The 62602-nt window shown below is 39.5% G+C and overlaps 3 protein-coding genes across 3 annotated transcripts; all 3 read right to left on the reverse strand.

Moving 5' to 3' along the window:
* Positions 1–15288: 15288 nt before the first annotated feature.
* Positions 15289–16758, reverse strand: LOC139127234 (uncharacterized). Its single transcript, XM_070693149.1, has one exon. It carries the CDS (start codon positions 16756–16758, stop codon positions 15289–15291), a length of 1470 nt encoding a protein of 489 aa, XP_070549250.1.
* A 6720-nt stretch (positions 16759–23478) lies between these two features.
* On the reverse strand, positions 23479–28338 carry LOC139129516 (uncharacterized). The gene is made up of 2 exons (XM_070695151.1): positions 28195–28338; positions 23479–24714 (listed from the first exon to the last, which is right to left on the reverse strand). Exon 2 carries the CDS (start codon positions 24701–24703, stop codon positions 23729–23731), a length of 975 nt encoding a protein of 324 aa, XP_070551252.1. The 5' UTR covers positions 24704–24714; positions 28195–28338; the 3' UTR covers positions 23479–23728.
* A 5662-nt stretch (positions 28339–34000) lies between these two features.
* On the reverse strand, positions 34001–54731 carry LOC139129517 (uncharacterized). Its single transcript, XM_070695152.1, has 17 exons — positions 54577–54731; positions 51998–52121; positions 50116–50413; positions 49401–49468; positions 48946–49050; positions 47663–47954; positions 45711–45778; positions 45282–45392; positions 44050–44208; positions 42751–42935; positions 42133–42292; positions 41844–41949; positions 40847–41009; positions 40156–40303; positions 39537–39702; positions 34885–35072; positions 34001–34261 (listed from the first exon to the last, which is right to left on the reverse strand). The coding sequence occupies exons 1-17, from the start codon at positions 54649–54651 to the stop codon at positions 34203–34205; spliced, it is 2475 nt and encodes an 824-aa protein (XP_070551253.1). The 5' UTR covers positions 54652–54731; the 3' UTR covers positions 34001–34202.
* Positions 54732–62602: the final 7871 nt, after the last annotated feature.

Below are 62602 nucleotides of genomic sequence, written 5' to 3' on the forward strand. Positions count from 1 at the left end.
AAAATTTATCAAATTATAAAGGTAATTATAAGTTTAACCATTGGAAGGTTTTATTTAGAATGTGAATACTACTCATTAGATTCACACAATTAACATGCCATATCCATGGAATACAAAAGGTATGTCATATCCATGGAATACAAAAGATATGCCATATCCAAGGGATACAAGAGCTATGCCATATCCATGGGATACAAAAGCTGTGCCATATCCATGGGATACAAGAGCGTGTTCTCTCCGAAGTATAGCTTTGCTATGACTCTATTTAACTGAATGCCTGTTTGGATCTACATGTTTGAAACGTGCGGTAGTGTGAGTTTCATATCAGCAGGTGCCGCCAACTGGTAAATTCCATGAATTTCGCAAAATCATCACAAAACATGTTTTGAAGGCTGATATACCGATTATTCGTATTTTTGACCTTGACCCAAAATTTGGAGGGGAAAGTAGAGCTGTTCGTAACTGCCCTCCCACTGGCGTACACGGAAAATATGCCCTCCCACTGAATTTTGATGCCCGCTGCCCTCCAGTATCTATAGTCTGCCCGCTCCCCACTCCCCACAACATTTCAAGCTCCAAAAATGCCCTCTCCCCACTACTGAAATTTCCCATTGCCAACTAGATGCCTACTATAGGCAACCCAGATCAACGCAAACCGTGGGAGCAGCTGGCAGTATAGCTTGGAACATTGCTCCCCTCTAAGTTAGGCGCTAAATCTCCCCTCAAGTTCTATCAACCACGCCGCTTTCCCCTCCCTCTACGTATCTTCCGGTGCCCACTGTCAAATATTTTCTCCCCGCCCACTGAAAATAGTGAAATTTCTTCCCCGCCCACAGTAAATATAGATTTTTTCTCCCCGCCCGCTGATTAGTTTTGAAATTTGCCCGCCCGCTGAAAAACTTCGCACGAACACCTTTTTGCACGAACAGCTTAGTTGGCGGCACCTGATATCAGTTAGATACTGTCATAGCCGATTTTAAGTGAGACGACACTATGAAAGATAATTGATAAAAAATAGGACGAAGACAAACCATAGGTGACACACCGTTATCACAATCAGTAGCCGGGATAGGTGACTCATCGTCATCACATTAGCGTAGATAGGTGACATACCGTCACCGCAATCAGTAGCCGGGATGGTTGACAAACCATCATCGAGTACGCAGTACACCGTCATAAAATCAATAGACGGGATGGGCGACACACCGTCATAGAGTCAGTAGCTTGGCTTGGTGACACACCGTCATCGCAATCAGTAGCCAGGATAGCTGACACAACATAACCAAATCAGGGATGGGTGACACAAACTTTGTGTGTTTGAGAGGGGGGTTACTCAAATTCATCATGGTTTGAGAGGGTGGGGTACTCGAAATTTCAGTTGTCCATAAAAATTCCCCGGACCGTAAATAATGACGGTTCTCTAAGGAATGGGCGCATACGGCCAAATCTATAAGTCCCCGAACTTTGTTCATGGGGAGTAACAAAAGCAAGCTAAACTGTCCAATCAGGCGTCTGCTTCCAACTGCTTATCCCTGCAATTTTTAATATGAACACAAATGTGAGAGTCTCTACACTCTATACTGTAAGAAAACGGTTTAAGTCATTCCGAAATCATTTTCATTAAGAATCAGAAAAACGAACCTAGCATCCGACGATCCCGGCCCCATCACTCTACAATTAAATGTGTGTACTAAAAATGAATACATTTCACATCTGTTCATGATTTTTCTCGGTGCCAGTCTGATAATAAACGAGACGTAAATATAGAGAGCATATAGAGGGCGCACGTCGAAATGCGGAAGAACTTGCGTGTTGACCTTTCCAAGTTTTCCGACATGACAGTCTCCGGAGTGTACCGTACTGCCAAAGTTATTTACCTCGGCTATCGTGTGGACGGAAGCGGCCACGACCAGTCATACCCTCTGCAGTAACTGCGACGTAGCGGGCACGACTACCACCCCACCCTCCTTCGTTCTGGAATCTTAGTTTTGGGTCTTGAAACCAAGGATTATACAAGTTAAGCGACTGCGGTGTTTCACAGCCACGCGTCAGCACTTTCGGCATGTTTACATCATCGTCAAACAGACAGTTGATCTCCAGAAGTACTGTACCGATGAACTAGAAGTAAATGGAAGGCTCGAAATCCACAGGAGTCGTCAGTGCTGCAGTCTTACTAAACATCGATGCCCAGGCAGGTGAATGCCTTGGTACTCCTACTAGAGTCTTGTCCAGGAAATCTTGTCCCATTCGAAGACATGATTTGAGGATTTCTATGCAGAGCCAGCAGTGAAATCGTTACGTTCAGGTAAAGCTATTTTATTATTTTAGGCCAAGGGTGTCTTCGTACATACAGTCGCTTGTAGTTCGCTATGTACACTGCGATGTATGGTACATCATATAATGATGTTTGACATCCTAATAAACACATTACACATGGCATTTGCAAATAGGTGGACGTTATGTCATCATATAAACATTACATAATCATCTGTTAATGGCAGCTAACCCTACACAAACAACATCTGATCATAAATTGACACTCTTATAATATAAGAAGGCACCAAATCATCTAATAAAATATCCTTATATGAATTGTCATTACCTAATCATATATTGAAATTAAGTTACAAAATATAGGCCTTATCTCAAAGTACATTACGTAATTACACTTGGCGAAATGATTGATATTTGGTCAGTATATTTACGTATATTGACGTATATTGAACAAAAAATAATTGTATACGTTACGCATATCTTTGTATAATGTATAAAAAATCAGTACATTGATATACATATGGTATTACCCAGTTTTCACAAGAATATGTGACAGGGGAGAATTCTAAGTACAGGGGAGAACACACAAGAGGCTGAGGGGAAGTGCCGAAGGGGTGCTCCTTCTCTTATATGGACAATTTTGAGAAATTATGTGTACAATTGTGCAGTCTGGTGCAATCTGAGAAGCATATACAATTTTTTCCCTGAGTAAAATTGTTTAAGGTAATATGCACCTCGAAAGTGAAAGACTTAAACTTTTGCTCTAACTTTCCTCAAGGAATCTTTCAATCATTCTCTTTCAAAATCAAGAATAAAAATAGGGGGTCACCGTGCAAATTTTGGTACCAGAGAAAGAAATAACCCAAGATTTACCGATGTCAGAAATTCAAAATGGCCGCCATCCCTGTGTTAACTCTATGGTGAAAAATAAAAATTTTCGAATTTCAAAAAACTAAGCCGGTGAAAAGATTTTTTTCACCAGAGTTTTAAATAAACCCCCACATGTGGTATATCAGAAGAGAATTGTAAAAGTTTGAGAGTCCGAATGTCTGTCCCCGAGGTGCGTTCTACCTTAAAAGCAACACTTTGATTGATTTACAGTCTTTATGTTTTCAAAAGCTTTCAAATGTACAGTATTATGTTAAAACGCACCATATGGAATATGTTTTGTTTCATTAATTTTAACCATCTTGACCTGGTGGTGAAATATGGACTTGGAAGGAAAAGGGTTAAACTGATGTTACTTCACTGGCCAATAATCCAAAATTCGTTCCGATTGTATTTCATATGGAAAATCAGCTCTATACTTTTTTCCACCACTATGATGATTTCTCTCAGTGAACGTAGTTTTTAGCTACTATAGTCTTTAGAAGCTCTAGGGATGGGTATCCGTCCGGCGTCAGTATGTATGTATGTATGTATGTATGTATGTATGTATGTATGTATGTATGTATGTATGTATGTATGTATGTATGTATGTATGTATGTATGTATGTATGTATGTATGTATGTATGTATGTATGTATGTATGTATGTATGTATGTATGTATGTATGTATGTATGTATGTATGTATGTATGTATGTATGTATGTATGTATGTCTGTATGTCTGTCTGTCTGTCTGTCTGTCTGTCTGTCTGTATGTCCGTTTGTGAGGTGTCCGTCCACTCAAATATCTTGAGAACCGCAGTACTTACTGATTTGATATTTGTTGTGTAGATGAAAAATATGATTTTGAGAAACTCTTTTTTTAATTTTTTGATATTGTTGAAAATAGGCAAATTAATGCCAAAATAGGTGTTTTTGGTAAAAAATCTTCTTCTTCATAACTGCTGGTCAGACAGCTTTGTTATTTGGTATACAGGTCTCTAGGGATAACCCAACTTAGATTTGTTCAAATTGTTATGAAATATGCAAATGTGTATTTTTAGCTACTATAGACTATAGTCTATAGAAGCTATTGGGATGGGTATCCGTCCGGCGTCCGTCGTCAGTCTGTATGTATGTATGTATGTATGTATGTATGTATGTCCGTTTGTGAGGCGTCCGTCCACTCAAATATCTTGAGAACCGCAGTACTTACTGATTTGATATTTGTTGTGTAGATGAAAAATATGATTTTGAGAAACTGTTTTTTTTAATTTTTTGATATTGTTGAAAATAGGCAAATTAATGCCAAAAAAGGTGTTTTTGGTAAAAAATCTTCTTCTTCATAACCGCTGGCCAGACAGCTTTGTTATTTGGTATACAGGTCCCTAGGGGTAACCCAACTTAGACTTGTTCAAATTGTGATGAAATATGCAAATCTGTATTTTTAAGGAATTTTTTTGTCATTTTTGGTCAAAATTTGACTTACATTGTATGTAATTCTTGTACTGTATAAACCCTATCAATTCACCCAGAAAAAAATAATTAATATGATTTTAAATAATTGAATTAATTAGGAAATCATCAAAGCCAAAATAATTTTAGTGTAGAATTATCAGAAAGTTCAACTTTTTTTGACAGTTCATAGTGAAATGCTTACCATCTTGGAGGATTAAAACATGTAAAGGCAACTTTCCTGAATCCCAACTTTGACATATTCTGAACCGTCATTTATTGTGCCCTGTATGTTATCTAAAAGAAATGCTCAAAATAGTCAATAGAGATAGAGATAGAGATAGAGAAAGTTCTAATTTCCATTTATGGTTGACTTGGTAAGGATAAAATAAAATTACTTTTTGAGGAAAAAAATAGAGTGGTCAATTAAAAGAGTGGTCAAAGTGATAGGGTTTTTATGGTAAAGCTGGTCTGTATAAAGATTCCTCATGTGCTATTTATAGCAATTATGCAATCTGTGTAAACAGTGCAATGAAAGTGTAACATGATTCCTTATAATGCTTTTGATGACCTTGAACTTCTTAAGTTTCAAACCTTTGTCTCTTCAGTGTGCTTTCTCTGAGTATGTACAGTCTCAACTTATTAACAGAACTCACAATGTTAATCAAAGATATCCATCTTCATCAATACATGTGTCACAAAAGGTTATTCTCTACATAACACAGCAGAGCTCTGTCAACTGTTGAGTTGCTTGTTAGTCCCCACGGACACCGTCCGGGGGGACTTATAGGTTTGGTCATGTCCGTGCGTGTGTCCGTGCGTCCGTGTGTGCGTCCGTGCGTGCGTGCGTCCGTCCGTTCACGCAGATATCTCAGAGATGCCTGGAGCGATTTCATTCAAACTTGGTACAAGGATTACTTCATATGTCATACAGATGCACGTCAATTTGTTTTGTGATACGATCCAATATGGCTGCCAGGCGGCCATTTTATTATGATTTTTTCATGTACAGAGCCATAACTCAGGCATATCTCAACTGATTTTATTCAAACTTGGTACAAGGACATTGACCTATGTCATACATATGTACATCAATTTGTTTTGTGATACGATCCAATATGGCCGCCAGGCGGCCATTTTATTACGATTTTTTTCATGTACAGAGCCATTACTCAGGCATGTTTCAACCGATTTTATTCAAAGTTGGTACAAGGACATTAACCAATGTCATAGATATGCACGTCAATTTGTTTTGTGATACAATCCAATATAGCCGCCGTGCGGCCATTTTGTTACGATTTTTTTCATGTACAGAGCCATAACTCAGGCATATCTCAACCGATTTTATTCAAAGTTGGTACAAGGACATTGACCTATGTCATACATATGCACATTGATTTGTTTTGTGATATGATCCAATATGGCCGCCAAGCGGCCATTTCATTACGATTTTTTCATGTACAGAGCCATTACTCAGGCATGTTTCAACCGATTTTATTCAAATTTGGTACAAGGACATTGACCAATATCATAGCTATGCACATCAATTTGTTTTATGATACGATCCAATATGGCCGCCGTGCGTCCATTTTGTCATGATTTTTTCATGTACAGGGCCATAACTCTGGCATATCTCAACCGACTTTATTCAAAGTTGGTACAAGGACATTGACCTATGTCATACACATGCACATTGATTTGTTTCGTGATACGATCCAATATGGCTGCGGTGTGCCCATTTTATTACGTTTTTTTCATGTCTGGAACCATAACTCAGACATGTATCAAGCAAATTTATTAAAAGTTGGTACAAGCTAGGAGATTGATTAATGTCACTATGTCATACATATGCACGTTAATTTGTTTTGTGATACAATCCAATATGGTCGCCATGTGGCCATTTTATTACGATTTTTTTATGTCCTGAACGATAACTCAGACATGTATCCAGCGAATTTTTTCAAAAGTATTTTTATCACAGATTTAATGAAGAGGACTCTATCCTCTCTGAGGACCTGTAATCAAAGTACCCATTAACAAGTGGGGACTGTGTCATCAACGATGACTTGTTCTTTCAAAACCGCTGGTCAGACAGCTTTAATATTTAGTTTACTTGTCCGTAGGATGACCTTAGTGAGATAATTTCATACAGTAAGGAAATACTTAATTTTGTATCCATGTCTATAGTAGCTTCAGGGACTTTGGCCCTATGTTTAAGGAATTATTTTGTCATTTTTGGTCAAAATTTGACTTACATTGTATGTAATTCTTGTACTGTATAAACCCTATCAATTCACCCAGAAAAAAATAATTAATATGATTTTAAATAATTGAATTAATTAGGAAATCATCAAAGCCAAAATAATGTTAGTGTAGAATTATCAGAAAGTTCAACTTTTTTTGATAGTTCATAGTGAAATGGTTACCATCTTGGAGGATTAAAACATGTAAAGGCAACTTTCCTGAATCCCAACTTTGATATATTCTGAACCACTATTTATGTTATCTAAAAGAAATTGCTCATAATAGTTTGTCATGATAGGGTGGTCAAATAAATAGAGATAGGGAAAGTTCTAATTTCCATTTATGGTTGACTTGGTAAGGATAGAATAAGATTACTTTTTGAAGAAAAAAATAGAGTGGTGAATTAAAAGAGTGGTCAAAGTGATAGGGTTTTTATGGTAAAGCTGGGCTGTAAGATTCCTCATGCTATTTATAGCAATAATGCAATCTGTGTAAACAGTGCGATGAAAGTGTAACATGATTCCTTATAATGCTTTTGATGACCTTGAACTTCTTAAGTTACAAACATTTGTCTCTTCAGTGTGCTTTCTCTGAGTCCGTACAGTCTCAACTTATGGCAGATCGTACATGTAGCCGACACGAACACGAAGTGTCTGTTACCAGCTACCAAAAACTATGAAAAATAGTAAAGAATGAGCTACGAAATCACTATCACTTTTAAGTTGCAGGTAAAATAAGTCTGTGCCTTTGTATAAAATACTATAAAAATAGTAGAAAGTGAGCAACAGGCTGAATGTTAGCCGAGGAGACCTTAACCGCATATCATTTGTATCTCATCGTCGGCTACATGGACTGTGTGCCCAACTTATTCAACAGAACTTACTTACAATGTTAATTTGAAAGTTAAAATGTGCTTGGTTAATAGGATGAAAATACTGATATTAAAAGATAACCAGCTCAAGATTCTTTTTAACTTGACATATATGCTGTTTTATTATGACGTAAATCTTGATTTAAGCAAGTCTTGTTTACTTAAATTAGAATGTAATTAACTCTCGTTTATTTGCTATTATAGACTAATATAGTCTGATGAAATATGCAAATCTGTATTTTTACAGAATTTTTTTCCATTTTTGGTCAGGCCATCCTGAAATGAGCTATCAAAGATATCCACCTTCTTCATCAATACATGTGTCACAAAAGGTTATTCTCTACATAACACAGCAGAGCTCTGTCAACTGTTGAGTCGCTTGTTTTTTTCAAAACCGCTGGTCAGACAGCTTTAATATTTGGTTTACATGTCCCTAGGATGACCGTAGTAGTGAGATAATTTCATACAGTCAGGAAATACTTAATTTTGTATCCATGTCTATAGTAGCTTCAGGGACTTTGGCCCTATGTTTCAAATAACCTCAACCAACTCCTTGACATGAAACCAACACAATCTTACGTCATGGGGACTGTATCATCAGCAATGACTTGTTTCATCAAATAGCTCAGGTACAACCTTGCACTGACAGAACACTTGGTATCAAATTGAACACTGACAATTGCCCCTTTCCAACAAACACACATAAGAACTTGAACATGATTATTCCATATGTGTGCTTATATTTCAGAATATTCAAAGATTCCCTTGGTAAAGAAGTCTTTTTACAGCAAGTTCAAGCATCAAGACGAGATGAACTAAGACAGAGATAGACAGCCATATGGAGGAAATGCAGTTCATCCGTAAAGTGTGTGGTACAGCGTTTTTGAATGATGGAGAGCTAGCAGGCAATATCAGGACATCAACAGCTGTTCATCCTCCAAATGTGTGGTAAAGGCTTTTGCTCATGAATGGTGGCTCAAAATTCATGAGGACACATACAGATCAAAAGCCTTTGACCTCAGAGTGAGTAGAAAAGTTTTGCACATAATGGAGATCTCAAAATTCAAATGAGGGCACATACAAATGAAAAGATTTTTGTCTACAAAGTGTGTGTGGTAAGAGGTTTGTTCACAAACTAACTCTCATATACGAATACATACAGATGAAAAGATATTTAAAACCAAATGTGTGTATAGGTTATGCACATAGTGCAGAAGTCAATGTCAATATGAGCATGTATACGAAGGAAAAGCTTCTCATCTGCGAAGTGTGTACTAACAGCTTTGGTCAAAATAGAGCTCTCAAAATTCATATGTGGACACATAAAAGTGAAAAGCCTTTTGTCTGCAATGTGTGTAGTAAGGGGTATAGTCACAATCGAACTGTCAAAGTTCATACGCAGACAAATGAAAAGCCTTTTGTCTGCAAAGTGTGTGGTAAGGGCTTTGGTCACAATGGAACTGTCAAAGTTCATACGCAGACAAATGAAAAGCCTTTTGTCTGCAAAGTGTGTGGTAAGGGCTTTGCTCAGAATGGAACTCTCAAAACCCATATGAGGACACATACAAATGAAAAGCCTTTTGTCTGCAAAGTGTGTGGAAAGGGCTTTGCTTATAATGCATCACTCAAAATTCATATGAGGACACATACAAATGAAAGGCCTTTTGTCTGCAAAGTGTGTGGAAAGGGTTTTGCTCACAATGCAACTCTCAAAATTCATATGAGGACACATACAAATGAAAAGCCTTTTGTCTGCAAAGTGTGTGGTAAGGGTTTTGCTCGCAATGAAACTCTCAAAATTCATATGAGGACACATACAAATGAAAAGCCTTTTGTCTGCCAAGTGTGTGGTAAGGGTTTTGCTCACAATGGAACTCTCAAAATTCATATGAGGACACATACAAATGAAAAGCCTTTTGTCTGCAAAGTGTGTGGTAAGGGCTTTGCTCAGAATGGAAATCTCAAATTCATATGAGGACACATACAAATGAAAAGCCTTTTGTCTGCAAAGTGTGTGGTAAGGGCTTTGCTCAGAATGGAACTCTCAAAATTCATATGAGGACACATACAAATGAAAAGCCTTTTGTCTGCAAAGTGTGTGGTAAGGGCTTTGCTGAGAATGGAACTCTCAAAATTCATATGAGGACACATACAAATGAAAAGCCTTTTGTCTGCAAAGTGTGTGGTAAGGGCTTTGCTGAGAATGGACATCTCAAAATTCATATGAGAACACATACAAATGAAAAGCCTTATTTCTGCCGAGTGTGTGATAAGAGCTTTAAACATAATGGAACTCTCAAAATTCATATGAGGACACATACAAATGAAAGGCCTTGTGTCTGTAAAGTGTGTGGAAAGGGTTTTGCTCACAATTCGTCTCTCAAAAGTCATATGAGGACACATACAAATGAAAGGCCTTTTGTCTGCAAAGTGTGTGGTAAGGGCTTTGCTGAGAATGGAAATCTCAAAATTCATATGAGGACACATACAAATGAAAAGCCTTTTGTCTGCAAAGTGTGTGGTAAGGGCTTTGCTGAGAATGGAACTCTCAAAATTCATATGAGGACACATACAAATGAAAAGCCTTTTGTCTGCAAAGTGTGTTGTAAGGGCTTTGCTGAGAATGGAACTCTCAAAATTCATATGAGGACACATACAAATGAAAAGCCTTTTGTCTGCCAAGTGTGTGGTAAGGGCTTTGCTCAGAATGGAACTCTCAAAATTCATATGAGGACACATACAATGAAAGCCATATGAGACACATACAAATGAAGGCTTTTGTCTGCGAGTGTGTGGAAAGGGTTTTGCTCACAATGGAACTCTCAAAAGTCATATGAGGACACATACAAATGAAAAGCCTTTTGTCTGCAAAGTGTGTGGAAAGGGTTTTGCTCAGAATGGAACTCTCAAAAGTCATATGAGGACACATACAAATGAAAAGCCTTTTGTCTGCAAAGTGTGTGGTAAGGGCTTTGCTGAGAATGGAACTCTCAAAAGTCATATGAGGACACATACAAATGAAAAGCCTTTTGTCTGCAAAGTGTGTGGTAAGGGCTTTAAATACAATGGAAGTCTTAAAATTCATGTGAGGACACATGCAAGTGTGTTGAAAGGGTTTTGCACGTAATCGAAATCTCAAAATTCATATGGGGACACATGCAAATGAAAAGCCATTTGCCTGCAATGTGTGATGTATAGGTTATGCTGAGAATGGAGCGCTCAAAATTCATATGAGGATACATACAAATCAAACGCCTTATGTCTGTAAAGTGTGTGGTAAGGGCTTTGATCAGAATGGATATCTCAAAATTCATATGAAGACACATACAAATGAAAAGCTTTGTGTCTGCAAAGTGTGTGGTAAGAGCTTTACACAAAATGGAAATCTCAAAGTTCACATGAGGACACATACAAATTGGAAGCCTTTTGTCTGCCAAGTGCGTCATAAGGGCTTTGCTGACAATGGAACTCTCAAAATTCAGGACATATAGGACATATAGTATATGTTTTTATATGAATATTGATATGTCCATTTTCTAAAAACCTTTAAAATTCAAAGACTAACATGACTTCTAGGCTCATACAATTCTTAGTCGAGTCATTAACAAATTTTGAACTCAAACTTCAATACGCACTTGGGTGCCAACAAAGCAAATTTCAATGTGCCATTTTTCAGTTCAGTGTGGAAATGGTGCAGGGTGCTCTGCCTTCCCAACCACTGATATACAAAAGAAAAGCCTTAGGTGTGGAAAGTGTGGTAAAGGCCTAACACAGAATGGATATCTGAGAGGTGTGTGATGAGGGCTTTGTTCAGATAGACTCTAAAACTCCACATGGGCATACATACAAAAGAAGACTTTATGTCTGCAAAGTATGTGGCAGTTGCCTTGCATAGAATGGACATCTGAGAAGTATGGTAATTGCTTTGTTTGGATTGACGATCTGAAAATCCACATGGGCACGCATACAAATTAAAAGCCTTGTGTTATAAAAATTGTGTTGTAATCACTTTGCTTGGAATGGATGTCTGACAATTCACATGAGAACACATATAAATGAAAGGCCTATAATCTTCAAATTTTATTGTAAGGGTTTACAGAATGGATACATCATATTTGACATAGGCATCTCTACAGAAAATGTTATTCTGTATGCCTGCAAAGTGATTGTAAGGGCTTTGCTCAGAATTGAAATGTCAAATTCATGTTAGGACACATACAAATGAAAACCTTTCTGACTGCAAAGTGTGTGGTAACGGCTCTGCTCAGAATGGACATCTCACAGTTCATATGGTCACACTGGCAGGTACAGATGAAAAGGGTTTTACCTGCACACAATGTGGTTAGGACTCTTCTCAGAATTGAAATCTGAAAATTCATGTGATGATGCATGCAAATGTAAAGCCATTTGCCTGTAAATTCTACAGTAAGGGTTTTGCACCGATTACATATCTCAAACTTTACATAAGGTTACATGCAAATGAAGAAACCTTTGTCTGAAAAGAGAACATCGTAAACATCAGTATAATTTGTGATGCACACAAAGAGCAAGCAAAGTGAGTGGCAAGGGTTTTGCACTGAGTTACATCTCAAACATCACATGAGTAAGTCTCATTCAAATAAGAATCCGTTTGTCTGCAAAATGTGTGGTGAGGGTTTGAATGATGTCTGAAAGAACGCACTCTCCTGCAATAGTAAGAATGGATTCTGAAAATTCATATCAGGTCACAGACAAATAAAAAGCCCTTTGTGTGAATGCAACCTGTGCTATAGATGTGATTTTGTTTAAATGATGTTTGCATTACCCATATTATGCAAATGAGCTTAAAATGTAAAATTGGTCAAAATTACTAACTCAACAGCTGTTGATTGCTTTTAAAATTAGTATTCTAGTACTCTAGGTGGATCTTAAACAGTTTTATAATATCATGAAGATATCTTGAATTTTGTATTTTTGCTGAATTTTTTGATTATTTTCCTCATTTTAGGTAATAATTCTCTATCTCTAAAACTGCCTGCCCAATTGCTCTCAAATTTGGGTCTGATGTTATTTTGCAAAGTTGTTTGTTACTTTTCTAAATTGCTTTTTTTTTTGAAGTACCTTGCGTACAGAAAATAATGTACCTTTTAATGTATGGAACTTATCTTGGTTATAGAAGGTGAAGGGAAAAGATCAAGGGATAACAAATGTAAACCAGAATTTCTTTTTATACAATTCGGTGAATTGTACAGAGGGAGCTTTTAAATACAGGCAATCAAAAAGGAGTATGGAAAAACGTTGATTGAGTGATTTTCTATCCCTGAGATGTGACAGTCTCTAGTTTGTGTACATGTACTTAATCTTTTTAAAGTTGTTTGTTGTAACATCATCTATGACGTGTTCATTCTGGTTCAAATGTATTACTACAGGCATGTCTTTCATATATGTCATACCATGGAAAGATGATCATTATACTGAACTCTAAGTGAAGTCATGGTTTCACCAATACGCTTTTACATTCAGTCCTAGTTATTAAGTGAAGTATATTATTGCTTTTACATGTTATATTGGTTCTAATAAAACGTATTATCATTTGTACTGTGAGCATTTTCTTGAGTTTTGCTGTCTAGCAGATATTGTGATCCCCGTGTGAACCAAATTTTGCAAATTGTACTGCTTTAGAAAGTTGTCATGAAATCACACAAAGGGTTGCCTAGGAAAAGTCAGGGGGCGACCCTTTCCCATACCTAAATATCTAAATTTTGTCCCTTTTTTAAGTCCCGCGAAGCGAGGGACTAGAAGTTAAGGTTCTGTCTGCCCATGCGCATATCATCAGCGATTCCAGAGTCGTATTTGAAGTGATCATTGTACAACTGAGCAGAAATATAGTACCCTATTGCCTCTTGATGCACGCTACTTATTTTCACATAACCTCTTAATTTAACGGCCAAAGATTCACGTTTTTGGATATTCGCAGCTACATTTTCTAAATCCGAATCTGAAGTCACTGTAAAGTAGCTGATTCCGTAAAATATCGGACTGTACCATTATTTATAGGGGCGATTTTTAGACTGTACACTGGGCATTGCACTGATTAATTGGGACCCATATGACCAATGTGAACACAGTATCTAAGGTACGATGGCGATTGATTAAAGCTACAGCTATGTTGACGTGACACATCTAAATATCGTGCAGGAAATATATCGTTTGTAAACAAGAAAGTCTCAAAGGCGCGGTTCGGACGACACCCTCCCTTTAATGCAATCCGATTAAAATTCGATGTCGAGATGGGTAGGCATTTTATGCAGTTCGTGCTGTGGACCTTAAATCTGTATTTCTAAAGTCCTTCATATTGATGGAAGAACTGTGGAAACATAGACAACAACATGATTGCGTACAAGACCGATCTATTTCTACATAAGATTTTAATCCCATCGTGATCGAAGAAACCATTTATTTGGTGAAATCAAGCTTAGATAAATTGAAGTACTTATTTTGCCACGGAAATAAAAAGGTTTTCTGATCGTTAAGAGCAATGAGAATCATGAGCTAGGTCACCTTTTCTCATAATATTTTATCGTAAGTTGAAGAAAAAGATTACTGGGAAGTTCTACTTAAAGAGGCACTCCCACTTCGTAACATTTTTAAAACACAATTGTAATGCCATCGGTCGATATTTGACGTGGCGACTGCGCGCGGATCGCGAGATATCGATAAAAACATGTCATTTCCCGAGCGTATTTTTCACATCCCGAAGTTTTACGATCGTTCTGATTATGCCCCGAAATCCCCCGAAGGCTTTTTGTTGTACTGATTGACGATATTCTAGGGAGTCCATAGTAAGTTCGAACTACGCAATTTTACCTCCCACTGCGAAGACTTTATATACAGCATTATGCCTTCACTTCAGATAAGTTTGTTTTTAAACTTCTCCTTAGTTTTTGTCGTTTTCATTATTCTCAGTCAGTTCTATTATATTTTTAACCAATACCACATAGATATCAGTTTTTACGTGTAAAATATTAGCCGCCTCTGATGACTACATTTTGTCGTCTGCCACACGGTTACGCGTGGTTCGATATAGAGCGGCCACCGCGTGGTATGCGTGCATACCACGCGGTGGCGGCCGCTATATATCAACCGCACGTATCTGTGCTAGTTACCTATGCGAATTCTGGTGGAATCAGCAAACTTTGTTTTCTGTTTTTTCTCCGAGTCAGTAAGACTCGGCTTTCCCCCACGGGTCATGACCAATCACCGACGCGAGTGGTACTGTGGCGTACAGCAGCGTTAGCGTAGACTCGTACTCCATAGCTTAGTTGACAATGGCCCCAGTGCCGAACGTTCAATCTTCGGAAGCTGAATTTAGGTGGGCCACTGGAATTCATAGTTTGGGACATGTTTTTATCGATATCTCGTGATCCGCGCGCAGTTGCCACGTCAAATATCGATCGTTGGCATTAAAAAAATGTGTTTTAAAAATGTTACCAAGTGGGAGTGCCACTTTAAGTTTCAGACTTCATTTCCGCTTCTCCTCTCAGTTTAAAACAAAAATCTCCTAACTACTTCCTGGAATAACTGCGCATGTTGATAAATTTATTCGCTCGAGCTACCCGACGTACAGATGTCCACAATGGTCGTCCAATCTTCGCTGGCCATGAATTTTCTGAGGACCTGGGCGGCACCTTCGACGCTGTGCAGCATAAGGCTCTCCTGGCCGGCCGTCAACAGGTGTTTCGCGTTCTCTATGCTCCTGCAGAGCAAGGCTATCTGCTCATGTACTTCCTCATCCGTCAGATCAGAAACATCCTGTACCGCAATTAGTTCACCATTGTCGGCGGCATCTTCGTTTACGCGGGCAGTCTCAATGTCAGCCGAATTGAAGACCTTTGCAGCACCGTTCAGCTCGGCCTCCACCGTGTTATCATCGGCGTTTTCAACTCCATCTTCCACGGTGTTGAATTCGGAGTGATGATTATTGCCACAAAGTTCAGCAATAGCTGTCTTGTCTTCCTCGCTGAGATTCTCAACAAACACTGTAAACTCTGCAACGAGGCGCACAGTGGCCAGAAAGATGTTGTTTTCCACAACTTCTCGTGCGGCAACACTCTCGAGCGCTTCGCAAAAACTCACGATATCCTCTGTTGTCTGTGGCAATGTAAGCGAAGCAGAGGCCACAAAGTTGGCATCAGCTTCTTCTACATTGAGCTCTTCAAGATCTTCAGCAGTACCCATATCAACTTCTGCATTTGCTAGGTCTGTTTCTTGTCCTATACCCTCATCAGCGACATTTTCCACGTTTGCAGTCTCGACGCCATTCGCAGATTGGTCATTGACTTGATCAAGTGAGGCTTCTGTGTCCAGAACGTTGTAGGTGTGTTCGTGAACATGACCTGCCTGTTCATTGATGATCAGTCGTTCTACCTTTGCAGCGCCCTCAGATTGCTCAAATGTCTGGTGCTCATGGACATGTCCTGCCTGTTCATTGGTCAGTTGTTCTGTCTGTGCAGCGCCCCCAGACTGCTCAAATGTCTGGTGCTCATGGACATGTCCTGCCTGTTCATTGGTCAGTTGTTCTGTCTGTGCAGCGCCCCCAGACTGCTCAGAAGTCTGGTGCTCATGGACATGTCCTGACTGCTCATTGGTCAGTTGTTCTGTCTGTGCAGCGCCTCCAGACTGCTCAGAAGTCTGGTGCTCATGGACATGTCCTGCCTGTTCATTCACCAGTTGCTCAGCAGCAGCGCCCTCTACGTCTACGCTTTTGGCTGCCTCGGCTGTCTCATCTATGGCATTCTGGTCGGCTAGCATTTCCAAGGCATCTGCGGCTTGTTGATTCGATGACCTCTCTGACATGATCATGGCCATGTCATGTTGGTCACACATACGCTGCACCTGACTGGCGAGGCGAGACATCGCCTGCACGAGGGCGCCAATCACATGTTGCCTTTCTTCGTGAGCCAGACTCTCGTCAGAGACCTCTGTCAGCATCCCCAGCGGGTGACAGGAGGCAGGAATAACGGCAAAAGAAGTTACAGCCACAAGTAGAAGCACTCTCAACGATTTCATGTCTGCAATGGTCTTTGCTTTTCAGTGTCCCTGAAATGACAAGAGTGGTAAAAATACGTGAATTTTGGTCTGTTGCTTAGTATGAGAGTCCCGCATACACTTTTACTGCAGTTTATCATTCTAACAAAATCGCTTATAGATCAAATGGCCGATTTCTTAGCAGCGAACAAAATTCTTGGCGGCGGCGGACGAGGAGAGTCCAGGCGATATTTTGCATCATCTGCGGACGTGTAAATTTTCAAAGATTGCGGCAATGAAAAAAAGGTGTGACGGGTTGGCAGGGTGTGGTCATTTTCGGCGCTGCCGAGGGATAGGACAGCAGTTTCAGCACAGTCACCTGTGGTCTATTCCGCTTTGCGTCTTTGCGCCCCATAGACGTGTGTACATATGCCTGAGAAGAAGACCTACACTCATCTGTGGGGCGCATAGACGCAAAGTGGAATAGACCACAGGCGACTGTGGTTTCAGGCGGAGAGAGGGCAGTGTGGAATTTCCTTGACCAGCAGTGGCCGATAAAAGGGGAACCTGGTGAGCGGAAAGGCTAGCAACGACAGCTTTGTGAATTCCAGTGGATCACACTCTCTCCACGGTATTTTCATTTTGCACAAAATGCCTTCGAGTATAATATTCACAGCAACAAAACTATATCTCCGCTCTCAATAACCTGGAATCAAGTACTTCTAAATTCAGTATTGTTACAGCAGATTACGGTGGAATGACCGTGACCCAATCGAAAAAGAAGTAATTAAAACGGCCGCCCGGAATTTCCGACCTCTGGTTTCGCCCACCCCGAGAATACAGCACCGATTACAATGCGGGTACCCTTCAAATGCCCTGTGCTAAAGCAAAGAAAACTCCCGCTTTCGAACATTACTGAATACATTTAATAAACTGTTTGCATTTAAGAGCCTCTGAGTGGTCCGGAAACGATTAAAATAACGAGCTTGTTTTCGCAAATGCTGGTACCAACGTACTTTTTAATTAACAAGTTTTGGAATTCCGTCGCACGGAGCATGTGCGGGATAGCGCGACCTAGGCAATCTATTATCATCGCACGTTTTTGACAATTAAGTGAAAGTCAACCGCCAAATCGACTGCAGTTGGGCAATACATGTATGTCAACATCACGTACACCTGATGTACGATATTTTAATTTCTGTCCAGGGCGATGCTGCTCTACTCGAAACGGTTTTAACTGCTGTGACCGAGACTAAAGATCGTCGGCCTACTGCAAGTGTGTCCTCCGGGACAGTTACTCGATTTATATCACAAGCGACAAAGGTAACCCAAGCAACAATGGACAAATCAGTCGTATGGATATTTTAGTCAGTTTCATGTTCGGCTCTTAAAATACCCTATAGCTTAACTGACATCGCAAACGGGAAAATATCTTCGTTTTTCGAGTTAAAATAATAGAGAGAACGTGCCAAAATAGTAACGCCATCGAGGAGACGCTCTTGATTTGGCAAAATGCGTAAAAATACTTGGATAATATTTACAAAAAATTTAGTGAATATTCAAAAAGAAGAATGTCATAAAAAGACTATCTGTTATTGACAAACGTCCAAATTTGTACTCACGATGCCGATATGATGCTAAATTTTAAAAAGTGATGTAACTCTTATAACGGTTTCGTTGTTTTTTAGGCAAGATGGGTGCACACCAATTCTTATCTTTCTTCTCCGTAAGGTAGAACGCACCTCGGGGACAGACATTCGGACTCTCCAACTTTTACAATTCTCTTCTGATATACCACATGTGGGGGTTCATTTTAAAGCTCTTGGTGAAAGAAAACTTTTCACCGGCTTAGTTTTTCGAAATTCGAAAATTTTATTTTTCTCCATAGAGTTAACACAGGGATGGCGGCCATTTTGAATTTCTAATATCGGTAAATCTTGGGTAATTTGTTTCTCTAGTACAAAAATTTGCACGGTGACCCCCTATTTTTATTCTTGATTTTGAAAGAGAATGATTGAAAGATCCCTTGAGGAAAGTTAGAGCAAAAGTTTAAGTCTTTCACTTTCGAGGTGCATACTGCATTTTAAGATTGGATTTGATATGACAAATCAGTGTGTACAATATGCAATATCATTGCTGTTACCATGACCTAGTCAGAATAAAATCCGTTTTCAACAATATCAGGCATGTATAGGCTGTGTTGAAAGGAGAACAGTTGGCTCTTCGGTAAGAATCGGGAGACTTAATTTAAAATGACATTTCCTGCTCTCTTATCCTGTGCACATTGCAAGAGGGCCACCAGCGAACTACGGGGCAGCTGTGGCTTTGAGCCATTTTACCCATGTATGAATCTGAAGAATATGGAAATTAATCATTCTAATCTAAACTTAATTTGTCGTCAAATGGTATGTCTCCTGCCATTCCTTTACTTCGACTGCATTAAATTCCATTACAACGATTATACAGGTTCAGCGGTATCAGAAAATGAGGTAGAACATGCTATCTCGAAATTTGTATCGGCTTATTTGACATTCTGCTCTGAAATACTTCGGCTATCGCTGATATTATCATACGTTCCACATTTAAACAGGAATGTAAACTCTAGAACTTAACCGTCTTGACTGGACGTGGAAATTTTACGCAAAAATTAGCGTCTTATGACATCCTGTTTACCTGTAAAATGCTATGTCCCGGATATCGATCATAGAGTACCTTTTAAAAAATTGTCGCGCTTTGCCTTGGCCGTAGGCAGTAGAAAATTCACTACGTTCTCGATATCGAACTCACCCATTCACCAAGCGAAGACATCACAGTCAAAACCGCTCTGTCATAAATCCCCGCCTGACCGAGATAAAAGTTGTTAATAGTTTTCTCACTGCGATAACGTGTGGATATTTAGTAATATTCAGGTGACTCAGCGAACAAAAAAAGCGATTAAAGTGCTTTTAATTTTGACCTGAGACATCCGCAACTTTATGATTTTTGATTCATCTTTCTGATATCATATATACTTTAACGATTGTGGTGTATGTAAAGCCCAACATTTATTTCTATACAATTTCAAAACGTGAAAATGTCCTTGAAATGTAACCGTAAGCAACTAAATACCTACGCTTATGTTTCAGTTTGTGACAGAGTTCCATCAGGTAATGAAAATGTCGTTTTAAAGTTACAGTACGCGCCACGAAAGTAAGACTTAAACTTCCGCTCAAATTTCCGTCAAGGATTCTTTCAAGCATTCATGACTTTTGAAATCAACTGAGAATAAAAATCTGGGAGTCATTGTGCAAATTTGGAACTCGAGAAAAGTTACCAGAGAGTTATCGAAATTTGAAATTCAAAATGGCCGCCATCCGTGTGTTAACTCTATGGAGAAAGATAAAATTTTCAGTTTTCAAAATAAAACTAAGACGGTGAAAGTTTTTCTTACTCAAAGGGCTTCAAAATGAAGAATTTAAAAAGTCTGAGATTCTAAATATCTCCCGAGGCGCATTCTAAACGTTAATAATTCCTGAGCTTTGATGACAACAACGTAATTTATATTCACTATCACCTACTTGTTGCAATCTTCTGAGCGACACCGATTACAATCGTCAGTGTCCAATTTCTCTGCAGCCGCCTTACGTCAACAATCACCACCGAAGGCAGTGTCCAGTCTCCTGACGTTGTTCCTACCAAATGCCAAGTTTCCTCTCGGTATGGTGTGGCTTTTATACTCGTTTTGTCGCCCATTCATCACAAGCGCTTATTATTTTTGCATGAATATCTCAATTAATCAGACAAGATGTACTCGGTACCGGTAACTTTCTGCACGCTGTAATCACGCTGACATGAAAACATCCTGATCCCTGATTCCCATTCGGCGAGTTGCGAAGAGCCAGATTATAGCTTCCGGGCTGGCTTGTGAACTTTGACCTCATCCCTTACACCACCGTGCTTTCATGGTCCCGTACGGTGGAGCGTCGTACCATGTAAAATCACATCGTTACATGCAACGATGTGATGGCCCTGAATTCAAGGGTGGCGGGGTGCTGTTGGAGAGTTGTTCATAGGGCGTCTCGGGGACACGACACATTTACGATGCGAGAAATCCCAATACGAAATCAGAACTTACTGCGAAACCACGGGCGCCTGTAGTCTAGCTAAGCTTAGTCTGTTTCATCGATCGATTATCTGCTCGATCTATCGATCGCGTACTCTCGATCTAACCTCCATGGCAGCGGCCGAAGGCAGATTGGCTAAGCAAGCGATAGATCAAGCAGACAGTCGATCGATCAAGCAGACTACCTAGCCCAAGGGCGGCTTTGTGCGAATCCCGGCGGCGGCACTCACTGGATGGCTGGGTACCCACATCCTTGTTCCGCAAAATTTCAAAACATCTGTTATCTGGGCCATGGGATGTTTCAACAAAATCACACCCATATTTCGAGAAATATCGGAGTAAGTAAGACCGAGGAAACCCCCTTTACAACATCGATGAGAGGGAGAGATGTTTTCCCCATTCAGTCACTGGCGAGTGAATGTCGTACGGAGCACGGTTGCTGTCCCTCCACCGTGACGAAGGCGCCGTGTTCAGAGCACTGGCATGGCTGTGTACATCGAAGGTTTCAAAGCCGTGTCATTTCAAGTATAAACGTTACAAAGTACCCCCTTTTGTGGACCGTGAGTCGTGACGATCAAGTGAGAAAGACCCCTTCGGGAACACGCACGGAAAGTCATTTCCCGGGCCGTGCGACTGCCATCACCGGGACGCGACATAGATCTGCATGATGACAAATTCAATATAAAAAAAACAACAACAAAAACCAAAAGTCGCAAATAAAACATTACTTTTCGTATTTTATAAATGATCTGGCAATTTCTATTGTGTATGCAACAATGGCGTTGGATTGCGAAATTAAAAATTTGATTAGTGATTATAAGGCTTCTAGATTAACTCGCTTTATGATAAATACATACTATGCATAAATTACAAGTATTCACTTTAATGGTAAGGCCAGAGAAAAAATAACTTTCATCGGTTTTTCGGCAAAGCTAACTACAGAGGCGGTGAGTGAATTTTTCTTTATTTTTTTTTTATGACCCAGCAAAATCTCCCTGTAGCTGCCCTGTTATTCATAACCTGGAGTCTAGATTTTACGCACTGCCTACAATAATTAAGGTATTGCATATACAGGAGTGTTGATAGAACAAATTCTGAGTTTCCTCATGCTCACAAGAGGAAACAAAAAACTGTAAAAATATGCACAACAAAAATGCCCTATATTTGCCACATTAAAAAATTGAAAAAAAAATCAAAATTGGCAAAATTAAAACCGGTGATTCCGACCGACGAACAATATTATCCTCCCTGATCTGAACACTAGACTTTCCGTATCTGTCTGAACTTGCTTACGTTCAGACAACTTGAACTTAAGGTAATATGCACCTCGAAAGTGAAAGACTTAAACTTTTGCTCTAACTTTCCTCAAGGAATCTTTCAATCATTCTCTTTCAAAATCAAGAATAAAAATAGGGGGTCCCCGTGCAAATTTGGTACTAGAGAAATAAATTACCCAAGATTTACCGATATTAGAAATTCAAAATGGCCGCCATCCCTGTGTTAACTCTATGGCGAAAAATAAAAATTTTCGAATTTCAATAAACTAAGCCGGTGAAAAGTTTTCTTTCACCAAGAGCTTTAAAATGAACCCCCACATGTGGTATATCAGAAGAGAACTGTAAAAGTTTGAGAGTCGGAATGTCTGTCCCCGAGGTGCGTTCTACCTTAACATTGCCGCCAATGTAATACTTTATCATTGACGGTGAAAATTACATGCTGATACTGCTTCCTCGTCGAATCCTTGCGTAGCACAAGCTGGCACCAGTCGAAAAATCTAATCAGCCAATACCGCTCATTAACTGTGACGTCACTTCCTGTAAGAGCGTAATCCCACGAGTCATCATGACATGCCAGTTCTTTTCGAGTTGTGCAAACCCTGATACTAGTCAGACACATCCCTAAATATGCTTTCTGCCAAATAGCCTAGAGTCATTTGGTTTTTTTTTCAAGATACGTGTGTCTCTGAAATTTTATCACAAGACATAGATGTGCTGATAAATTTGGTCATCAGTGTGGATATCAACTAATTCGGTCATTTATAAACTACAATTGTGTGGAACACAATATTTCGGTGCATTTCAGTTGCAGAGAGAGGGGGAACGGACAGACAGGACGGGAGGAATGTACACAAGTGACAGTGAGCCAGATTTGCGGGTAGGCATGAGAATGGGGTGGTGGGGGTATAGACTGAAAGATTCAGTCGTGTGCGGGCCCTGTAAAGGGTCGTAGGTCGCAGTGCGCCGGAGCGCCCGCACATGACTGAATCTTTCAGTCTAGAGGGAGTACAGCAGTAAGAGACAGAGATGGACAGACAGACAGGCAGACACAGTAGTACGGGAGGAGGCCACAACAGTGAGAGACAGAGACGGGCATCACAGCAGGAAGACACAGACAGGGCGGGAGGAGGGTACAACAGTAAGGCAGTAAGACAGTAAGACAGGGAAAGACAGATAGAAATACGTCCAGCACAGTAGAAAAAAGAGTCAACAAGGAGAGGGGAAAATAAAGATAGACAAGGAGACACAGAAAAAAATTACAAAGGAGCGGGAGATACTGGTCGAGGTAAATTAAGAGGCGATAGGGATACAGCGCCTAAAAATAGAAGATACAAAAATCTGACGTAGTTCTTGGAAACATAAATCACAAGACAATATTCAGTGTATTTTCTTATGATTTATATATTTATTCTCATTTGATCTGCAACAAACGAGCAGCCAAAATCTACAAACAAAAAGATAAAAAAGTACAAAAACAACGGAAAAATCGAGGTCTCTTTGTTGGAATGTTATCACTTGCAATCAAGCTCACTACAAGAAGAGGTAAAAGAGTTAAATAGACATATGTAAATGTTCATAATGACGTAATCAAATTTACGTCATCAGTGCTACTCGCTAATTACATCAAAGGTATCTATTGCATGCCAGACAATTGCATTAAAGCTTTCTTCAACTCCATAATTTCATTCTCAAGGTCGTTCCCGCCATTCTCCATTTCTCCCTCACGACCATGCTTCATTGGCTTCATTCCCATTCCATGTTCCATTTCCTGTCCCTTTCTCATGTGTCCCATTTTCATTCCGGGCTTCATTCCCATGCCAGGTGTCATTGGCTCCATTCCCATGTCTCCCTCTCTTTCCATTCCACGGTCCATTCCCATACCCGGTGTAATGGCATCCATTCCTCCATCCATTCCCATTCCTCCATCCATTCCCATTCCTTTGTTCATTTTCATTCCGCGCTTCATTCCCATGCCAGGCGTCATCGCCTCCATTCCCATCATTCCTTGCATCATCGGCTCTATTTGTGTGATAGCGTTGGTCATCTCTTCACCGTCACCCATCATGGGCATTCCAGTCGCATCCATGTCTTCCATATCACCATGATGATCATGGTGGTGATGGTGATGATGATGCCCCAAGACGCTGATCAACAACTCCACGATCAACTTTCTGAACTCCGACATCAGGATTCTTAATTCCATAATCTCTCTCTCGGTCATGTGTTTCATGGAATGCTCCATCTTCAACATTCCATCGACCATCACCATCATCATGCACATCTTCCGGATCATCATCATTTTCTCCATTTCTTCTCCTCCGTCTTCCCCCATCATCGGATTCATATTCATATCCATATCCATATCCATATCCATGTCGTCCATGTTCATGCCCGAATCCATCATCATCTTCATCATCATGTTGGGCATGGTTGACTCCATGTTCATATTCATGTTCGGATCCATATTCATATTCATGTCCTCGGTCATGCCCATGTCCATGTCGTTGGCGTCGGCGGTACGCTTGTCTCGACTGCGAGGCAGAACGCGGCTGTAGCAGGAGTGCAGGACGACCAAGAAGCAGACGACAAAGATTAAATGATGCCTCATTTTGGTGGTTTCTGCAAAGAGAATGCGAACGCCGAATTAGAATCATACTTAAAAGTATTTGCCTTGTAAAAATTATCTACCGTGACAAATTACCTTGTTGCGTCGTGCCTTTGACATGCAGTCAAAGTCTAGCCTCCCCATACTATGACGTATTTATTTAGTGGTTGACACGTGAAGCTTGTCTAATACGTGGAAAGTTAATATTTTGTCAACGCTTGAAGTATTCATACTTGAATACGGATACGACCGAGGCACCGTAGACTTGGTTCAAGTCTGTGATTTGTGAATGTTTGAGTGGAGTGAACGCAATGATTTGTATTTTGCTCTCATGTGAAACGCGCGCGTGAGTGGACGCGATGAGTAGGGTGAACGCGATGAGTGGAGTGAACGCTATACAGCGGAGTTTCACCCGGCAGAAACTAACTCACTACTGCGCAGACTCAAACGTGACGCATTCAATCGCTGGGAAAACCTGGCGTGAGCTGCCAAATTCCGGATAGGTTTGTACGAAATAGGAGAGACACAAGAGAAACTATTATAAATGATTTTATTTTTTAAAATTCACCGACTTGAACCAATACGACCGAGGCACCGTAAAAGCGCAATAACATCACAGTGGTTCAGTGCATCACGGCAGTCAATATCGATGGAACTTTGATCTTATCGATGCAATTTTGTGCAAAAAACACTCGAGTTATTAACAGCATCAAATGTTAGTATTGAAGCACAGAGGCAGGAAGAAAGAAACTACCTCCATGATTTGAAGGTAACATGCATTTAGAGCAATGGCATGGTTTGCTAGTATGTTATCCCTACATGGCATGTTAAATTTGAATTTTCGTTGGCTCTCTTTTTGGACAGATTTCCTCCAAGTCTGCGGGCATATACCTATCGAAACATGATAAATTTATGGAGTAAATTTGAGCAGACTGTCGCGTTACTGCCTGCTGCGTATGGTGAACGCGTTGGCCCACACCAGCCAATAACTATACTGCCGAGAAAAGCAAGGGACTTTGGGCCCGCCAGTCCACAGTGGGTCGAGGGACTGTGGCAAGTGTATCGTTTCAAGAGCATGTAGGCTGTTGGTTACGAAATCATTCACAGTATGTAACGACGGTTGACACGAGATTGAAAACAATAACAAATGCTGGTAGATTCTCATCTTTTGCGAACTATCGTGTTGCGCAAAGGGAATAACGATTTAATAGTCAATCACATCCGAGTGAATATGTTGATAATTCGCAACCCGCATGTGTTCACCACCATTCGTAGCAAGTCATTGCTGGATCCTTTGTGAACGCTATAAATTACCCGGGTAAAATGTTAGCATGGATAACAAAACGCCTTCAGTGGTGGCGCTTCACACACTAGCGGGACAGGTGCCGTTTTGTAATAGGCGCCTTGACAAACGGACTGATTTTTGAGTGAAACGAGTATTGACTGCTTTGAAAAAGCACTTCTGGGTAGTTGCCTATACCCCATATCATTGGCGCCAACATTTAGACGCTTTTTGACCTATTCACAAGTATCAACTCGCACTTTACATAACCAGATTGATGAATGTAACGACACGTAATAAGAGGTTGGTGATACCACACATAGGGATTTGAAGATGTGCAATTTTTAAGTCAGAGCAATAAAAATACAAACAGTGGGCAAGCTTTTTCGTAAGCGGTGAACATTCCGTTCTAAAAAATTGTAGACCGTACAGAATTATTGACGTAAAGGGAAAGTGGGGTAGAGCCATATTTCTTTGATTCTTTGGTTAGTCTGATATGCGGTATCACAATTTGACACTTCCTGGTTTGATGACGATATTTGCGCGGCAAAATTTCTGTTAGGCCAAAAAAAAGAAATGTTTCTGGTCAGCGCGCGCGTCACTTGAACAACAGCGCGTCACCTTTTTTTTCTGTTGTGGCCGGCGGCCGTGGCTGACACCAAACCAAAATGGCTGAAGAGAAAGACAAAATTCTTTGTGGGGAATGATCAGTGACTGCATGAATAGTATAATATGTGACTATATTGATAAAACTATAAAACTGACCCTCCTCCCTCCCTTGAGGCAATAAAAAATAAATAAAATGCGCGTCACCGCACCATTTTTAAAGGAAGACCTGACCAGAAACATTTCTCTTTTTTTGGCCTTATGCCGCGCCTTTCGATCTCCAAAGTTCCATTTTATTTCTGACCTATACGCGCGCTCGATGCTCACGGCCTCTTTACTTAGGGGCAGTAGATAATTAAAACACACGCATGGTGAACGCAATTTAAGTGTTAGTGTGGTGTGGCTATATTTCGATACCGTGCGCAATTAAAAATCGCACTATAAATTCATTTATATCGCAACTTTCCGCTACACGTTTTATGCATCGCGAAAATATCGCACTACATTCAATTTTTGAGTGTACCAGATCAGTACAGTGCGGCACCGGCGCTACACCAACATTCTTTTTTGACATACATGTGATTCAGCGTACGAGTGAAAAAACGTAATAATCATTTTGGATACATCGTTTCAATTCATCGGCATTGTTGAGTTGGCGCTGAACAAAGATTGATTTTAGAGCGGGGGGGGGGTAGCGCATGCGTTATTACATAGCGACATAATTACCGATAGTAGGATGCTAATATGATACAGAATGAGGCTTGGTTCGCAAGAAACATGCGCATCTCGTCAAAGTTTTCTTCACTAGTTATTCGTAAAGAACATTAACATGAATAATTCGAAAAGAATCCCCGCACTGCTATGTCAAAACACTTGTACCAATCGCACAATAAAATTTCAGTTTGTAAACATTGTTTCTAGGTTGGAGTTTGAAAATCAAGGTCTCTGTTGAGCATTGACATCCGCCACGTAATATTCGACCGCAAATTTACAAGAGGAGTAATTTCCATCACAAAAAATATACCAATAAATTAAATAAAGTAAAATTAAACTACAATTGATAAAATTACGCTTACATTATCGTGTATCTACATTGTGACAATAATTTCAGTTTATTAGACACAAATTTATGATTTAGAATTTGATAATTGAAGTTTAATAATTTAGAATAGATCGTTTATTTTTACAAAGAGTCGTAGTAAGATATTTCAGTAATTTTTCGATCGAGCTCGACACTTAGTCGACGTAGCGAATACTTCACAGTTTAAACAAAGCAAACGAAATAAATTACTGTTTTGGTAAGGCGTCGAAACCTTTAAAGTTCAAACCTATATCCTATATTTCGATTTACAAATTTAGTCGTGGCATGACTTTAGCCGAATTTGCAATTTTGTTAGCTGCATAACAACAATGAAAGTGATCGAATTTCCTGACATGCGGCTGCTTTTTCGTTTCCCAAAGGCATGATGATACCGAATAAACGCACGTATTTCATTTGTTAGATTTACCGTAGATTGTCTACACTGATATCGATCGCATTACATGCAGCCGTGAAGAAAGACAATGCCAAAAAAGTAAAATCTTCGGCCAAAGAGCAAAGTCTTACCTTGAAGACGATATGTGAATCTTGCGCACGTCACAGTGTATGTAGGGCAGTTACCATCTACCGTCTAGGAACGTTCAATGAACGCATCATTATTTATATCACAAGCGGCTCTAATAATAAATCAGTAGGAAAGTTATACTGGTAGCACGTCAATTCCAAAGAATGATGTCACCCCTCATGTCGCATTTTGATATATAATTGACCTTTATCATCCATTATTGACATTCACACTTTGCCCATTTTACCCGCATACACTGGCCAAAATGCCAGGCGACATTTTTCGTTGTCCCTTGTTAGTCACCGATATTGAAGAGTAATGTGCGACAAAGAGTTTGGAAAAAAAGTTTCATTCAGTTTTAGCGCGTTTGTTGTATTGCGCCATCATGCAAATATCATACACTATTCCGAAAGTCCCATAAATTTGAAAAATTAAATGAGCGGGAAAGGTGGGGGTGGTGACTTTGAAAAGAATAGCAGTGAGTTGTATTTTGGAGAAGGTCTGCCATAAAGGACATTGGCACTGATTCGTTGTGCCATAATTAGAACAAGAATAAAGCAAATCACGATGACTCGGTAGATGCTTGAAAGCGAGAGGTCAAATTGCTAATTATTATATAACAATACGACAACATGATACGTAAGCCCCATGTCGACCCCATTGTTCTTGCCCGCGGGTCAAATTTCTGCAAACGGTAAAAAATGGCGCGCAGACGCGATCGTTCACAATGCGACGGGCGCAGTGCCTCGAAGATGGCGGTGGCAGAACAATTGATTTTACTCAGGTGTGAAACGCTTCTGTGATTTTTAGACACAGCGGTATAGTGACAGTTCCACTCACAATTAATTGATCATTTTGCGGCGTCACTATGATAGGTAAACAATGCAGTCACATGTTTTTTTTTCCTACCCGCTTTTTTTGCAGCAGCCAAGAAATTACATGACCCAAGGTCTGAAAAATCAGCCGACAGTGATCTATACATTTGGTAACAATGTTTGGTAATGCGTGCGACTGCTACTTTCCTCTGACCGAGGACATACCCGGTCCCATGTATTTATTACGAATTTAAAAGGGATTATGAGATTATGAAAATGGATTAAGATCATGTATTTATATCGAATTTAAAAGGGATTTAAGATCTCACATAGTGATACCGTAACATAACTTACAAGAGAAAGTAAATTTTGCTCTGTTGCAATTGCTCATAAGGCCGAACAAAAAAACATTGTGCTCTCAGTGTTCCGATAACCCGACCTACCCTATTTTTACCTGCCGACCCTAAACTTTTTAGGGCTACGTAAACACGGACTAGGAAGTAACAGCAGAGAAAGGAAAAACCCGTAAAATCACGCGTTCGTTACTTGGCATTTGATTTTTGCTTGAACGAGGATGTCTTTTATGTTTTTATTCTTTTTATGTGTATGATGCATTTTTCTGGACATGTTTTGGCCAGTGTTTGATCGCCCTGAACCCCTGAAAAATGCATATTTCAAAACAAAAATATTTCGGAAAAAAAATCCCTGCCGACCTATTAGCTACCTAGCCTATGTTTGTAAAACATGTTGTCATCGGAACAGCACAATTTATTTTTTTTCGCCTAAGTTATGCCGTGCGCAAATCGTTGAATATCATGATCCTTTCGAAGCCTCTTTAAATCTTGAGAAAATATTTTATTTCTACTCAACTAGTTCTTTAAAACACTTTATCTATTTACAGGTAAATTGCGACGTCAAACTCTAATACTGATCAATTTCAGCGATTTTTTAAAAAAAAAGTTGTCGACGTCAGTCTAAATGATAAAACTATGGTGGCAATTTTGGCAATTACAATAAAGTTCAGAAAATGCCTCATGCCGAGTCAAGAAGACAACATACAAACCGGTCAAAATAAAGCCACTATCTGTAAGGTTTTTTAAAAGACATGTTTTCGAGACCAACTCATTTCCTTCTATGCACACAGGAGCACATGGGAATATTACAATTGCAGTACTGCGGCTAGACACCCCTGCGACATTTCGTTTGGCACTGTAGATATTTACTGGGGAGATTTTAACAAAATGTAGACATTTTCAGCTGTTTTTGCCGCAATCACAGTTTTACCCACCGTGTTTGAATACCATGCAGTTTTGACGCAAGTATTTGGTCAAAATTGTAGACTTGGAACCCTTGATTTAGTGAAAAAATATAGTGTTTGTGCTAGCGTATGTAGCTCGAATATATCGAACTGCCCAGATAAAACCAGTCGTGTACTAAAATAGGGAGGGAGGGTGGGATTGAGTATGGTTGCTCCACTCCAATATGCGGCATATAAAAGACATCGACTTCAGAGCGTGATAGGATGGCCTGCTCGATGTCACATTCAAAGTTCCCGCGCCTTTCCGCACTAAATGGTGGCATCGTGACGTCATTTGTTTCCCCTTTACTTTCGCGCCCAAACTCCAAAGCAAGGTTCAAATTGTGGACCGGGTTCAAAACGATGAAAGTACCAAACTCCATCCAGTCTTCAAACCTTAAATCTGGTCATTTTCGCAAAGAACTGCGCTGAAATTTCCAAGGCACTATTGAGTATCGAACTTAAAACGCAATTTGAAAGCGAGGAATGTGCAAGCGGTAGACTTGCTCAAATTAAAGTCTGTGGACAAAAAAAAATATTACAAAATAAACTGAGAGAGTAAATTTAAAAACACTATCGCGTTAGTGCTACATTGCTGCGTATATCATGGGGTGATTCCGTTCGCCCACAGACGAGTGACTTGGCCCGCCAGTAAGTGCTACCGAGAAAAGCCAAGCGACCAGGACGCCGATCTACGTAAGCGGTACTATAACCACGTAATCGACAAATGGTTGTTTGCAAAATTTTGGTCAGTTTTCGGTCTCCAATACTAGACTAAGCTATGCCATACGCCAGACGACGAATATTACTTCTCTTACACAGTGAGTCACGTGAGAAAATACGAGACCAAGATGTCTTCACATTGATGTTTTTTCGCGCATTCTAATACATGAACAGTGCGAAACATTGCATCACATTATGTCGAGTCGCAGAAATATTTTTCCCCGCTTCGTTTCATTGAGCATACAGTAAACAGCGTTCGCTATAATGCAGTAATGTGTGGTTTTGTGAAGAAAATCGTGGTCTCTTTGAAGGCTCACTTCGTTGTCTTAATAAAGGTCTCTTAGTAATTCTTTGTACCGTAACCTACTCTGAAGTTAGGTTGTGAACAACAAGTGGTTCGGGACTTTGCCGTCTGCTCCAACATCTGATCGTGCACTTGTATTCAGTAGCGTAAGAGAGCAGCGCTGATTACGAAATCACGTGATAGAGCAGACTACCTTATGCACGAGCGCTAGACTTGGTTCAAGTCTGTGATTTGTGAATGTTTTTTGTGTTCTAATTTTTATATGAGACATCTGAGTGGGATGCACGCGATGAGAAGTGAATGCTATACAGGGGAGTTTCACCCGAATCACATGTGGCACTACCACGAAGGTCACGCGTTCCATGGCTGGGAAAACCTGCCCCGGGCTCCCAAATTTTAATTAGATTTATAGAAGAGACCAGGAGAAACTATTGCTAATGATTTTACTTTTAATTCACCGATTTCAAGTGAACTAAGTCTAGCACGAGCCTACAATACTACTAGCGGATAGATTGAACAACAATGGGCAAACAACGATTCGCACAATCATAGGGGTCCACCGGGGGCGCCTCAGCAACTGTTTTCATATAACAACAACGGTCAATATGTCACGTTTACTTATTGTATACCCCATCATTTAGAATCTCTCATTGACACATTTCTGACCGTTTCGTAAAAAGAAGTAAACGAATTCAAGAAAACCCAAGGAGATGTTTATAAACATTCGAATAGTCTACTGAATGGCTAAACCTGATATCTAGAATACTTTTGCACTGTGATTTGAGATATCTTTGTCAGATATATCGGATAGCATACATACATACATACATACATACATACATACATACACACACACACACATACATACATACATACATACATACATACATACATACATACATACATACATACATACATACATACATACATACATACATACATACATACATACATACATACATACATACATACATACATACATACATACATACATACATACATACATACATACATACATACATACATACATACATACATACATACATGCATGCATGCATGCATGCATGCATGCATGCATGCATGCATGCATGCATGCATGCATGCATACATACATACATACATACATACATACATACATACACACACACACACACATACACACACACATACACACACACACATACATACATACATACATACATACATGCATGCATGCATACATACATACATACATACATACATACATACATACATACATACATACATACATACATGCATGCATGCATGCATGCATGCATGCATGCATGCATGCATACATGCATGCATGCATGCATGCATGCATGCATGCATGCATGCATGCATGCATGCATGCATGCATGCATGCATGCATGCATGCATGCATGCATGCATGCATGCATGCATGCATACATACATACATACATACATACATACATACATACATACATACATACATACATACATACATACATACATACATACATACATACATACATACATACATACATACATACATACATACATACATACATACATACATACATACATACATACATTCATACACACACACACACACACACACACACACACACATACATACATACATACATACATACATACATACATACATACATACATACATACATACATACATACATACATACATACATACATAGATACATACACATATTCGTAAATAGAGACATACACAATGTACCTGTTCAAATAGACAGACACGTTGATCATTTTAGACGCCAGTTAAGTTCACTTAATCTTGTCTATTTTAATTAAGTTTATATCTAAACGAACAGGTAAAGTATGCTAACTATACAAATTTAGCACACTTTAAAATTCCTCGATCTTGATGTGGTGATAAAATGACAATACCTCGCGATACTCAAAATGCAGAGACACAGGACCAATCAAATATTTTCTGAACAGTTATTTCTTGAACTGGTGATGACAACCCATGATCAACCATGTGACAGAGTATACGGGGAGCGATGCATTATGAACGATGGAAACACCAAAAACAGTTCACAACTTATTCTATTTACTTTAAACCAGAAATATGAAAAATCTACAAACGTATATACTTGAAACGATTTTCACGCTCGAAATGATCTTAATGTTTGTCTACATGCACGTCACCTTGTCCCTGGCGATGAAAATAAACATTGCTGCACACTTTCAAAGTTTGTGAATTCGATGACAATATAAGCCATCAAGTTTTCATTGGGAAGAGGAAAAATAAGAACATGTGTTTCGTTAAACATGTTTTAATCGAAAACCAGCCCCTTGAACTTCAAAGACATTTTGGAACATGTCGACTTGTCCTTTAACGGCCATTCTCGATCGACGTCATCTCTCTCTCTCTCTCTCTCTCTCTCTCTCTCTCTCTCTCTCTCTCTCTCTCTCTCTCTCTGAACGTTATGTCGGCGTAGAAGTTAAACCTTTACTTTTATTATTTCGGATGGATGTTACATCGCAAGTATTACTGAACATAAACACAGGTTGTAACGCGTGGACTATACCCTCAACAAACTTTCAACACTCTTTGACAGATTTTACTGACATAACTGGTCGCATGTTGTAAAAATAAAAAGTGTCGAATTATGAACAAATTATAAAAAACAATTTAACAATCTGAGAACTGTTTATAGTATTTATAGTATTTTTCCATGAGTAACAAAAATAATTAAAGGATTTAAATGTTTAACTGTGCACTTTAGGCGGACATCAATGGCCTTGAGTAAGACGTTCTACAGATCCATGTTCCAAATACCAAAGGATCTGACGTGTCACATCCAAATCAAGTTATCCACTTATAAATTCGTTTTCCGCTTGGTTTGGTTATCGGAAACCGAATCGTTCGCTGCATCTTCTTTCCATCATTCTGAAGTGAGATAACCCTGAAAGGAAACGAAGAAAGACAAACTGTATTCATACTAAGAGTAGACAATGAAAAACTGTAAATTACGAATATCAAAAGCGTGGCCGTAACGTGAAACTCTGTCGTCATAGCCTAATTAGCATTCCATTGTGCACACCTATTAGCACCTTGATTAAGGTCTCATCAAGCCAATAACTTGTTCTGAGTTTATCCTATACGTACACGAATACCTTTCACACATAGATACAGACAGACATCAATACATACTGTACTACCTACATAGTTACATACATACTATGTATGTATGTATGTATGTATGTATGTATGTATGTATGTATGTATGTATGTATGTATGTATGTATGTATGTATGTATGTATGTATGTATGTATACAATCTATGTACAGTATGTATTCGTGTGTGTCTTTTCATGACTCTAATTTGGCCCCTTGGAAGATTATGACCCAGCATTTAGCTAGAGTGTCTGTTCTTGATAAATAGATAGATAGATAAATAAATAAATAAATAAATAAATAAATAAATAAATAAATAAATAAATAAATAAATAAACTATTTTATGCGAGGCAGTCTTGCTGAACAACGCAACAGAATGACTATCTCAAGTTTTAAACATGAAAACTGACCTGCAATTGCTCCTTGAAAGCCCGCCACATTGATACCGCACTCTGTTTGCAAATAGTTCCGTCTGTGATCAAAAAAGTTGTCTCTATCATCCGGGCCTCCTGTCAATCCGCCGTAGAGGGTGTGCGGGTTGGGGTCCGCTGAATCGCGTTCTGCCCTGCCGCACGGCTTCGGTATAGGCGGGCACGAACTACAGGCAGAGGATAATTAAAGACATTACGAATAATATGATGCCAGTAAAACGCAAAGGCTCAAAGATACTGGTCAGACAGAGACAAAGCCACACACACGTTTTTATTAACTGCCGTCATGCCATGGGAGGCATCATGGGCCAGTGGCTAGAGCAGTGGACTCACGATCACAGGATGGTGAGTTCGAGCCCCGCATTGCCATGGTGTTGTGCCCTTGAGTAGGGCACTTTATTCCTCATTGCTCCTCCCCATCCAGGAGTGATGGGTACCTAGTAGGACAGTGGTTGTAATGTGTGTGTTTAGCTCTGCTGCGCTTATCGGCTGCACATGTGAGCTGTAGTTTTCGCCCCAGGGAGTTGAGTGGTATCATATTAGGTCCAGTGACCAGGGGTAATAATAATTGTAAAGCGCCTTGAGCACATGTACTTGTGGATATGTGCGCTATATAAGAACCCATTATTATTATTATTATTATTATTATTATTATTATTATTATTATTGTACTTGGGCCTCAGCCCAAGTACATTTGTTTTCATTCCGTGGGAAAAAACTCTGTAAGGTATAACCATTTCTGGCTGAGACCAGGGAGGGCAAAATGTCTTGGCTTCATCTTTCTTGGCATAATAAATGGCGTAATCATGTTAACTGAATGGAAGTGCTGCTCTCAGCCAGTCTTGAATAAGTGAGATGTGAATATTAATGCTTCTCTATCTGAGTTTTTGCCACAAATCTTCTGAATATAATCAAAATGTGCATCGAAATGCAACAATTAATGCACCCTCCGTTTCCCGGCGATGGCACGACCCTTGCTACACCCACCGGACGAGCCAAAGTGGGAGGGTAATTTCAGTTTGGTCGAACAAGAGGGCTCGAGACCAGAATTTAACATTTAAACTTGAAACATGTTTAATCGCTGACAAGATGTGGACTAGTGTTAATCAAATTAAAAGTGTGAAAAGGACAGGTTTTATATCCTGGACACAATGAAAAACATTACGACTGGAAACTGTACCCCCAGTTGAGAATAGTAATGCCCACAGCGATGGAGAACACTTATCCTTGAGCTGAGAAAACCAGACCATCATTTCGAAATAGAGCTGCAGATTCGAGAAGCTCGTTCAAAATAGCTAGGTACACCCCATAAAGGGGTGGTTTCGAGTTTTGAGGGCAAATTTCGCCTCCTTCATATAGAAATCCTACGTTTGTTTTTCCAGGAGAACACACCATTTGACACAAAATTTGCATGTAAAGGGGTCGCCAGCAAGCACGTGGTCAAATCTGGCATAAGAAACAATATGAAATGTTGGATAAAGCCAGTCCAAAATAAACTGATTTGAACTTTTGTGTTTTGTAATTTATACCACTGCAGTAACATTACCTTATTTTGACAACATCACACAATGTAATACGTTTTAAAACTGAATACTCCGACGTATTCTGTGTCTCCTTTGCTAAAAAATACGGTATGCCGATTACCATATAAGGAGATGATGACGTCAAGACAGATTTGTAGTGCGTTTGGTCCTGGATGGTGCACGAAGTTTTGTCAAGGTAGCTTGTGTATTTATTTCCTAAATGGGAGAGATTAGGGTCGATCTAAACGAAGGCCGAAGAATGTTATGATACTCTAAGCGAGCTGAACTCTAACGCGAATGGTTGGATAATTTGGAGGATGTCTAGAATGATCTCGTCTCATTAAGATTATTTGGCAGTCAGAATTGAATTTCAACTGCGTCACAAGTTTGCGAAATGAGTATTCCGTCGAACGGTCAACTAACGATATTTTAGAAATCTGGAGACATGGCACATCGAATTTTTATTTAGTATTTTATATTTTACAAAAGATTTAAGAAGCAATGATTTTGTCGAAAATTCTGAAAAAAATATAGGAAGATTTGATCGCGAACACATTTTCACTTGGGGTCAACTAGCCCTGCTTACGATGCTGCGTGTTCCGCTACAGCTAATCGCCCCGCTCACCACAGCCCTGCAAAGACCCGTACACCGGGTCGGTGACTTCAAATCCATTTTGGGACTTGACCTAAAAAGCCAAATTACTGCCGAAATTCAGCGTTCTTGGGCCCAAGTCGTATCCCAGCCTACCTCAGCTACTCGATCGCTTCCAAAAATGACAGTCTTTTATTCACTTCTCGTAAATAACCGTCGATGTCGGCAACTCTCTCGCTAGCCCTGCGTACGATGCTGTGTGTTAGCTGTAGCACATAGCATCGTACGCAGGGCTAGGGGTCAACATGGGGTCGCAGCCATGTTGCCTCAAAACTTATTTCTGTCTGCACTCAAAACTCAAAAATGTCGGATATGAACCTGAAAAATCGATGTAATTTTGTCAAACTTCGGCGAAATTTCAGCCTATAGACAAAATTTCATCTAGGTAAGGTAAATTTACTGAACTTTGATCGACAATAATCCTGAGCTTGAACGTGACAGCTCGCCTTCTCCGTGAAGTCAAGCATCCAGCTGCCCATACACAGTTGCCCTATGGCCAGGTTTATGAGATTGTTTTCAAGCGACGGCGGCAGACCGTACGGGGCTCTGGATATGAACCTACCGCCGGTGTAGCTGTAATAACTGTTGCGTTGTTTTAAGTGCCCACGGACGAAGTCCTGGGGGAGTTATAGGTTTGGTCATGTCAGTCCGTCCGTCAGTTCACGCAGATATCTCAGACATGCCCAGGTCAATTTCTTTCAAACTTTGCACAAGAATAGTACCCAACCCCATACAGATGCACGTCGATTTGTTTCACAAGGCGATCGAATTTGGCCGTGTTAGAGGACTTTTTAATTAACACCTCCATAGACTCCCATGTATAAGGCAGTTTTCCATAGACTCCCATGTATAAGGCCAAGAAAAATAAAAAATTAGTTTCTCATCGTATTCATCTAAAGGATGCAGTGACCAGTTTTTTGTCCCCACGGATAAAGTCCAGGGGGCTTATAGATTGGGTCATATCCGTCCGTGAGTCCATCAGTGAGTCCATCGGTTCTCGCAGATATCTCAGACATTTTGACAAAATATCATGTGACCTTGATGACCTTTGACCTCAAATATACATTATTGTCCATAACTCAGTAGCCACAAGTGCTAAACCTTTCATATTTGGTATGATGGGACACCTTATGACGCCACATATTGTACCAGATTAATTATGCGCATATCTAATTTTGAGCGAGCCAATAGAGCTAGAGGTCTGATTTTTGGTATATAGGGATAAGTTAATTTGTTTGACAAAACGTCACGTGACCTCAATGACCTTTGACCTCCAATATACATATTTGTCCACAACTCAGTAACCACAAGTGCTACACCCTTCATATTTGGTATGATAGGACACCTTATGACACCATATATTGCACCTCATTAATTATGCACATATCTTATTTTGAGCGAGCCAATAGAGCTAGAGGTCTGATTTTTGGTATATAGGAATAACTTAGCAATACAATTATTATGACAAAATGTGACGTGACCTCAATGACCTTTGACCTCATATATATATATATATATTTGTCCACAACTCAGTAACCACAAGTGCTACATCCTTCATATTTGGTATGATAAGACACCTTATGACACCACATATTGTACCTCATTAATTATGTGCATATCTAATTTTGAGCGAGCCAATAGAGCTAGAGGTCTGATTTTTGGTATATAGGAATAACTTAGCAATACAATTATTTTGACAAAATGTCATGTGACCTCAATGACCTTTGACCTCAAATATATATATTTGTCCACAACTCAGTAACCACAAGTGCTACACCCTTCATATTTGGTATGATGGGACACCTTATGACACCACATATTGTACCTCATTAATTATGCGCATATCTAATTCTGAGCAAGCCAATAGAGCTAGATGTCCGATTTTTGGTATATAGGGATAACTATAGGGTAGAAATCTAAATATGCCCATCTAAATATTAGACATCTGCCATCAAGAACAAAAGAAATTTGCTGTAATTTGAATATTTGAGGAGTTTAAGCAATTTCCACTATAAATAGAGAACCCCTGCCTCAAACTCCACAAAAGTTGCCAGACATATTTTGCCGTTGTCATGCCATTGCTTCGTTTAATAACCAGTTAATCAAATGCCTTATTGACAGGAGGAAATTCAAGACCATATTTGAATAGTAGTATATATTGTCCTCAAAATTACTCTATCACGGCCCAAGTACTCATTGCCTTCAGCAATACTGCCTTGTTATTATTATTATTATTATGCAAACGATGGCAAAATACTCCTTCAAATTCGAAGTGAATGGTGAAAATAAACCATAAAAATTTAAAACTGATTGAAATATGGAAGCAAGTAAAATGACATACTACCAAATTTGTCGCTTTCGGCTTAAAGAGCAATCCTTGACAGACAGTAGTAGAAAGATAGCAGAGGGAACATTCGAAGTACATAAATGCACTGAACAAATTAAACGGAAGTTACCTGCTGCGGTGGTGTGGACGTACGGGCGGGTTCTTCCCGAAACCCGTCAGGAAACTTCTTCCCGTGTCTCCCAAAATGTAGTGGACTTGCTGCCTGGCCCACTGGATGTACTTCTGTGAGTTGACGCCATGCTTGGCGGCAACCAAGGCCACGAACGCTGAGTCCGCTGATGAGAACAAAATGGCGTAGGTAAAGTTACCTTGTGATATCACTGACAAAACACGCGAGTATTAACCCTGAACGATTTTTGCATTGTTTTGAACGATGTGATTGGTTTCATACAGCAAATTGAAATGGCTGTCTGATGCTCAGTTGGCGGACGCTGTCTGCTGATTAAAAGAAGAATGCCATCGACACCAGTATTCTGTCGCACAAAGGTGTAATCTACTTGTCACCTCTGTCTGTCTGTCTGTCTGTCTGTCTGTCTGTCTGTCTGTCTGTCTGTCTGTCTCCCCCTCCCTCTCTCTCTCTCTCTCTCTCTCTCTCTCTCTCTCTCTCTCTCTCTCTCTCTCTCATATATAACTGTTGATGTAATTCTAATTTGTAGATGACACGCGATCTCTGAAAACATAACAAACGTAGACCAGAAGAGTAGTCTAAATAGGAAACTGGAGTTTACCGCATTTCTTTATCGGTCGCTGTGATGATATGACAGCTAGACCCCTTGGTGAATACGTCACATAACGTGAGCCGGGAAACCAGCGATCTAGAGCTTTCTCCAGTGATTTCAGATACTTGGTGTTACCAGTGCTGACGTACATCATCAGCTGTGATGAACATTTTAAGAGACAGAAGAGTATGTGTAAGCAAGTTTAAAATGTTGGAATACGGGCAGAAAAACAAGATGTAAGGCCAAAAAAAAAGAAAGAAATGTTTCTGGTCAGGTCGTTCATTAAAAAATGGTGCAGCGACGCGCATTTTATTTATTTTATTTTATTTTATTTTATTTTGTTTTTTTTTTTTGCCTCAAGGGATGGAGGAGGGTCAGTTTTACAGTTTTATCAAAATAGTCACATATATACTGTTCATGCAGTCACTGATCATGCCCCTAAAGAATTTTCTCTTTCTCTTCAGCCATTTTGGTTTGGTGTCAGCCACGGCCGCCGGCCACAAACAAAAAAAGGGTGACGCGCTGTTGTTCAAGTGACGCGCGCGCTGACCAGAAACATTTCTTTGTTGGGGGCCTTTAAACTTTACACACACACACACACACACACTCTCTCTCTCTCTCTCTCTCTCTCTCTCTCTCTCTCTCTCTCTCTCTCTCTCTCTCTCTCTCTCTCTCTCTCTCTCATAGGGTCTTTGTATACCTGCACGGGCAAGCTGATTCTGTTGCGGGTGAACAGCGGATCGGGTCTCTTCACATCAAACTCGTCGAAATGCCGCTCGGCGCATTCCTTGTAGTACTCATCTCCGGTCGCCATGTACAGCCAGAGACCCGCGTTCACCAGTTCATCGCCATACGAGCCACTCCTGTGCAGGAATGTAAGAGAGTGTAAAATGGTTCATTTCAGGCTCCCGTGTTCACATCAGACATACTTGAGCTGTAATAGTGAGAATGTCTGTGAATAATTATCACAGAGAATCATTTTGAATTCTGTCAGGGTGACACAATGCTATACATTAAAGGTATACAGTCACCTGCAATCTAAATATGCCCATATATGGTCAAAGGGGCTTGCCTTTGTATCCGAAATGCCAATGCGAGGGCGCTGTTTTTAAAAACAGGTAACCGCTTAAAATCTCTCATTGGATAGATTTTCTCTTTCCATGGTAACTGTAGCAAAATTGGAACAGGTGACATTATACCTTCAACTGGTTTACTGTACTTTGATGTAAAATGCTCCCATGAGGACATATATCAGGAACTTCCGATTTGAACAAGGCTATGACGTCATTCCACTTGGTATCGCATAAGATATGGATTATGCAGAGTAAAAAATGTAACATTGTGCAAAGTGGCGACATGACGTAACAGGATTTATAAAATAATTACTTTTATGTAATTTTGATTAATCAATTTAATCAACGGTAAATGTCCCAAGGTGCTGTATTGTGACGTAAAATAAACACTACAATGTAATGTGTTAATAATTGATAAATACACAATACTGAATGAAAAATAGCCAATTTTGGAAATCAACATAATCCTAGGGGGTCAAGTTGCTTCTGAAGCCACGGGAGAGCCCACATCATTTTTAATATGAAGGTTCTGAATAAAGCAGGGCAGCAGCTGGGATGGGGGTGGGTTGCGGGTAGGGGCAGTGTCATTCAGATCCGACAAATTAACATCACTTTTATACTCACAGGAAAGGAACCTCTGGTATGCTCTCTTCGAATGTGCCTCGGAAATTATAGGCGAACTCGTATAATTCTTTGGCGTGACGTAACATCTCATTAGCATACGCAGGATCTGTGTAACACGAAATATCGTAGACAATATAAGCATTCGAAAACTTTTGAGAGGGCGCTAGACAGACAGACACACAGACAGACAGACAGACAGACAGACAGACAGACAGACAGACAGACAGACAGACAGACAGACAAAGAGAGAGACAGACTCGGATGGAGAGATAGGAAAGGAAAAACTAACCTACATCCTTGAACACCATGTACGAGGCGGCCAGCGAGGCAGCACCGTTACCAGCCACTTCTGTCGCTGGATGTGTTTCGTTTACAGGGTAGGAAGGACGTGGCATTGTCATATCTTCAGCTCTACCCCAATACTTGTGGTCAAGTGCTGGGTCAGCAACCTACAAATGACAATATTGTATTAGTGTCATAAGATACTTAATTAATATGTATGCATTTGTATAAGTATTATGTATGCATGTGTATCTACGTGACTTATATATATATATATATATATATATATATATATATATATATATATATATATATATTATTCAAATTCAATACTCAAAACGTACGCATACATATGTGATATAATAATATGTATATATATATATAATACATAGTAGTATACATAGATATTGAGTATTGATTAGATAGATAGATAGATAGATAGATAGATAGATAGATAGATAGATAGATAGATAGATAGATAGATAGATAGATAGATAGATAGATAGATAGATAGATAGATAGATAGATAGATAGATAGATAGATAGATAGATAGATAGATAGATAGATAGATAGATAGATAGTTAACACGATGAAGATAATCAGTAATAAGTTTCTGTTACATACATGTGCGTAAAACTCATTTGGTTTAGTGTGCAACTTCATGGTGTAGTCATTTCCCCATCTTAAACAGCGGTAGAAAAAATCAACTTCACCAGCCTCCTCGTAGGCGTCCTTGAACTCCAGAAACGACCATGCCAATTTCCAAACCGTGGCAGTGTGTTTGTAGGTCACCTTGATGTGATCGCCAGCTTAGAAGAAAAACAGAGAGAGTGGATTTCTTTGTGCACATAACAGGAAAAGCTGTCTCCGGCCTATTCTGTCTCTCTCTAACCGAACCTATCCCCAAGTGTGCACCCCACATTTGTATGGGTATCGTCTGATTTCGTCTGAGGAAAGTAGGTCACTTTCAAGCTTGAGTAATGGACCGGATATTGAGTATAGTACAACCAAAATATGAGTCTTTGCAACCTTGTTTTCAGATGTACAAGATATGTCATATTTTAATTTTAGGATTTATCTACAGTCCCTCCGACCGCAAGGGCACCAAGTTCCGGTTTTAAAAGACTTATCTCGCCTTTCAAAAGTTTCCTGATATAGGGCCGTTTCTCGAAAGTAATACACTAGATATCTTTAATATCAGACTGGTGCTATATTGACTAAGATGTAAATTATCTGAAAATTGTAATTCATCCAAGAACGATTGTTGCAGTTTGGTCAGCCCCCATTTAACATGAGTCCTAACTCTTTATAATATGACATAAAAATTAATGCCATCTGGTTTCGTGATTGTCACTAAGTATCAACACAGTAGTTGCCTTGTTTCCGTGTTACATCTGACTGTGTCACCGTCGGTGGTAGAATGCGGAGAAAACGCTAATGCGTAGCGTGGGGTCAAATATCACATGCGAGGACATGTTAGGTCGCGGGTCAGAAATGTGGCACACTTTGCGGTACAGTGCGCCTTAGGGACAAATATTCTGACAGTCATTCTTCAACTGTACTGTTCTAATCTGCCACTCTTGTTAGCTAAAAAAATGTGAGGTTCTTGGAGTACAATTTTTCACAGTCTCATTTCTCTAAAAATCGAAAATTTATTCTTTTTTCACCGAGATAACAAAATGATGAATATCATATATCAATATTTTAAGCTAACTTGTTCTTTGGTATGAATATTTCAAGTTGAATCCTAATTTTTATTTTTGATACTGATTTAAAGCTTCTTCGAGGAAAGTTTACGCAAAAGTCTAAGTCTAAGTAAAGCGGGCTTAATCTTTTTTTTTCACGTGACTCAGGTTTACTCCCTTATGGAGATTTGTACAACTGTTCCACGTGAGACCCACTATTTTTCAGTCTTGGCCTTACCGTCATACCATCCGCCAGTGAGATCCTCGCCGTTGCGTCCCATGTCCATCAGAGCCGAATCACCTCGCCAGGGAATTCTGTTGTCAGGCGGAAGGATACCTGAGCGCTGTGTCTCGTAAAACAGCAGGGTCTTGTGGATGACTTCGCTATAGTCGTACTCTGTGAAATGTGATACGTGTAGCAGTGATATCTCTCATGAATTATTTCACGAATTTAATGATGAACATTGTCATGGTTTCAATTCATTATCATTCAAGTTAGAATGACGCTTTGGGACAGATATTTGGACTCTCAAACCTTTTCAATTCTTTTCTGATCTACCACGTGTGGTAGACTGAAATATTCAGTCGCGTGCGGGCGCTCCGGCAGACTGCGATCTACGACCCTTTATCACAAAGGGCCGTAGGTCGCAGTGCGCCGCAGCGCCCGCACGCGACTGAATCTGTCAGTCTACCACTTGTGGGGGCTTATTTTAAAGAGCTTGGCGTAAGAAAAATCTTATTCACTGTCTGAGTTTTGCGAAAACCGAAAATTTTCGGTTGATTTCGGTTGTTTTTCTCCAAAAAGTTAACGAGGGGATGGCGGCCTTTTGCAATTCTTAAAATAATTGGTAAACCTTGAGCAGTCTGTTTCTCAAGTAACAAAATTTGCACGGAACGTTTACGTTAAAAGTTTAAGTCTTTAACTTTCGGGGCGCATACTGCCTTAAAGGTAAAATGTGACCGACAATTGAAAAGGCCACAAGAGGACGAAGTTTGACGCTTTCTAAAATCATTTCTGCGATCGGCAGCTTCACTGGACTCATTTTCGAGCGTTTTAATAAAGCTGAGTCAGATATCTCATATAGAGTGTCGGCTTCTTGAAAATCCTGAGTTCAAAAGCATCGAATTGCTTTTTCGTCTGTTACCATCTCCACTACTGCTACTCAAAGGTTGTAATGGTGGAATTTGCCAAGGGTGCAGATTATCAAACTCAAAATTTTACAATATTTTTTTGGCCTACCGCTTGTTGGGGCTCATTATGAGGCCTATTGAGTACGTAAAGTTTTGACCGGAATAATTTTGTGAAACTCGGGTATTTCATCGCCCCCTCCCCTCCGCGGGGCCAGCTCCAAGGCTAACGCAGGGATGGCGGCCATTTTGAATGTTAAATATCGGTAAATATTGGGTGGTTTAAGTCTCATCTTCGAGGCGCATAAAAAGCAAGGACTAGAACGAAATATCTTGGTTTACCTTCGCAGTAGTCTCCGAATGAACCCGGCCAACATCGACAGTTACATGTACCCTTGGAGTTGATTATTACATCACCATGTACACACCAGTCTTCCCTGGCTTTGCGACACGCTGTGAGGACACAATATAATAATATTTAATGGTTTGCTTCGAATGACGGAGTGGGTTTAAATAGGTAAAGGAAGGAGAGAGAGAGAGAGAGAGAGAGAGAGAGAGAGAGAGAGAGACAGAGAGAGAGGAGACAGACAGACAGACAGACAGACAGATATAGACAGACAGACAGACCGTGGCAGACACAAGCACACAAACAGACAGACAGGCAGACGCTTAACCTGATTTAAATGAGTGCGTTCAATAACGACCAGAGAACACGCACGAAAGTTTACTCAAGCGAGAATAAACAGTAAAACGATGTTTTAATGCACTTACAAAATTCACAGACGTACTTCTGCGGTTCACTGCAGTCCAAAGAAACCCACCTGTTATCTTTTCCGGTGCTAAAGAAAGATAAAACCAGTTCTTTGTAAATTTTGTAATTACATTATCATTTATATACAATAACATTTGACTTAAATAATCAAAGAGGTACCGGAATGTGAAACAGACGAAAGGAGAGAGATAGCGAGCCAGAGAGAATGCTGTCGAGGTATGGGTTTTGAAAGATATATTAAGGCGTTGCTATCTTACAATATTATATGAATTAAGAAACAGAGAATTCATTCTATCAGAAATGTTGATAAAGTCACATTCGTTCATTTTGTCACACCTCAAACACTGTCATAAAATATTACGATTAAGAAAACATAATTAAACACTATACAATACAACTAATATTATTTTAAACGTTTGCAAAATTCGAATATTCTGTGTTTTTTGTGAAAACCTACACACGATGATATTTTGTTGATGCTGTGTCAATTTTGGCGTGTTACTTGTAAATACACAGTGTAAGTATATTCCGGTGTTTAATTAAATAATGTTGCACTATATTATTCCGAAAATATGTTGCCAATGACCGCAAGGTGTACCAACGTTTATGCAAGATCAAGAGAAATTATTTGAAGGGATTGATTATAGATATACAGTCTTATGTGAACGTGAAAGACTTATAAACGTCTTCTCAAACTTACTCGAGAAAATTTTCAATCATTCGCTTTCAAAATCAACAATGAATATCAGGGGGTCACAGTGTAAATGTTGGTACAAAAACTTATTGTCTTAAATTTACCGGTATTTCATATTCAAAATGTAAACTCCATGGGAAAAAATACGTTTAAGATTTTCACCAAAAAAACCCAGCACGGTGAAGTGTTATTAACTTTACCATTTTTAAGAAGTAAATCTTCAGAAACGACCAATGCTATAACTATAGCATCGCGTCTGATGACTGACATCTCAAGGTCATGCAAATCTGATAGAAATGTTCAGTGCCTATTCATTTCGCTTTCAAAATCAACAATGAAAATCAGGGGTCACAGTGTAAATGTTGGTACAAAGACATATTGTCTTAAATTTACCGGTATTTCATATTCAAATGTAAACTCCATGGGAAAAAATACGTTTAAGATTTTCACCAAAAAAACCCAGCACGGTGAAGTGTTATTAACTTTACCATTTTAAGAAGTAAATCTTCAGAAGCGACCAATGCTATACTATAGCATCGCGTCTGAAGACTGACATCTCAAGGTCATGCAAACCTGATAGAAATGTTCAGTGCCTATTCATTTCAATTTTGACAGTCTTCTTCTTCTTTTTCTTTGAAAATTTCTGTTGCTGTTTTCTTGTTTCTGAACTTTGTTTTGCTTTCTTCTTTTAAGTGGAGAATTTTCATGCACCTTGCATCTTGCCTTCAATGAGAAAATTGTGTTTTTTTCCCAGGTTTAATTCCAACCTGGTTTCTTTCCCCATGTTGCAAGTGATATAGCTACCTGTTTGCCTTTTCACCTGTTCTCTCCGTCTCGCTTCAGCTTCAGTGTCATAGCCGTGTTGCTGGATTTTTAGAGTCCAACTTTGCTTAGTTTTTCAGTAATTGACCATCATTTGCTATAACGCATTTGTCTGATTTCATTTATGCTTCTCGTCTCAAAATTTGAATTGATTTGATATATACTTTTCTGTACAGGATTTTAATTTTAGTAATAAACGTTCATATGAAAAATAAAAAATAAAAAATCTTCTTCTTCTTCTTCTTCTTCTCCTCCTTCTTTCAAGCCTAGCCACTTTCATCAAATTGAAGATAGCTGTGCGCAACAAACTTAACAAAGTGTTAAAGTAAAGATATCGAGAAAAACGGTTCAGTCAATGTAATTTGCCGCTTTGGCTTCGAAATTACAAGTGTTTCAGGTACCTTTGTTCTTCAAGTTTAAAATGGCGGTACTCACTCGATTCCGACACATTCCTTGCCGGCCTGGGGCTCGTTCGCTTTCCAATTTAAAACGTCCGGCGTCTGTCTCCTGCTGTCGATCCACCGCCCGCCTTTGAGTTTCAAATCGATCAACATCGTTGCGCCCTTCAAAGATGACTTCCTATTAACGTAAGCCTGCAGTCCGATCACGGACTTCTCGTCGGCAACGCTCGGCAGTTGTCCGTGCAGCTTGGAGCACTGCTCCTCGGCGGCGTCGAACGTGGCTTTCTCGGATGCGCCGTTGTAGGTGTAAACTGGATCGACAACAACTGAAAGACAAAAGTTACGATAATATATTTAACTCACAACCCTAGGAACTATATGCAAAGCTACAGACTTATCCGTCAACCCCGCACTATCTCCGAATGGCAAAGGCAGTTAAAAATAATCGACCGTTATGTTTCCTTTGGGCACCTGCATATTGGCAACTTTTGATCAGAATTAAGTGACAATCTTTACAAGTAACACTATTCCTGGTGTATTGCATTGTGCTATCGTTCTTACGCAAAACTTAATGTAGTCCACATCTGCTCCTTGAACAATACAATTTAGGTATACGTAGAATGTACCCAAGATAAAATATTCAATTCTATAGTAACTACAGCACTGTGCTTGCTTGCTGATTAAATCGGCCCATTTTGAAGAAAATGAGTCAGCAATAAAGGTTTTCACCATTTCGTGTGGAAATCACGCTAATTATTTGATTTTTCCAAATGAAGAAAGCATACTATAGGCATGGATGCCATTTGAATGAAAACACAGATAAATCTCATGTAATTTCGATCATCTAGCGCCTAAATTTGCAAGACGAGCCATTTATTTCTTATAACTATTCAAAGTTTTCCATTAGGATTGGAGCAAAGGTTTCCCTCATGAAGGTTCGAGGCGCAAGCTACCTATATATCATAATGTAACATATGCAAAATTGTGTAGATTCGTCTTCGTTCTATCTCGCGATCTCCAAAGTTCAAAGGGCATTACGTTGAGTCTTAGGAGCATAAAAAACAACAAGGAGATTCTCGCTGTTGTAATGATGGTTACTGTTTCTGAGATGATAGTCATGACGTTTACGTTGATGATCATAACCACTAAGACGATGATGGTGTTGATGGTTATAACCATGATGTTCATGGTGATGGTGGTGGTGGTGGCGAAGATGACGTGCATGTAATCACTTGACTTCTAGGCTAAGGAACAATAAAAGTTTACTTTAAATTTGCTATACTGTAATATTAACATGAAAATCACGTCACCACTTACTGTCGCAGAACAGTCCCCTCCAACCTGCCTTGCAATCGCACGAACACGTGTCTTCAGTGTGGCGGACAGTTCCACGGACACACCAAAACGGATCACGTTTACAATCTGTCAATAAGAGTGAACCCATGATTTGACGTGATGTCATATACATTAAACATTTCCCAAACCCCCTGTCTTTCTCTATCTCTGTTTCTGTCTCCGTCTATCTGTTTGTCCGTCCGTCTGTCTGTCATGTTCTGTTTGCCTCTCTTGCCTACTAATCAATTGCAATCAATCGATCAATCAATCGATCTGCCCATTTCTGTCTCCGACTCTCAATGTTATCACGTGGTACGTGTTTGCTATGGCTCATAGCGTTTACTTTAAATGCAGTGTTTCAAACTAAGAAAAGACACACAAATTCATACGATGACAAACTTAAGTGCTACAACACCAGAGAATCTGCAGGAACTCACCAAACTGACATATGTATCCCGGCCCTACATCGCAGCTGTGAGCAAGCCACTTGTAGTCATTGCTGGAACTGTAATTTGGAAGAAAGCAACAGGAGAAATTCAAAGACTTAAGAGTGTGAAGATTGTATTCACGATGGTGTATTGCTTCGCTTGAGCCTTGTGCGCATGTGCGAGTGATACAGTGTCTACTATTGCAAGTTTTATATGATGTGGAAACACAATAGAAAAACTTGGAATACACCGCTGATCATGAAAGGACAGACTTTAGAGCTTAAATTCAAAAAAACCCAGTCTGACAATATTCTACATAAACCACAAATATATAAGAGGTGTTCTTCCTAGAGCAATCAAAGAATAGCGGCCACTACTCTTTAAATTTTCGAAAAGCAATACAAATTATTCATAAAATTAAATAATTATTATTATTTATTGATATGCACTATATGCAAATCAGCCACTATGCTATCAGAAATTCCTCGAAAACACTCATAAGTCATAAACAATTAAACAAAATAAGCAAATAAACAAATGCATAACATAAAGCTCGACCAACTAATAAATTGATGAATAATTTATTTCTTTATTTCTTTATTTCTTTATTTATAATTATTTATTTATTTTCCGTTTATTATTTATTTATTTATTCATTTATTTATTCATCTATTGACTCACAAGTCCGTCCTTCTATCTTATAAGAAAAAGGGTGAAATCTTGCCTGATGACGGCGCATTTTTTATCGCCTGTAGGAGAGGGTTCTCCTTCAGCCCAGTTGAAGTATCTGGCCTCTGTTCTGTTATAGTACTGCCACTTATCATTGCGGTCATCGTATTCCATACCGAGGTAAAACAGTTCCTCCGAGGACTTTCTGGGAATCCAGCCAGCCAAGTAGTCCCTGGTCTTGTCGTCGGACACGGTGACCAGCCTGCCTTGCCGGTCCATGCAGTAACGGTTGGCCTGTTCCCAGGTCAGACCAGAGTCGTCGTTCAGAAGATAGAAATATGTCGTTGTCGGCTCTGATGAAAAATGCATACATGTTTGAGAAACGGAAAATCAGTAAAACCCAATCTTCAACGATTTGATTATATTATCATATTTATCGTAAACAATAAAGAAAAAAAGTAGCTTTCTCGCAAGCCCGTTAACGTCGTCATGGCACCGTCTTCCACTTGTCTGCACAAATCGAACTCTGAATCACAACTTGATAAAAATTAAGAACGCTATCTTTCTTCTGCTATGCATATATGCATCTTTTTATTATCTTAATGTGCATGCCAGTCTGCTTGATTGTCTGTCTGTCTTCCATGTAAACCACTGAGTTGTCAGCCAATCTATCAATCTCCTTTCGTACACGAGTTTTCAACGGGCCATTCTATCTATCTATCTATCTATCTATCTATCTATCTATCTATCTATCTATCTATCTATCTATCTATCTATCTATCTATCTATCTATCTATCTATCTATCTATCTATCTATCTATCTATCTATCTATCTATCTATCTATCTATCTATCTATCTATCTATCTATCTATCTATCTATCTATCTATCTATCTATCCATCTATCCATCCATCCATCCATCCATCCATCCATCCATCCATCCATCCATCCATCCATCCATCTATCTATCTATCTATCTATCTATCTATCTATCTATCTATCTATCTATCTATCTATCTATCTATCTATCTATCTATTTGTCTGTCTATCTGTCTATTTCTCTAATTTTTGACAGCCCACCTGTCTCTCTATCTATTACGTTGTCCTTGTTTATTGCTATATGCTACCATCACAATATAAATTAAACTATTAACAGTGAAATTACACATCCTAATCTAATAAGAATAAAGTGACAGTTCTAAGTACTTTTTATCTGGTGTTGACAGTGATCATGCATCCGGCGTCACGCGGTTGTCAAAGTGTAATATATGCCGTTTTTCGTGTTTTGATATTGTCATACAAGCGTCTATTATTTCTGACTGAGCGAGATATATTGCTTCTACTGCCTATGGCTGTGTGTAATGCCACTGAATCCAAGGCAACTTGGTCTATGTGAATGACCGCTCGGTGAATGCACCTGAACGAAGAAAAAATATCGAGAAAATCCTGGCAGAATGATCTACCTCCGTATTAAATAATTCATCGACCTTTTCCCCCCGACCGAATGACGGCGGTTTTGCTTGGCAAGTATATATAGAATTGGAGTACTGAGTGTCTCAACGATTGTATGCAGAGAGCAATTCAAATGCCGGGTATAGGTTTCAAACAGCAGCCCCGAGTTGTCATAGTACATAACTTGCATGCTGACGGCAAGATTAATCACATGTTTAGTCTTCTGCTGATCAGCTACTTCGATTCGGTGCGATGGAATTAGTTGTTGCATAGACCCCCGAGAAAAACGTTCTCGGGGGGTCTATGGTTGTTATAACAGTTTTTCGACTATAAGGTTGTTGACACTTTTCCCACTCACATATTATTACACCGTGGCAAATCAGTGTGCAGCACCTGTTCCGCCATTTCAGAACTGCGAAGTGAAAGATATCGTATGAAAACATTCAAGCAAGATAGTAAGCAAAGTCTTTGTCAAAAGAACTTACTTTCTTCGGCAGCCCTTTTCGTGATTCCGTTGTCATCATCGCCATCATCGTAGCCGATGTAAAGCTCCTCGTCTTCATTGTCGGTATCAGCCCTTTTCGCGATCACGACGTCGACATCCCTTCTCTGTCAAGAAGAAATACATGTCGTATTTGATCTTTTATTTGCTCTGTGAACTGAAAGTCCTTGCAAATAATAAACCACGGAAAGTTTTTGCGTTCATAGATCGTGACAATTAACAGTATAAAAAGGAAATAATCCATTTCTCCATCTCTACAATACCTCATACCTCGGCGAGGCATAATTTCCATGCCCGAACGATAGACAGTAGTCTCCTTGTACTGTAAATGCCTTAACAAACACCCTTGACTCACGAAGTTGCGTCCCTACCTTTATTAGATATTTCAAAAACTAGATTTTCACTCATTTATTTATCCTCAGGCCTGTGGTCGGGGAACTGTACTTTAACAATTAATCTTATGGACATGTATATAACGTTTTCATGTACCGATGTTTGTCTTGTACTACTACCCTCGCAGCAGGTCGTTTCTTATTTATAAATCGCGCCCTCAGTGAAAAGCCTGTAGACGGGTTCCATACAGCGTGACGACGGTGGCCTGTAAGGAGTACTTCAGTTGCCATAGCAACAAGTATCACGGGGGGGGGGGGGGATACCAAACCAGAATTCATGGCGGCTATCGGTTCCTGTCATTTTGGTGGGAGATGATTGATAGATATATGCCGATGTGAAAGTGAACCAGTGTGTAGGCATGGAGGGTTACTTTCTCTTCAAAGTGTGGTGTAACTTGGCAGTACTAGTTCCCCGACCACCGGAGCTTATGATATTTCATCATTTAAAGTTGCACGTGTGCCTATTCTCACACATTTTCTCCATTAAATACAAACAAAACGTGTCGATAAAGTCGACACGAAAGCGGCCAGTCTATCGGTTTGAAAATCACAACTTTGAAAATATTCCTTAAATTTGTGAGTCACACCGCTGTTTGGGCCTTTTTTGCAGCTCATGGCGTAGCACACAAACCATTCACCTCAGTTTCCTGAAAATCGGGTATTTTATTCTCCTAATAGAGACAGCACACGGAAGGCCACCATTTTGAATTTCAAATATCGGTAAAAATTGGATAATCTGTCCCTTCACTACCAATATTTGCACGGTGACACGTGAGTTTTATTCTTGATCTTGAAAGAGAAAATGGTTGAAAGTTTGCTGGAGAAAAGTTTGAAAAAAGTTGAAGTCTTTTATTTTCGAGACGCGAACTACCTTGAGAGGAAAACCTTGTGCCATGCACATGCAACTGTGAAGGGTGGAGTGAAGTCTGCTGTAATAAAACCGATGTCGCAAGAATTTAACGAGCGCTACACGAGTAGGTCATAATTTGAGTTAATGACGTATCCAGCTAGTGTTTGATGAATTATCCCTCCACCTGCTCCTCGTTCGTTCACTGTCTGACCCTGACAATTAACAACACGCGTCCAAACGTCGGAGAAGAAAAACACTCTTAATTCATCCTTTAACACTAAGTAGGACACTTCTCAAAATCGGAAGACTTAAACTTTCGCGAGGAAACTTTAAAGCATCTTCTTTCAAAATCATAAAAAAATTAGAGGTCACGGCGCAAAATTAAACCTGTTTCTCTCGTACATAATTTTGCACGGTCATCACTGATTTTTGTTACTGATTTCGAACAAAAATGATTTAAAGGTTTCCTAATGGAAATTAAAGTTCGGGCGAAAGTTTTAACCGAAGTCTCTACATTTGGATGAGCGTACGATCTCAAATTCAAATTTTGCTGCCTTCGGTGACTACTACGAGCTGTAATGAACCACATCAGTTACCATAACCCAGTACATGATAGATTATACACAGAAGTTGTTCAAAACCGCTGCCTATGGTGTTTGCCTGCTGCTGCTCAACCTTTGGAGAAGCACATGCCAAGATCTTGCAGACAGCTGCAAGTTCGGTGCAGCGCATATATAATATGTTCAGAATTCGTCGAAAGTATGTTGAAAATTCTGCATGCGGCGGCCGTGTTATTGTGGAGAAAAGACATCACGCGTGAAAGAGACTGGAAATGGACTTTTTAAGAAGTGTACTTTTATTTTATTTTCGGTCGATGTGGGTCGAACGGAGAGAAAACAAAGTTGGGATGTCGACAGACACGTGAGGGGGCGCAGTGAAGAACCGCCAGAAAATCGGACTTAATCAGTTTGAATGTCGGCAGAGAACGAGAACTAGACATGGAATAAAGTAACCCGACAGGCGTCACTTCCGAAGTCAAATCGTTTTTGTCCTGGTGAGACTGAATTCTAAACCACCGAAACTATGAGAAACAAATTGAACAAGCAATTTATCTCGACATCGTTTGTGATTTTTGTAGTCTTGGGACATGGCGAAGAAGCCTCAAGTTCGAAGTCTCCTTACTCCTTCTACAGGGAGGTTTTCAAAACCCGGAGACCGGGATATGATCGGTTGACCCGTGGTCTGTTGACCGGGGACGTAGTTCCGACTGACTCTGTAAAAGGGCAATTTTTACATCAAAATGTGCTGCAAATTACTTACCTCGATAAAGAAGCCAAAACTCAGACCAAACAGAATGTTTATCAGCAGTAATCTCCCGACCAGACACCGTGCCATTGTATGCCTCTCCGAGCGACAGAGCGAACTTTCCGCCGATACAGGGATACGAGGTCTAGTTATAATATATAGAGTGTCACGCAGGAGGGCATACATTTTACCTTCTCGCTGTGGGGGCGTTTGAAATATATCGGATTACCGATGGCAAGGAAAACCAGACCTCAATTGTCAACAGGAAATTGACATTTTAATTGAAACATTACGACTGTGAGAACGGTGCATGTCACTGAATCCATTTGGTTGTAGCTTGAATGAAAAGAAACAACGGGTCGGAGTAAGAGAACTGGATTTTGACCGCATCAAGGATAACTAGACGGACCTACTGTCGTTAGCCAACTCGTAGTTAATCATACAATATACTTCGCGGTCACTACTTCAATTGTCATAATACATTAGGCGTCCTTCGATACAACTCCAAGGCGAATCATTGATGAATTCGGAAATTGCATTAACGACAATGGGAAATCCATGTTTAAAGAATTAAAACCACACGTCGTAGCTCATTTGTATATGCAAGGCAAAGTTGATATACTCCGTGTGTGTGTCTGTCTGTCTGTATGTATGTGTTTACTGAGAGAGTAAGAAGTCTTATGCCATTCATATGGCGAAATGACTAGCAAAACAGCCAATCATTTGATGAAGTTGTAAACAGTTTGGTGATTAACTTCGCTGATAGCATGGCCACTGTAAAACTGGACGTCGGAGCTCCCATTGGCCTGTTGTGATGTGAAATACAAGATAACACTTCTACACATAAAAACCAGTACTCAATAATTAGTTTATTGAAGCTATCCCTCTTTTATATTGGATCACTGCTGTTAGTGTCATGCAAACATGTGTTCCATGCAGACAGTGTGTTTTGGGGAATTGAAATCAGCTGGACCGTTTTTCATAAACCTAAAGAGACACCTTGATAATGCTAAAATTATATACTAGAAAAATAATCTTGGTCTAACGGACAGTAGTCTTTTCCTTTGGTTATTGTGTAGATATGACAAATAAGTTGTCTTGACAGTAACTGTTGTATATATGGACTGGTGTTATGCATGGTAATATTATATCAATCTTCAACGCAGCCGGGGTGCCAGTCGTAAGCCCTCATTTACAACCCTTGGTAGCAACAAGGGAGCCAAATGTCAAGTTTTGCAGCTGCCATGCTATCAGAAAAATTAATCACCAAACTGTTTACAACTTCATCAAATGACTGGCTGTTTTGCTAGTTATTTCGCCATATGAATAGCATTTAGACTTCTTACTCTCTCTGTAAAAACAATCCAGCATTCACTACGTTAAGGTAGCATGCGCCTCTCAAGTGAAATACTTGTACTGTTGCTAAAATTTTCCTCAAGGAATCTTTCAACCATTCTCTTTCAATATCAACGCTAAATCTCAGAGATCGAAGTGCAAATTTAGGTACTAGTGAAAAAAATTACCCAAGATTTATTGATATTTGAAATTCAAAACCGCCGCCGTATCTGTGTTAACTCCATGAGAAAAACAACATTTGCGAAAAACTAAGACATTGAAAATGTTCCTTACACCAAGAGCTTTAAAATAAACTCCCACAAGTGGTAGATCAGAAAAGTATTGTAAAAGTTTGAGAGTCCAAATGTCTGTCGCCCGAGGCGCGTTCTACCTTAAACACTAGTTTTACGGTTTCCACTATTTACATTTTCCCGACGTTACATTCATTTGCATATCAAACCAGACCGTACTTCTATCTTTTATTTGAATATTTTACATAATACTAGAATTAAAAGTGAATATCAACGCTCAATGAACTAGCTTAGTAGACTCAACGAACCACTCTGTTGCTACCACTTGAACGCGGTATACACACTTTGTATTGAATAGCTAATTACCTTTGCCTCCAATGTGAAGCTATCATTCTTTAAAACATAAATGGCTACTGTAAGGACAATATTTTAAAAATGACATTCAAAATTTGAATGCCACAAAATATTTACTCTTGTATGATGTCACTCGGGGTCCGGTATGTCAATAGTGACACAGATTATGAATCAAGAAAAACTGCTATTAAGTTAGTTTCCGCCTCGAGACTGAGAGATTTAAAAGTTTGCTCAAACTTCCTCAAGCAAACTTTCAACTATTGTCCTTCAAAATCAAGAATGAAAATCGGAGTCACTGTGCAAATTTTAGTACTAGCGACACAAATTACACAATATTTCGACATTTGAAATTCAAAATGGCCGCCATCACTGTGATAAGTCTATGGGAGAAATAACATTTCCGATTTTCACACAACTAAACCGGGGAAATCTTTATTTGCACCATGAGCTTCAAAATGAGCTCCAACACGCGGTAGACTGAAACAGTAATGTAAATGTTTGAGAGTCCGAATATCTGGCATATTCTACCTTAAACCAACCAAAAGATCACCATTTATCATTAACCACAGTTAATTTGGAGGTCAACAAACAAAGGAACTCGGAAATTTGATTTCCCTGACAACGAATAACATGATAACGACGAAAATGTCGTGAAGATAATTGTCGCAACCTTGAATCGCTTTCAACAATCGAATAATCTAATTTTAATTCAAGATCTGGGAGCAAAATGACTGACATTTAACAGGCTAAGCAATAAATCATTTCCCCATGCCCAAGGAATTTTTTAACTGCGCTATTATTGTAAAAGCTGATATCCCAGGGGGGGGGGGAAATAATTAGAGTGAAGTGTTTAATTATATCATATCAGCATATTGGTGGCGCAACACAGCAATGTGATTGGTCGAGACGCGAAAAGAATCGTGGTACATTGGCGATTTACCACGGCTAGCATACGCGCGCGCTCTCGGCAAGAGCAAAAATCCTTTTTAACGTTTCATGCGTGAATTTAAATACACAGTTATGATATAATAGCAATAAATCACACCCAGCGATGATACATACCTCTCGATTTTGACCAGTTCACTTCATATGTGCACTCGCTATGGCGCCTGCATATATGTCGTGAACTGGTCAAAATCTCGGGGTATATCGTCGCTAGGTGTGCTTTACTGCTTAATTATAAAATTCACATCTATAGTCCTCACTGTTTTTAAATACTATTCACAGAGACTGATAGCGACATCGGCGTACACCGAGGTCATCAGTGAGTCAGTAATTAGTGATTTCAGTGGATAATCGCTTTATTATTCACGTTCATTCTTCAGTTATTAGAACGACGTCATGTACTCCAAGTTAATCAAACTCAGTGATAATTTCAGGATGAACGCATTTCTTTTAATAAACCACGAGTCGTTCTTTCATAATGAACTCATTGTGTAAATTTACCGATGTGTGTATTTATCTAGGTAGGGAGGTGGGTAAGTAGGTGGGTAAGTGGTAGGTATATGTAGGTTCATGTAGGTCTACTAGGTAGGTAGGTAGAGTAGGTACATGTGTATAGGTTGGTGCATTTTGGTATACAGATTGAGCAGTACATGCTAAACGCTAACAGAAAGAGGCACTGGGACTGGCACAGAGAGATGCATTTACCTATATAAAATTTACTCGGCCCTGGCTATTTATTTGTATCGCTATGGTATGCAGTGAAAATGAAATATAACTGTCATCCAACATTACCACTCGGCACGTTTTGAGTTATATTACTGTTATTGAGTGTCCTTAATTACTGATCACAGCCTTGTTGTAATGGAAACAGTTTGAAATCAACTCAATTTAATTATTTTGGCCACGTGATGTGATACCGCTGAGAGATTCGTGAATCGAATATGTAGAGTGTTTTTACGCGTAAATGAATGCAATTAAGGTTTTTTCGCTTACTTTGGCACGGCGCAGTTCAAATCAATTATTGTCAATGGCGCTTTCAAGAGCATATACCTTCTGAACACGAAAAAATATCGTCAACAAAAACTCAGCAGCTAGAGGTATCCTTGGTGATATGCTAATATATGGGAAATACACTGCAACAAATTGTCTTCCCGGATATAGCTGTTACTGCGTTACATAGCACAGATTTTCTTTCGGAGATTCCAATTAGATACAGAAATTCGACCAAGTTATTTGGTGTGCCGGGTTTTACTTTATTTTACTGTTTAAATAAAAAAACACAATCGAATACGATACAGCGCAAAAACTTGATGACGGTATTGTGACTACCACGGTAGCGTGGCATAGTGTCACCGCCGGAGTGGTAGCTATTTTTGGCCGAGCCGTCATTTAACAACAAGCGATCGAACGGATTTATGGTCACATAGTGTTCGATACTGTATCGAACGCAGCTGTGAACAGTATTGTATATAATCTATGCAACGATTCTTTCAGAGCACGGAAGCAGACAAGTTACATATTTTTTAAGAGAACGATATGAGTTACATCGGTTATCGGTTTAACGGATGATTTTCTGACCGCAGATCGAAAACATTACCCAGTAATGGTTTAATACCGATATTTGCACACCAGACTATGGTAAGTCATGACCATGCTTACGTCGTATACGATAAGTTTGCTATGAGCGGTGAAAATAGAACTTTTGGGACACACAAACCGTGTGTGTATATGCGAAGGATAGAGGCTACGTGATTGGTCAGATTCAAATGGTGACTGATGACGTTGGTACTCAGACGAGGTGCCACTAGAATGTACAATGGCAGAATGCCTCTAGAAAACCACCGATTTTTTTGCTTTGCGAAAATTGTAAGGTGAATTATGGACCGGAGTACTGTAATATGGAATATTACTTCGGGTTGAAATTTCGCCGTTCAAATGTGATTTTGTTATATTTTTGGCAAGTGAAGTTGACCTATACGGATTAGAGGATGGAGCAAGTTGAACCCTTGAGTGTATGTAGAGAGTACTTTTCGCAAGGGTGGAGAACTTTGGTAGGAATTCAACATTGCCAATGGTGCTTTATAATGATGGTGATGATTAAAATAACAACAACTAAAAAATAACAATAATAATTTTCATATTTTCCATAATGTTTTTTCATATTTCTGTATTATCATTAATGACAAATGAATACCCTATGATGATACGTCAGTGATGTGTACTTGGACTTGTGACCGGCAGGGTCAACGGGCATGCATGGTGAGCGCGGCAAAGTCGGACCTTCTGGAGGATTGGTGGATCCATTGTTGGAAAAATAATTATGATACGCAGTCGATTTCATTCAAAAATCGATCGACTGCCTTTTTCATTCAACGAATTAAATCGCATCTTGGCACTGTCTGTAATTTCTGCTCTCCGAACAGTTCCCGCCAAGTCCTCCTTGGAGCCCGTATTGTTTTGTTTGTTTTGTTTTGTTTTGTTTTTCATTGAGTTCCCGCAACTTCGCTGTACATATCCGTCTCTGTTGATTGTTTCAAGTCTTTATGTTTAGCAAATGTTTGAGTCAACGATAAAACATATCTGTAAGGTTGCACTCTTCATCGCGTAATCGACTAACATTCACAACAGCTGGCAAGCCAGTAAAGGGCAGTGGCTCTTATAGCGCCCTCGGGCGGTAATTTCACCTACAACAGGACAATGCGAGCAAGTTCTCAATGTCTTACCATTTCATCTCATTTGCTTTGTGATGAATGGTGTATATTATTTGTGCAGTTTTTGACGTATGCCAGCGTATGACACATACGTCCCGCACACACGGGCCATAAGTTGTAGGTAGGTTATGCGCTCGTTGACACACGTTGACACACGTTACTTTTAAGTTACTCATAAGTCGAAATGCTTCGAGATAATTGTCTGGCGTACCAAAAACGTGTTTTAACCTATGAATATGTAATGATACGCTATGTATACTCTGAAAATTGAAAAATACATCGTTAGTTCAACAACTTGAAGCCAGAGTTTTAGATAAATTTTGATATGTCGGCATACGCCGGCTACATCTCCAAGGTGTGGCAGGGTTATTACGATGAGTAAATTAAGTTTAATTTCCAGGAGATGCCTTTGTCACTCGTTTGTGTCAAGAGACCTTCGACGCCTTTGCTGACCGTTGATGTTGAGTACCCTGGCACTTGCAATATTCACCAAAGCGTTGGTGGCGCTGTTTCTACTACACGATGCATCTATATCATAAAATCAATTATGCAATTTACAGTCATTGCAGCACACTTTTTTCTGTGACAGACGTAAATTAGAACATTACTAAAAAGTGACAGTCAACAGTGTTGCTAGATTAACAGTGATAACAGCTTCATGATCTGTAACGTTTGACGTACTAGTATTGGGTCTGTCAAATTGTTTTCTGAGCTACTTTCATGGGGGTTTGGTAGACTAGCGACCCCTGTAGGTGGAAATGGGTGGAAACTCTTCTTTTAATGAATATAAATTCAAATATATATCGCAAACACAGCGTTCGCACTATTCTAGGTAAAATATTATTCTCTATTCATAATGAGCAGATGCAGACCCTCTCGAGCTCATTTAAGGTAGAATGCGCCTCGGGGACAGATATTCGGACGCTCTATTTTTTTTACAATTCTTTTCTGATCTAACACTTATTGGGGTTCATTTTAAAGCTCTTGGTGTTAGAAAAATTTCTATCGCCTTAGGTTTTCGAAACTCGAAAATTTTATTTTTTCTCCATAGAGTTAATGATGCATGGTAATATGTCTCTCTAGTACCAAAATTTGTACGGTGACCCCCGATTTTCATTCTTGATTCAGAAAGAGAATGGTTGAAGTTCCTTGAGGAAAGTTTGAGCAAAAGTTCAAATCTTTTACTTTCGAGATGCATAGTACCTTAATTCGCTTTGCATAAACACTTTGTTGCCTTTCAGGCGTTGGATGTCAATACTTTCACTCCCAATTGTTTTTTGTTTTCTATTTCCAATACCCTTTCCATAATTTTTAATGTAGCATCCCCATGAGGCAGGCTATTTGTAGACATCTATCTTCTTGAGTAAAACCTGCGTATTTCACCCACGGCAGAGAACCGACCAAGGATTATGAATTGCAGAATGTCACGTAGACTCGGACAATCTTTTGTCTGGCCATGGCGTAGAGGGACATAATGTCAATCCAACCATACTATTGCTAAAATTTGTTTTACAAAAGAACCGACAAGGTCATGCAAGAACAGTGTCCTTCACCTTTGGGTCAGCAATACAGAGACAGGTAAAAACACATCTTCGCCGTACAGGCAGCACCCCGCCCGAGTTGGTGGCCCGTCCGTGCCACTGTACGTCTTTGTTCTGGAAATAATACCTGTACTTGTAGTTAAAGTGGTCTACCTTTACAAATCCAACAACTACTCATATCTACTAGACGTACATTATAAATGATCTCGTGTTAATGAAATTGTGAACGTGTTTGTAGGGAGTGTTTAGAACGTGTTTAATGCACCGTGAAATACGACGGCACACAAAGTTTACGAATTATCCCTGAGGGATCGTGTTTCGGCATTTTAATGGCATTAAGGGTGAATGCGTCTTGGGGACAGATATTCAGACTCTCAAATTTTTACAATACTATTGTGGTCTATTACTTCGTGTTGGGCCAGGCTAATTTTGAATCTCATGGAGTAAATAAAGCTTTAATTATTTTATTTCTCAGCTGTGAATTTAAAAAAAAAAATCAATTTTTCCTACACAGTTTACACAGAGATGACGACATCTCTTTGGACTGGTGTTGAGCGCTTGCATAAAGCACCGTAACCGAGTGTGAACTCTCTAGCCGTGTCGTAAAACTCGGTACCAGTAATAAAATAATGGCAGTGACGATGAAAATGTTATAAATGTCAAATAGTGGAGATATGCTGCTATTTATATGATAACATAGTTTTGTCGTTATGGGTTGCGACGACTTTGAATCGGGGCTAAATAAAAGAATGTGTGTGTTTCCGACCGACCCTGAAAATCCGCCGACCCGAGACATTTTTCGCATTTTCAAAAGAACTCAAATAAATTATCTAAATTTGACTGTATTTTATTTGTCTCAGATAAAAAATAAATAAAGATAAAATCCTCCGAAGTACCTATCATA

This window comes from Ptychodera flava, chromosome 3 (assembly GCF_041260155.1).
Source record: "Ptychodera flava strain L36383 chromosome 3, AS_Pfla_20210202, whole genome shotgun sequence".
NCBI lineage: Eukaryota > Metazoa > Hemichordata > Enteropneusta > Ptychoderidae > Ptychodera > Ptychodera flava.

Bases quoted from the DNA above. Each gene is read 5' to 3' on its own strand.
- LOC139127234 (XM_070693149.1), bottom strand. From the start codon at position 16,758: ATGAAATCGTTGAGAGTGCTTCTACTTGTGGCTGTAACTTCTTTTGCC.
- LOC139129516 (XM_070695151.1), bottom strand. From the start codon at position 24,703: ATGAGGCATCATTTAATCTTTGTCGTCTGCTTCTTGGTCGTCCTGCAC.
- LOC139129517 (XM_070695152.1), bottom strand. From the start codon at position 54,651: ATGGCACGGTGTCTGGTCGGGAGATTACTGCTGATAAACATTCTGTTT. The intron at 52,122-54,576 runs GTAAGTAATTTG...TCTTCTTGACAG, and splicing joins GTTTTGGCTTCTTTATCGAG to AGAAGGGATGTCGACGTCGT. The intron at 42,936-44,049 runs GTAAGGCCAAGA...TTTTCTTCTAAG, and splicing joins CACTGGCGGATGGTATGACG to CTGGCGATCACATCAAGGTG.